This window comes from Poecile atricapillus, chromosome 3, assembly GCF_030490865.1.
Source record: "Poecile atricapillus isolate bPoeAtr1 chromosome 3, bPoeAtr1.hap1, whole genome shotgun sequence".
NCBI lineage: Eukaryota > Metazoa > Chordata > Aves > Passeriformes > Paridae > Poecile > Poecile atricapillus.
The window spans coordinates 5,180,578-5,231,803 of record NC_081251.1 but is presented as its reverse complement, the minus strand read 5'-3'; the positions used below and the strand labels follow the sequence as shown (position 1 = coordinate 5,231,803).

The 51,226-nt window shown below is 39.5% G+C and overlaps 3 protein-coding genes across 3 annotated transcripts; all 3 read right to left on the bottom strand.

Annotated features, from left to right (window-relative positions):
* Positions 1 to 843: 843 nt before the first annotated feature.
* LOC131577023 (cytochrome P450 2K1-like) lies at positions 844 to 9,374 on the bottom strand. Its single transcript, XM_058834320.1, has 9 exons — positions 8,993 to 9,374; positions 6,893 to 7,055; positions 5,610 to 5,759; positions 4,960 to 5,120; positions 4,087 to 4,260; positions 3,318 to 3,459; positions 2,446 to 2,630; positions 2,220 to 2,361; positions 844 to 1,078 (listed from the first exon to the last, which is right to left on the bottom strand). Exons 1-9 carry the CDS (start codon positions 9,245 to 9,247, stop codon positions 891 to 893), a joined length of 1,560 nt encoding a protein of 519 aa, XP_058690303.1. The 5' UTR covers positions 9,248 to 9,374; the 3' UTR covers positions 844 to 890.
* A 3,589-nt stretch (positions 9,375 to 12,963) lies between these two features.
* RHAG (Rh associated glycoprotein) lies at positions 12,964 to 26,302 on the bottom strand. Its single transcript, XM_058834712.1, has 10 exons — positions 26,096 to 26,302; positions 21,318 to 21,501; positions 19,468 to 19,618; positions 19,127 to 19,274; positions 18,225 to 18,391; positions 17,250 to 17,387; positions 16,902 to 17,023; positions 16,119 to 16,204; positions 15,182 to 15,255; positions 12,964 to 14,507 (listed from the first exon to the last, which is right to left on the bottom strand). Exons 1-10 carry the CDS (start codon positions 26,226 to 26,228, stop codon positions 14,430 to 14,432), a joined length of 1,281 nt encoding a protein of 426 aa, XP_058690695.1. The 5' UTR covers positions 26,229 to 26,302; the 3' UTR covers positions 12,964 to 14,429.
* An 11,582-nt stretch (positions 26,303 to 37,884) lies between these two features.
* Positions 37,885 to 43,735, bottom strand: LOC131577198 (cysteine-rich venom protein-like). The gene is made up of 7 exons (XM_058834714.1): positions 42,913 to 43,735; positions 41,973 to 42,104; positions 40,681 to 40,771; positions 40,133 to 40,278; positions 39,464 to 39,558; positions 38,579 to 38,667; positions 37,885 to 38,391 (listed from the first exon to the last, which is right to left on the bottom strand). Exons 1-7 carry the CDS (start codon positions 43,033 to 43,035, stop codon positions 38,264 to 38,266), a joined length of 804 nt encoding a protein of 267 aa, XP_058690697.1. The 5' UTR covers positions 43,036 to 43,735; the 3' UTR covers positions 37,885 to 38,263.
* Positions 43,736 to 51,226: the final 7,491 nt, after the last annotated feature.

Here is a 51,226-nt window from a genome sequence, read left to right as displayed (position 1 = left end):
CCAGGGAACATAAATCCAGACATTTAGGAGGTTGTCTTAGCTCGACTTGAGGGCGGATACTCTTGGTCAAATTTGCAGAATGATCAGATTGTTGGTTTTGCTAAGACTTGAGGCCTCTTCCAGAAGGTTCTCTCTTAATCTGTGTGCATGGAACTGTGACCAAGCTGTGTGATTTGACCTAGGAGCACCTGAAACTTCAATATCACAAACCTTGGCTTTAAGTAGGTAAGACATTTTCCCATGTGTGTATGCTTTTATTTACTGAGGTTATCCATTTAATGAATACTTGGTGAAAATCATAATGAGCTCTGCGTTCAGGTCAACTTGGCTTAAGGTTTTTCCACTAAGTACAGAACTGTGATTTCTTTGCATGGGGAAGTGAAAGGAGTAGGGAGAAGAGCCAAGGGAAGAAGCTGCACTGAGGCACTGGGACCATCAGGGTATTCAGCCCAGCTGACTGCCAAGGTCAAACAGCCCTTCTGTTCTGACAGCCTGAAGCTCTGAACATCCCACATTTATCTCTGTGTACATCCTAAGCACAGCTTTGTGGTTCTTGTGTCTTTTGGGAAAAACCTGGACTTGGTAGCATTTTTTGGGATATGTTTTCAACAAACACTCCATGAAAATGGCAGCAAGAATAAAAAAGCTGAAGGTCTGTATTATTTAGCCAAGATTAGATGATCTAAGAGATTAATCCATGAGCTATCAATTACTTCACACTTCTGGTCCATTTCTGCCCTCTCTCAATAACTAAAAAATAAAAGAACACCACTTTGGTTTAGAAGTACTAGAAACCTTAATTGAAATATGGATTGTTTTGGTCAAAGAATTAAGACAGATGTCATGGAAAAATGATTTAAACGTTTTAGAAACACAATGGCTTTAGAGCTCTAGGAACGTGGTACAGCACACATTTTGTAGGGTTTGGGGATGACATTAAATGAAATGGCAGGGCTGAGGTCCAGGTCTGAGTTGGAAACTCCAGGTGGAGGGTGGAAGTGGAACCTCTGCAGGAGACTGGTGAAGAAGAGGAAGAGCTCCATTTTGGCAAGAGTCTCCCCAGCACAGATCCTCCGCCCTGGAACAAAATGGAAAAGGACCACAAGAAAATCAGTGAGGGCTGCTTCAGTATTGGAAGAAAAAAAAGCCTGTTTTATCAGCTCTTGCTCTGAAAAAGTTCAGTGGGAATCCAGAACCTTTGAATGTTGTATCCTAGGTATGAATAAAGAACACAGTAGATTTTAAGTCTGTTGGGTACAAGTTCTCAGAGAGAGAGGAATTCTGATCTTAAGAGGTATCATACTAAAGCCAGCTGTTGATGGTTTTTATTTTCCTTTACCTAAATGCTCACATTTGGAGAGAAATGCATGGAAAAGTAGTCTGAATTCCTTAACTCCAGTTTTCAATAAAATCTGAATTTACTTCATTTTCACATTTTTCCTCTACTTGGCTCAATTTTTGGCTACCAAACCAACTGTTTTAGTCTACACTTTAGGTCTATTAGTTAACTCATAGGCAATTTTTTATACTAACATTTGTCAGCAAATTCCTTGAAGATGCTGTCCAGAGTGGGACTGAGAAGCAAGATGGAGGAGATATTCTATGGATATTCAAAAGTGCTGTAAATATAAGTTCTATCAAATCCAGTAGCTAGTAAACTGGTTTCTTCATAGCATGATGATTTAAGGCCAGAAATAATAAAAACCTGGACTACAAAAGTGCCATAAGTTCTCAAAACCCAAAATGATGTAGTGGATGGTGAGTATGACAAGAAGAAAATCTTATTGAAATATCATACAGAGTTGAAAATATACAAATAGAGTTGATTAAAAACTGGAGAGTGTTGTGGTTATGATAGATAAATTAGAGACTGGTGTATGAAAACATAAAGAGCAATTACAGAGCCTGCAAAGCAGGAGAAATGCCAGAGAAGGAGCAGAGTTGGAATCTCCCATGAATTTGGCAAATGGTGCAGATGTGTAAATTCAGGTGACTATCACACTCTTGGGAAGCCTCAAAAGGCAAGGCTTTTCTGTTCTTTGCTTTTACATGGAATGTGGGGGTTTCTATGGCAACTCCTTCTCGTTGTCATGCTAGATGAAATCTTGACCCGGGTGACACTTTTTGTGACTTTTTAAAAGGGATGTGGAAAAATGAAGCAGGAAATGCACAGAAACGTCTTTGCTGTGTGTTCTGTGTAAATGAAAAAGAGAAAGCACCTGCTGAAAAAGGCATGAAAGCGTCTCTCTTCACAAATTTCCCATTGGCGTCAAGGAAGTGCTCAGGGTAGAACATGTCTGGTTTCTCCCACTGTGACTGGTCTTTCAGGACTGAGGTCAGTAAAGGGATGATGTAGGTTCCCTGCATAATAGGACAGAGGAATGAATTCCCGAACCAATTCAGAAAGAAGAAATGCTAAAAGAGGCAATCCTGTAGGCATCTCACCTTGGGAATGAAATAGCCTTTGAGGGTGACATCTGCAGCAGTCTCATGAGGCAAATCCAGTGGCAGGATATTGGCAAACCTCTGAATTTCATGGATGACAGCATCTGTGTATGGCATCTGAGCTCGGTGCTCGATCCGTGGGGGGTTGGACCCTATCACTTGCTCTATCTCTTCTTGGACCTTTTCTGAAGAAAGAATCAGCTCTTAGATATAAGGACTCATTCACCCCTGAGAAACAGTGTGCTTTACTAATGTAAAGTATAATACATCTGGAGTAAAAACAATAAATTCTCAAAAAAATCCATTTTTCCTTTCAGAAATAATGGGAGGTGAGTGGGACTACAGTGTTTGATTCTTTATGAACAAGAAACCTAAAGACTTTTTTTCTGCCATCTCTTCTGTTTAAAGATCCATGTTCTGCCCAAGGGTTGTCTCAAAACCCCCACTTGTCTCTGAACAGCCCTGTACCAGCAGCTGGAATGGAGATTCAAGACAAAGGGCAATTCCATGAATCTTCTCAGGTGCCTAAAGCCTCAGTACAGTTCATTTAACATCTGCACAGGCATTTGGTTTATTGACAGTTTCTGAGGGAAACCTGGAACAAAACCATTGACTAACACAGGACAGTTCATTTCAAATTAATTAATGAGATTTCCCTAAGCAAAGGGCCTGGCCTGTATGAACTCTGTGTTCAGCTGCTGGATGACCAGTGTGACCCTCACTGGGACTGGACCACAGGGCACAGAGACAATAATTGGCTGGAAACTTCAGCTTTTTGTAACTTGGCCTGTTAACAGATAGGTTGATCCTCCAGGTTCCTGTTTGGTCCCTAATGCCCTGAGTGCAACAGTATCTATCATTAAACCACTTACTCTGGATTTCAGGGTACTTTAGCATCAGCAGAAAGCCCCAGTTTAGTGTGGTGGAAATTGTCTCAACACCAGCAGTAAACAAGTTGCTGACCAAGCTTAGCAAGTTGCCATTATGGAAATACCCATTGGTAGCGGATTTCTCCTGAAAAAAGTGGTTGAGATAAAAGGATGAAAACTCAAAGCTTTCCATGTGAAAATGAAATCTATGTAGATAAACATTTGCTAAGAAATAAATCCTACACTTCGAAAAAGTGTGAAAGACAAGGAAGAGCTTTGGGCTTGTGCCTGGAGGAGAGTGCTGACATATCTTTGTATTTACTGGGACCATCTGCAAAGGGAGCTGCCTTCCCCATGGGAAAAGAAACCCAGACATATCAGAGACCCCAAATAAGTCCCAGTAAAGCCCTAAAGCTGCCTAAAGGTAGTTATTCCATTCTGTAGTGCATTATGCTTTCAAAAGAGCCTGAAGAGATGGGACAACAGAGATAAAAAGATAAAGCAGGTAAAAAGACGCAACCTTGGTGAATATATTTTTGCAGTCTGAACAAAATAAATAAAGATAAATGTTCGCTAACTAAAAGAGGTTGTAACTTCAACAGCGCAAAGTATCTATCCAACTCTAATACTTTGTCTACCACTTTGTCATATGTATTTTCTCAAAGACATCTTCCTTAAAGAAATTCAGCTGTAATTGTAAGGACTGAAAGAAAATTGCAAATGTCTTCATAGAACCATAAAAGATGGAATCAGCAAGAAAATGATCAGTTACCTCCTGCTGTTTAACCAGGAAAGCATCAATAAAACTTCTTTGGTCATTTTTGTCCAGGTTTTTGAGGTGCTCTACAAAAGTAACTCGTACAAAAGCATGGAATTCATCTCTGTTTCGAAGGAGAGCCTTGTTAGCCCTTAGGAGGAATCCAAGGTATGGGAAGATATTGTATATCTACAAGAGTGGAAGTTGTTAGAGAGAGTTTATCAGCCAGAGCTTTGAAAACACTACAGGAAAAAGAATTAGAAACATTTGTCATTCTTTGCAGATACAAAGTCAAAAACTTAATTAATGTTTAATTAATTAATTAAATGATTAATTAATTAATGATTAATGTTTTTCTTTTTAGAACATGAGAAATGACTGGATGTAGTTGTGGTAGAAAATTCATCAAGGACCACTGAACAGATGTACACATTTTGCCCCGAATTACTATTTTTCAGGAGTAGTGTAGATTTCAGGCTCAAACAGCTTCAAGCTGCCACCAGGCACATGGAATGTTGGCCAGCAACTTTTTTTATTGCTTTATCCAGTTTTTCCATTAACATTACTTTTTTTTTCTTCTGCGAAACCTTGATAAACATAAATCAATCCAGGGTGTGGCAGCATTGCATGCAAGTATCCAAAGGTATTTTTCACTCACTAGGACTCTTCAAACCATATCTTAAATATGTTTATGAGAGACTGGGGGGCTTGATTGTTGACTTCATGATTCCCTCTGTCTCTCGAGGTTTTTTTGTCTGAGAAAGTGTTTTGTAAACCTATTATCTCTCAAAGTCTCTAATTTTCCTGTTTAAAAGAAGAAACTGATCACCAGTATTGCTATTTTCCCTTGGCATCCAGTGGAACAGCAACATAAACGTGAATCATTACCGTAACCAAAGGTTTCCCAGCAAGTCTCATGCTTTCATTGGTCAGATTTTGAAGTCTCACAAATCTGGAGTCTTTGTAGTCAAATCGTTTTCCAAGCAATATTGACACAATTATATTAGCAACTGCTGCATTAATTATTTTGCTGACATCAATGGGATTTCCTAGACAAGGAACAAGAGAATTGATTACATTGTAATACAGAGATGTAATTTGTAATGTATATATTCACTATTAAATATTGCTATTTATTTATTATGACTGATTACAATTATTGTTTATTATCCAAGAATCCATTGATTATTATCCAGTATCCATTGATTATTATCAGAATTCCATAGCAAGACACAAAAATGCCAGAGGAACCAAATTCATCAAATGGTCTGAACTTGAGAAAGCTCAAAAAGCTTTTGCATGCTTGGACAAAACCTTAGAGGTGGTGAGGCCCTGGCACAGGCTGCCCACAGAAGCTGTGGCTGCCCCATCCCTGGAAGTGTTCCAGGCCAGGCTGGACAGGGCTGGGAGCAACCTGGGATAGTGGAAGATGTCCCATGGCAGGAGGTGGAACTGGATGAGCTTTAAGGTCCCTTTGAACCCAAACAATTCTGTGATTCTGTGATACTATGGGTTCAAAGAATGAACCATCCACCCACCTTCCTGTGAGGCGATGGTGTCTGCCAGGTGCCCGTACTCCTCCACAATTCGATCCTCGATGGCCTTTTTGCCCATCCCAAAGTCTCGTAAGGCTGTGAGGGTAAATCTCCTCATCACCTTCCAGTTTTCACCATGAGCAAAAACAACCCCTGGGACCGAGAGAACATTTCAAGGTGGCAGAAGATTTTAAATAATTTTGTAGGCATAGAATGGAGCAGTTTAGTAGCAGTCACTTTTAAAACAAGTTAAATTGCATCCAGATCAGGAAAAATGCAACTGTGCCTTAAGTATTTTCAATCCTCAGCAATAGGTTTATTGCAAAAGCAAAGGATAAATATTTAAGGTTAATTTAATCAAATCTTAAGAAGTATATATATCCTCAAAGACACTTGTCACTGAAAGAAAGTAGACATTGGAAATTCAAATTCAAGCTGCTGGTCATCATAGTTTGGAAGTGGAATTGAACTGAGATCTCGGATGACTGCAGGAAAAAATAAGCAGGAAAAAATGTCTTAAAAAATTAGATAATGTCTTAAAACTTTCACCATAATTTTTTTTTTTCACTGAATTTGTTACATCATTTAACTGATAACCTCAACATTTTTTTTTAATCCAAATAAATAAAGTGAAAAGTAAACTTCTATGCAATAATATCATCAAAAGATTCAGCTGTTAAAATGTTCACAGAATTATTTCTGAATTTGTCCAAGGATCTTTGGAGATAAAAATATGAAATTCTTATGCTAAATTAGAATGATGTTTGCATGTGAAATTCTTATTTTGAAACCCAGCTCAGTAGACAGTATTATTCCCCTTTTAAAATAAATTCACTGTTCTCTATATGCTACATGCCATGTATTGTCATATTCTGAAATATTAAACATTAAAAACATTATTTTCCACTGAAATGATGAACAACAGTAGAATACTAATTTCAGAAAAGGTGTTTCTATGATAAGCCCAAAAACCCACAAGTCCAGAGCCATATCATGAGAGCTAGAAATGCTTCTCTGGCAAGGATGCCCTGTTCTAAATCCTGAAAGTGTGTCACCACCTACTATCTGTTGTTGTGGCTATTTTTAGAGTTGTGGTTGTTTTGTTGCCACTGTCAGGAGTTTCAAAGTTGAATAAATGTGTTGAAGTCAATGAAATTTCTCCCTACTTCCAATTCCTTTTTTGATCTCTGATCCAAAGTGTTGTCCCAGCTCTTGCTTTGTCTATAGAAAAGAAAAATAAATAAATGGGTAGGTCAAGTTGATAAAGAAGAATAAGACCAACTTACCATTTCCTTTGGTCAAATCTTCAAAGACTGGGATTTTGGGTCTCTCTGCAAATGCATCTGCCTGGTTTACGAGAGCTTCCTTCACTGTCTCATAGCCAGAAATCACTACAACTTTCCTGTGCCCCATCTGAACACTGAAGACTGGACCATATTTTTTGGACAGCTTTCAAGAGAAGAAAACAGTGATTTAAAACTTTTACAGCCTACAAAGAAATTCATCACCCTTTCCTGTCGTTCTATTAGGAACGGCGAGAATGAACGACACAGACTCTCTAAGGAGTTGATCAGGAGAATTATTCTCAGTTTATTACTTCAGGTCTTTTTTATAGAACAATATGTGGAAAGTACAGAAAAGAAACTCTTATTGGTTAGCAAACTACTACATCACCATCATTGGTCAGTGGGGCACACCACCCCCCGACCTTCTCTTGCCAGAAAACAAGGAACAGACAAACAGCACCTGCAAGGCTGTTTTCTGTCTCTGAGGATTGTTTTAAATCATCCTCCTTATGAATTCCTAGGCAGCTTTCTCAGGCAAGACTGAGAAAGCTGTGTGGCCTGCAGTTTCACATGCTCTCTGTTTCAGAGTTAGCATCCACACTTTCCAGTGCTGCTTATTTTCCAGTCCTGCCTCTGGGTTACTAACATGACAGATACTTCCCTGACTACAGGGAAAGACATTGATTTGAATGATGGGAATGTGCCAGACCTTGTGGTGGATGATGACTAAATGGCACAGTTGGGAGAAGAGTTCAGTTGTGTTAAACACAGCAGAAGTGTCAACAGCTGAAACCCCAAGTGAGCAAAGGATTGCACTGAGAGTTCTGTCTTCCCTCGGAAACCCTTGTAAATTCAATTTTTGACTCATATTTTCACACTTATCTGTATGCTGTATTGTTTCTTTTTGTGTACAGGCTACACCAAACCAACCTTCTCAAATGTTTGGTACCATTATTTTATAAAAAATAAATCAGTTTCTTTCTGGGACAGGATTTAGGATTAGATACATTCAAACTTTTTACACACGATTACATGCACCATGAATCTGTCTCAGAGACAATGTGAGTCCTTTTTAGCTGGTACAGGTAGATTTATTTTTATGTAACTCGGTGTTCCTGATTCTTCTGAAACTGGAGGGGGGGGTTTTGTGACTGCACTCATTTTCTAGTGGGTATGCAGAGACAAACAGAAGGCATCTATTTAGCATCAAGATGCAAGATGTTCAGCAAGTGGTAAGCAAGTACATTCAGCTGAAATAACATGAGCAGTGCCCCATCTTTGAGTTATGCTCAAGTCAGAGAACCAATATCCAGCATCAGCAGGGAATCACTGAATTACAGCAGACACACATTGGTTCTGTTGGCCTGAAAACAGATGGAACTTGATTTTGTCAACACGATTGGGCTGTGTCGGAGAGCTACAGTGACATTTGAGATATTGCATCTAAGCAGTCTTTTGATTTGAGGGTACAACATCCCTACAGGTTTGTTGGTGCAAATATCCCTATAAAAATCATCAAGCTGTGTAATTTTAATGTCTAAGCAAAAAATCCTCTAAGAAAGGAGCAGGTTCATAGAATTCTTCTGACTCAAAGTCAGCAAAGCCCTGCAATAGATAAGGTAAAGAATGCACTAGAAGAAAACTGAATGATTTATTACTTTGGCAATGGCTGGCCCTGAATATTAAGAGTATATAGTTATATCTTCAGCTTTTGGGGAAGGAGAGAAGAAAGGGAGATGAGAACATTGATAAATAGCTTAAGGCAAGATGCTGTAGTCACAGCTTCAGGTACAGGGTTACACCACATATCAAAATCATTCCTTATTCAGTTGCCTTTTTCTCAAAATTACCACAAAAATAAGATGGGCACTTTCTATTAATTTGAAAATTATTGAAGGCTGAAACCTGGAGGCATGGAGAAAATATTACAATAAAAAAGATATGCTGCATTCAACATTTTTCTGCTCAAATAACCATCTCCAGATCCCTTTCTAAAGGCTCATGCATGGATGCAATACACTGGGTGCCATAGGAGAAACTCTCTGACATCTTGGACTATGGGGCTTGGTTGGTAGGACCAATAGAAAAGAAAATGAGTACCTGTTGATAAGTCCTGTAGGGTCTCTTCAAGTCAAACAAAAGAAGGTTTCCAATTACAGGTAATGGTCTTGGACCTGGAGGAAAATTCTGTCTTTGGTTGCTCCAGAAACCTGCTGTTTTCAAAATGGAGAGAAAAGCCACAATCGACACTAAAACAATGGAAGTGCTGTTGTTCCAGAAACCTGCTGTTTTCAAAATGGATAGAAAAGCCAGGATGAACACAAAACCAATGGAAGTACTGCTGTTCCAGCCCATCTCTATTCAGCCAACTTTGCTTGAGAGGCTGTGTTAGTTCATACACCTCTTCCCCAGTGAAGGGTATGTTTTAATTGCAGTTGGTGTCTTGTTCTCTTCCTGTGTGCTTCCTAATGAATCCTCAGAGGGGTACAGGGCCAGATAAATGTTTGCTAAGCAGTGTGACTGGGTGAGAGTGTGGGTCACTGGGCAAGTGTGAAAGTCCAAGAACATGGGTAACTGCAGGTCATCAACCCGACATTTGCTATAACAGCCATAAATTCTGCATGCTGTCCAGGTTACTGATTAATCATGCTTTTGCCTTTAGCACAGATATCCTTGATACCCTTGAGAAATCAAAATTCTACTGCCCAGGGTATAGTGCACAGAGATTTATTTTTTTTAAAAAGTGTGATGTACGAATGCGAGACTCACAAGATGAGAGCAAATGAATCTGTTTGCTCCAAAGTTAAGACAGTACTTACACAGTGTCAGAATCTCTGTTCAGTTCTTCACACACAACCCAGTTGCAGGCCTCTAATAAATCCATCAGCCTGGCACTCTGTTATTTTTCTCAATGTTTGCAGGCTTCAAGGAAACAGGGTGCCTTTCCTATTTTCAGATTGTGTGTTATCTACTTTCTCCCATGCTTCCCAGGGCTTTTCAGGCCTGCTGTTTCCTCACAAAACTGTTTATGGGTGGCATAACTTTGATTCCATTGAATTCATTGGGAAATTTAAAGCCCAGAATCACAGAATTATTGAGGTTGGAGGGGATGCTGGGATTTGTCTGGTCCAATCCCCCTTTCAAACTGGGCAACCAAGAGCCACTTCTCCAGGCAGGTTTTGATTATCTCCAAGGACTTACAAACTTATATGCTCCTAAGCAGGGAGATTCCACATCAACCTGTGCCAGTGCTTAGTCACTTTCACAATATAAAAGTGTTTCCTAATGTTCAGAAGGAACCTCTTGTGTTTCAGTGTGTGCCCAGGGACCTTGGTCCTGGCACTGGGCACACAGTGAGAAGAGTTTGGCTCTGACTTATTTGATCCTTCCCCCAGGTGTTTTTACTGATAAGATCCCCCTGAGCCTTCTCTTCTCTAGGCTAAACTCCCACCTCTCTGTGATTGCTCATATAAGAGATGGCCCAATCACTCTGGCATCTTTGTGCTCCTTTGCTGGACTCTCTCCAGTCTGTCCATATCTCTTCGGTACTGGGGATCCCAGAACTGGATGCAGCACTGGGGAAAGATGTCCTTTTTTGGCTAAGGGGGCTGAGGTACAGCCTGACTCAGGGGTCTCAGAGTCCAAGAGAGTGAAGCCAAGGGGAAGACTGGACAGAAAAGTTGAGTCACAGCCCAAAGAACAGTGTTTGGAAGAGTTTTCTAGAAGAAATCTAGAACACTAAATTGCATGTGGCCAAAACTGATGGTTGTGTGAGGTGAAGTGCCTCAAGGCTGAGGCCCTTATCCTTCTCTCCCAAAAGTGTCACTGTCCCTGCGGAGACATGACCAGAGGCAGAGGAGGGAATGGAGGAATTCCCCAGGGAATGTGGCTGCAGTGACCTAGAGGAAAAGAGCCCTGGCATGTGGCTGGGAGATGGGGAGAGAGTCTTGAGCAAGTCTGGCTCACCCTGAGCCTGCTGCTGTCCCCAGGGGCTCTGTCTGAAGGAGAGACCAGGATGTCTCACCTACCTGGAAGGTGTCCTGGTAAAGTCCAGGGCCAGTGTCCAGCTGTGCTCCTTCTACTTCACCTTTCCCAAGTGGGTAAAAAGGCACTGAAAATGTGGAGTTTTCCACATATATCCGGAATTTAACTAAGTAACAAGGACCTGAGAGGAAGTTGAGAGGTGAACATTTTGCAGGGGGTTTGAAAAGAACAAAAAGAGCTCTCCTTTGGCAAGAGGAGACATATTTTGTTAATATATTTTGAGAAAAGGTTGATCCCAGTAAGAGAGAAAGAAGATATCCCCAAGAAATGTCAAACAAATACAGTTGGTCATCTGATCATTCAGTTAATGCATTTATTCAGCAACAGATTTGAGCACAAATATTAAAAGAAATTTTGTAAGCAAATGTTCAGCCAAAGGCTTTCAAATAAATTTTCTTTTCAGTAATGAAATACAAAGATACTGCCCTGACAGAGGTAGGAATAGAGAACTGTAAGACAGCCTTCAAAACTATGGTCACCCACTGGTATTCTGAAAAGGGGTGACAGTAAACTTGACCTTTAGTTAGTTTAAAGAAGATATCATGAACGTTTTTACTCATTAAAAAAAAAAAAAGAAATAACAAATAAAAAGACCAAACAAAAAACAAAAACCCCACACCCTCTTATTTAAGCTCTTTTAATTTAAAAACAAGTTAAAGTGAGAACAAAGGTAAGACAGAAAGAGCAGTTGTTGGAAGGGATAAAACATTGCCAGTCTTTTATGAGAAAGAAAAGAAATGTCGATGATTGTGAGCCTCAAATTTAAAATAGTTATACTTTAACTTTTGTTTACTTTTCAGTCCCATCCTTTAAGTTCATCCTCCACTCTGTGTCTTGTTTAACTCCTTACTTTCCTTTTCTGCCATTGTAAGGTTTCCTCAAAAGGGTTCTTAGTAAAGTATTTTAAGCTTCTGTCTTTTAAGTGTCCAGTCACATATCACATAGAAGTTTGAACTAATTATTAATGCAGCTCTGCTGATTCAAAGCTTTGATTAATTGGGAAATAACCAACCAAAGAAAATACCCTAAGCCAGAGAACCAAATGCCACTGGCATCTGCAATATGGAGATGAGCAATTAGGGCGCTTTGGAGAAACAAACTGTGTACTTCAAGGGCACAGTCACATGGAAAGAAAATAACATTTAAAGCTCTGATTAGACGAAGGGATTCATCTTCCTACTCAGTTTTTTGAGAGGACCTAAGGGACTGATTTCTCTGGGGGAGGAATATTCTGAAGAAGAAATTCAGGGACAATAACGAGTACTTAGAGGATGAAAGAATGGATTACTATAGAAAGATTATAAGGAGAACTAGAGAACAAAACAGTATAGTTCATTCTTTCCTTTTTGGATTTAAAAAAAAAAAAACCAACCAAAATGTTATTATTGAGGGCATCATTCACTAGGGAAAGTTTAGGTTAGATATTAGGAAAAAATTCTTCACTGGAAGAGTGGTTGAACATTGGAACAGGCTGCCCAGGGAAGCAGGGGATTCACCATCCCTGGAAGTGTTCAAGAAGTGAGTAGACATGGCATTGTCAATGTGGCTTACTGGCCATTATGAAAATCCATCCAAGGCTGGACTTGTGGATCTTGGAAGTATTTTCTGACCTTAAGGATTCTATAATTCAAAGATTTACTGCCAGTGGGTGGTGCTTCCTCGCTCAGGTACTCCTGTGTGGTCAGCACTCAAAACTAGTGAAATTACCTCATCCCCTTTAAGGTGGATGTAAGACCTTCTGAACTCCCAAGTAGGAATTTGAGGGGTGAAATTCATGTATTGAAGGTAAGATTTTTACAGGCTGTCCACAGACGGAATCTTTTTCTAGTACTTCAACACTTCATAAATTATGCACAAAATACTTTAAAAATCTTTACAAATGCGATATTTACATTGTTAAATACTTCCCCAGTTTTTACAAAAATGAATGTGTGACAGCTGAGGGAGGATAAAGGACATCTTACAGCCAACAAGGTAGAAGAGAATCAGTCATTGCACATCTGCAAAAGAGCTTATCTGAACTAAAGTGAGATACAACAAATGTATTTTTATTCATTGATAGAAATCTGACATATATAGCAGTATACAGCAGGTATAACATATGGGACAGCCCTGCCTAAAGACTTCAAGGAAAAATACATCAGCAGAAATGAAAATATATGTGCTATTTTATATGATAGGAGTTTTCCCCTGAAGTCTGATAAGTAAGACTTGAGATAAGATCCTAAAAAAAAAATAAAAAAGATTGAAAGTTCACCCACTTTGGCCTTTTATTCAGAGACATCAGCAGTAGCTTTCTGTGAATGATGGATTGAGGCACTGTGTTCCTGCTGTTTTATTTCCACTTCCCATCCATTGTCTCTCAGTGGATTATCCCATGCATGAAGGCACCTCATGGAGTTCCTCCAGCTACCTCAATTTTTTGTCTCTGAACTGAGCAGCCACTGTCATCACTTCTCCAATTAAGTTAATTTTTCTTAATTTAGCTTCAGTTTTCTTCATTTTGCTTTCACTTTCAGGAGAAAAAGTGGCGTCAGAGTCAGTGATTCCCCCACGGAAGTTCTCTGCCAAGCCTTCTGTAGGTTGAGCGCAGTTTCTTTCCAATCAGTTCCAAAGAATTCATATTTTTCTGGGGCTGGCATAAGTTCAGGTTGTATTTCTTGACATTAACACTGCTACAAACCACTTATTACTGTTGAATAAATAGAGTAAGACCTATTATGCAATCACTTGGTTTTCATAGCTCCTACTGAGCTCCTTTATTATGTCCTTGAAACTAACTAAATCTATGACAATAAATAAATCTATGACAATAATGAATTTTTTTACAATTTCACTTTCTTTTCCCTTTCAATAAACATATTAACAATGACTCTTGATATTCATATTGCCTTATCAATCACTGTATTTTGTGCTTTGTCATAAGAATTATTTCAACATTTTGCTTCCTGTCATAATCAAACTTCAAAATACAGCACATTTTCTCCTCCATTGGTTGTCCAAAGAGGACAACACACTTCCTTAAAAAGTTAAGCTGCGATCCTCTGGTGAAAAGTTTGTTTGAATCCATATAAAAAAAATATCAATTAATTTCTTCTTGATTACCCCTATGCAGTTGAAGGATGTAACTCAGAAATCTCACAATTAAATATATCCTGTAATAATCTTGAAACCCAAAGTTTATTACAACAGCTATATTGCTGTCAGTGACAAAAAAAGATAAAATATAGATAATTTTAAAGAGCAGTTTGTGGTGCCTTTTTCTGATGAACAGATATATTAGAAGGACCTAATTTATACACCTGAGCTTGGCATAAAGACTAAGTAATCTAAAATCAAGCTTGCTTTCTTCTAAAAAAATATAGCTATCTTCAGCCTTTTCTCAAAAACCTGGTGTGGTTGGGACAATACTTGGATGTTGTTTCATTGTTTCTTATCATTAGAAACAAAAAAAGAGCATCATCAGGACAAACATTGCAGATTAGTTATTTTTCTACATGGCAGCTTCAAATCTGCTGTGCTCATCACGGTGGCTGGAGTGAATTTCGGGTACAGTCTCCTCCTCTGGAACCTGCCATGAAGAACAAAGAAGAGCTCATTTAAGGATATATAGATTTGCTTTTGCCATAAAAGAAGACTAAAATGTACAGAGAATGTATATATTATATGTCTTTTTATTAACATTGACATAGCCGGACATGAACCCTCAATTCTGGATACTGAGGGACGAACTCAGGGTTTTCTTCATAGAAGGAGTTTAATTCGTAAAAAAATAAATTAAAAAAAAACCTATTAAAATTTTCTTTAACTTCACATTTTATTTGCAAGAAATGTATATTGCATATTATTTCTTGCCTTGCTTTTTGGGCTTGTCCTGTCATAAAGGATAAAGTTCAGATTGCTTAAATTAAGAATACGTCATCAATCTCTGATAAGGAAGAGGGTACCTAACACAGTGAGTTTGTAAGAGAGAGATAAAGGCCCTCACTGTCATATCAATTTGTCTCTATTTCTGCTTTTTGTTCAAGGTCTGTCTAATGAAAAAGGCATGATTACCTAAGAAGTCCAAAAATTATTGTGAAGGTGCCCTTGATAAATTCACAGCCTGAAGTAGAGCAGCATTTTTTAATTTTGAAGAGGCAGCCTTTTTGACTCACGTGTGCAAACCACAAAGCCCAGGAGAGCAGGGCTGTGGTGTCTGTGCCTCCTCCAACATAATGAAAATTATAGCAGGTTGTGTCTTACCTCCCAATAAGCAGAGTCATCAAAGCAGTTCTGGTCAGATACTTGTCCCAGGAAGGGCAGCTTTAGAATAGCACCTGCAGAAAAACCAGCACTAAAGGTTTAAAAAATGAAGAAAATGACCAAATAAATGTCCCTCAGATGTGCCCTAGGCAGCCAGCTAAGTTTTCTGACTGATTTCCTCATCTATAGAAATGCCCAACCATCCTGGGACATCAGGTTAATGATTCTGAGATGTGATGTAGATTTCTTTATACAAATATAAATAAGAGTTGTTTTTTTTTTTAATTGACCATATTTCAGACCAAAGTTTTCTATTTCAGCCTGATTTTTTTTTTTGGTTTTTTTTTTTTGTTTAGAAGTATTCACAAACACATGGCAGTGTGTGACACCTCATTGAATATGTCTTGATCTCAAACTAGTTTCTGTTCAGAATTTGAAGTGTCAGAATGTAGAGAAGAATTCCTTCCAGAACAACACCTTATTATTCCTGTAGAAATAAAACTCAGTATCTTTGGAGCACATATTTAGTAAGATACATAGAATCAAAGAATCATAGAAATGTTTAGGTTGGAAAAACTTCCAACATCATCATGTGCAATCCTAGACTAAACACCATCTTGTCAATCAGACCAGATCCCCGGTGTCACATCCAGTCTCTCCTTGGACACCTCCAGCAACGGGGACTCCACCATCTCCCAGGGAAGCTCCTTCCAATGCCTGACCACCCTTTCAGTGAAAAAATTCTTCCTGAGAAACCTGAACTTCATTTGAAGACAAAAACAATGGAAAACTGCTTTTCCGTATTCGAGTTTCTGGCATCGGGACCCATTATTTCGATTTTGTATTATTTATGCAAAACTGTTGATACATTTAAGTTCTCCATGGAGGAGCCTCTAAATTCACATGCGTTGTTAGTCACTACAAGCATCACACTGACCTGTGAGTGCTCCTCCCACCATTGCAATTGCCAGTGTACTTCCCAGGGCAGCAGTCTGGATGGAAGGAGTAGGCAGGGGGCCCTCACTGAAAAAGATAGAAAACAAAACCATTGCCTATCAAAAAATAGTTACACTTTGAGACTGATAAACAGTCTTACAACATTGTGCTTGCTGCATGCTGGACAAGGTGACTCATAGGAATATATCCTAGGATCTTTGTGGTTGGCAAAGATCTTCAAGAGCATCGAGTCTAACAAATCCTGCCATTGTTGGGCAAGAAGGAACTCATGACTTTAATTTAGCTTTGTTTTAGGCTACAGATGAAAACATGCTCTTTGAGAGGCTACTAATGTCCTGTAAGCCATTAGAGAATACTCTCTTTTGTCAAAAAGACCAGCATTTCATCTTTTTGGAGTCTTATGAGAGAGTGAAAAAACCTCGTTTTTCTTTTTTTTTTCTTTTTAAATCTTACAAATACCAGCAGTGTAATTGTAGAGTCATAATAAAAATTGTTCTGTTTGAATGGTTCAGGGTGCTGTTTATTTATGATGTTTTAATTAATTTCTTTTTATTTGAGCTTTTAATCTGTAACAAGCTTGGCATTTTAACAGTTTGTTAAAGGCAGGAGATCAAGAAGACCCAAATTAAATGAGAATTACAATGCCTGACATCAATGATGCATTTCTGAAAAAAATTTATAATTAGATCCAAAAAAGGTAGCAAATTAGAATAGACCTCCAAAAATAAAAAAATCTTCTTTCTCTCTTCTCCCTTTAACTCACCTCGTTTTCCTTTTTATTGCCGTTACGATGATGCCAGCAACACCCCCCAGAATTCCAGGTAAACCATGTAAGTTATGAACTCCACAAGTGTCTTGAATTTTCAGCTTGGATGCCATCACAGGCTGAAATGAGTGGAAATAGGAAGTTTATAGTGAGTTTATAGCTTTCCATGATCTCTAGATGGATATGCAAAAGAAAAAGCCAAAGTACAAGAATCAAATAATTATTAAAAGTCACCATTACCTGGAATTTACTGTATCTATCCTCCCTTTGTAGCAAACCAAGGGAGCTCCAGGAAAGCCAAAGAGAAATGAAAAATGGGAGCAGAGCTGGATCCCCAATACTTACAGTCAGGAACTGGAATCCAAGGACAGAGACAATTCCAGCAATGACCCCGATGACCATGGCAGAAAAAGGGTGGATTTCCAGGTCAGCACAGGTACCCACTGCTACTCCTCCTGCCAGGGTGGCATTTTGAATGAGAACCTGCAGAGGGGACACAGAGCGAGGCAGGGGTGGCACATGAGGAGCAGAGGCTTGTTTTAGGGATGAGTGTCTCTGAAGGCTCTCCTGCACATGCTGGGCTCAGACAAATAACTGCAGCTGCTGGAAAGGAGTGGGTGAAAACAGAGCTGGATTTTAGGGCAAGGGGAGAGAAGCTGGTTTGGTTTTGTCTGTTGTGCAGTTGCATTGAGATTTCCAGGGAATGGGTCATTTCCTTGATAGCCCTATTTTGCTGTTGTAATAAGGTAACTCAAGTAGGAACATTTTTGGAATAAGATCCAAAAGTCCACCTGGACACTGGACTAATGTCTCAAAGGTCCAGCAGGATCTGTGGACAAGAGAGAATCATCACAGAGCCATTAAGGCTGGAAGATTAATAAATCCAACCATCAAAGCAGTACAACCACCATTTCCCCAGTCTACTACACTGCTTTCCAACCCTTTCTGTGAAGAAATTTCTCCTAATATCCAGTCTAAACCTGCCCTGATGCAACATGAGGCTGTTTTCTCTCATGCTGTCACTTGGTATTTGAAGAAGAGACTAAGCCCCACCTGGTTTCACCTTTCTTTTTCAGGGAGTTGGAGAAAGTGAGAAAATAAGTGAGCCTCATTTTCTCCAGACTGAGTCTCCCCCATCTCCCTCAGCTGCTTCTCATCACACTTCATAGGTTTTACAAGTACAATAGCTCTAATTCTGGCTGTAGTATGGGGAAAGGCTCCAGATTGCCTGGACAGATAGATGGACACTGGGAATCTGCCTACTCATCCTTATTAGAGAGGGTTGACTCGATTTGACAAGGATTGTGACGTGATTCTTACCATACTGAGTTTGCCTCTTTTATCCACCAAGCTGGAGAGGGCGAATGTTACGATGGTGCAGGCTGCCAAGGAGTAGTAAGTGTTGATAATGGCTGTTGCCTGGGCTTTTGGGCTGGTTGCAATGGCAGAGTTAAAACTGGGCCAAAAAAGCCAAAGGAACAGGGTACCTGGATGAATAGAAGTCAAAACAAAGAAAAGCTATTTAGTCACAAGGGCCAATACAACAGAGTGAGCTATAAGAAATGAGGACAATGATTAATGAGAAGCATGGAATAGCCAAAATTCTGGAAGAAACAATAGAATATGCAGAAATTTTTTACACTGGCAGCTGGGATTTTGATGCATGGCCTCTTGTCAAATCTTCCTGGAAGGCTTTAATGGCCCCTTGCCCTGTTCCACTCACTGTCAGAGCTCACCACTGTTGTGAAACCCCAGCCAGAACAGGAGGCATAGGCAACACAATTCACATGCAAATCCTTTATCATCTATCAATACAACTGAAAGTTTTAGCTGGTGAATTGGTCTATGAACAGTTCTCATGGACAGACAGATATATTGTTTCTGACATTCATTAGCATATGATAGGCACAACTCAATCCTTTTAATTATGGACATTAGTTTTGGAAATACTGCTGAAAAGCACAAGACTTAACAGAAAGGAGGTCACCACTAATGTACTGTGAAAACACATATCTAATTTCATCTTGCCATCCTTGGAAGCAAGGAAAAACTCTAAAAGTATGTGTGCCACTGAAAATATGGTGCATGGATGAGACTAAAAGGAATTTGCCTCCAGAAGTGTACTTAGGAAAATGAATGTAGCATAATAATAGGTAATCAGGAAAAAATAGAGATGGAAGAGGGATGAACAGCTGGTCAGCTCTCAATATTTCTTCACTTACCAATCATGGCAAACAGGTCTGAGTGATAGGTGGATTCATCATTTTCATGTTTGTTTGTCAGACCAGGACGGTACAAGACGAAAGCTGCAGCCAAACCAAAATAAGCTCCAAAAGCATGGATAGTCATCGAAGCTCCAACATCTGTGGCCTGTAATAGGGACGCAAAATAATGCCACAGATTTTATACAGCATAAAGACAAGGGTCTGATGAACAAGAAGTCTGGAGGACTGAATGGTTTAATTCTGTGGTAGAACCAGAGCCTAGCATAAGCAAACTGGAAGTATCACCAAATGAAAGCATTTGTTATAAAGAGAAAACAATGACAGCTAAATAGTTGTACCTTGAATACTCCGGTAACTAGGTGTTCATTGCATGCAAAGATGGTGATCTCCAGAAGAGTCAGGATCAGCATCTGGATGGGACTTGTTTTCCCCAGGAGCGCTCCAAACGAAATCAAAGCAGTTGCTGTACTGAAGTCTGCATTTATCATGCTGAAGAAAAAAAAAAAAACAACAAAAAACCCCAAAACACATAAAAAAATTAGTTTAAAAGCTCTAATATCAAACATGCCATTAAAATGATATCATAAAAATTATAGAGCTTTAAGTCTTCAGATACAAAATTATCAAGCTCATCTTCATGGATAAAAATTAAATCAAACCTTTCCAGGTGGATCTTGTAAGGATCTTACCAGCTAGTGAAGAGGGTTTCCTCCTGCTTATACCATATATGTCCTTAGCTGGTTGAAATGATGATGAAAAGGCAGATGACAAGTATATTGGGATATGCTGGGATGTCATGGAATCACAAAATAATTTAGATTGGGAAAGGTCTCTGAGACCACTGAGTCCAACTTTTCACCCAGCACTGCCAAGTCCACCACTAAACCATGTCCTTCAGTACCACATCTGCAGGTTTTTTGAAACATTTCCAGGGATGGTCACTCTGCAGCTTCCCTGGGCAGCCTGTTCCAATGCCTGAACACCCTTTCTGTGGAGAGATTTTTCCTGATATCCAACTAAATCTCATTTGGTGTGACTGCCTCTTGTCCCTTCAAGCCATTTCTTCTTGTCCTGTTCTTCTGTCCCTGTTCCCTGGGAGCAGAACCTGACCTCACCCGGCTGTCCCCTCCTGTCAGGGAGTTGTGCAGAGCCAGAAGGTCCCTCCTGAGCCTCCTTTTCTCCAGGCTGAGCTCCCTCAGCTCCCTCAGCTGCTCCTCATCAGAGCTGTGCTCCAGACCCTTCCCCAGCTCCTTTGTCCTTCTCTGGTCGTACTCCAGCCCCTCAATTTCCAGTCCCAACAACCAGCTAGGTTTCAAAGATGACAGTGAGGTCTTTGGTCAGGTGGTTTATGTAACCCTGGGAGCCTTCCACACCTGTCTGTCTCTTTGCATCATCTTTGCATGAACTGTCAGGCAGGACCAGTGTTAATATGTTTTGGGGATTGGACAAGGTAAATAAAACCAGAAATTGATCTAAAACTTAGAGTAGAGAGGCACTAACCCATGGGCCCCTCTAAAAATGCCTGCCTGTAAGCATTAAGGAGCTACTTGCATCATTCCTGCTTTCCCCTAAGTAATGTTTGGATGCTGTTCATTTCAAAATTGTTTACAAATTGTCTCAGAAAACAGAACTGCAGGTGTGGAAAACACTCTGAGACCTTGGAACTGCAGGGCAGGTGAATAGGAGGGGCATTAAATGTGCTTTGAGATGTTGCCCATGAGGTCTCCTATTCTGTGATCGGTGTTCAGACCCTGCTGGAGTATGATGCTCATGAAAATCCTTCCTTGAGTAGTAAGAGAAAACCTCATGTGCATAGACATGCTGCTCCAGCCTTTCTTCTGTGACCCCTTGTGTCATGGAAAGACAGATTCTTCCATACCTGCTGGATCCAGGATGCGTGCTGTGCTACTGCTGGAAATCTTCCAGCTTCCACAGCTTCAGAGATTCAGAGCAACCTCTCAACAGGACCCACACCTCCCACACATAATGTAGCACCTCAAATTTCTTCACAATCTTTGGTTACCTTGGCCCAGTGCACCAGGAGTGGCCCCCTCAGAGGTGAAGGGAAGAAGGATGTGGAGAGGTGGACAGTAAAGCTTAATAAATTTAGGACCCCTTAGATATGGTTTATGGCTTCTCCTGATACCTTTAGAGATAGAAATACCAATTTTTGTAAATTCACATATACCTTTTGATGTTAATAGGAATTTTCCCTTCTTTCATGTGCCAAAATCCTTGCATAAGAATTCCCCACTGGAGACCGAAGGCAGCAATGAGCATGTTGAAACCAACACTGCTGAATCCATATTTCTTCAGAAAGGTCATCAGGAAACCAAATCCAACAAATATCATCACATGGACATCTTGAAAGTCTGAAAGGGAAACATGTCTATGTAGAGACTGTGAAGAGTGACTGTGAAGGGTGACAAGCCAGGGACAAAGGCAGCTTGAGTAGAGTTCCAAACTCCAGTCATGCATGTGATCCATTCTTCCCACTTCATGACCAGACTGCCTGCTGAAAACTGAACATCTGAAAATGCCACACCTGATTATTGACTATATTGATGCCTATGTCATTATGGAAAGCCACTGGATCTCTATAGTTGCAAATTTACTTGTGTCTGGCACTGTCCTCTCTTTCTCTCTCTGGAGAGATCAGAGAGAGAAAGAGTTCTGTTCTCTCTGGAACATCATCACAGCTTCATGTCCTTACAGAACATTTATGTTCCCTTTCCAATAAAGGTGGTCAGAGCCAGTGTGTTCTGACTAACTCCAAAATTGTATATGGGATTTGTTTGGGTGAGTGCGAGGTGTCCCAGTGCAAAGGAATGCTTGGGATCCCTAAAAATTACTGTCCAAGACATTGATCTTTTTGCATGAATAAAAAAAAAAATTCATTTTAAGGCAAACTTTAAATTTAACAATTGATATAGTTAATCTACAATACAATTAGTCTTCATTCAAATATTTGGTTGGTTTTGAAATATGAATTTTCTTAAAATATGTATGGTTAGCTATTTTTTCTACTTTTTAAAGTTATTACTTAAATTTTCTTTTTTTGTGCTTTTGATACAGAGTCATCACCACAACAGGGATACTTTTTATTTTAAAATGTTTTTTTTTTTTTTACTTTTAAGCTTTATGTGATTTAATTAACTCTAAACCAGACAGGTTTGAGTCCTGTAATTACAACTTTTTGTCTGATTTTACTGTTAATAAGAACCTCCAGTACAGAGAGATCGTTTTTAAAACTTTTTTTTCTTTGCTCTTGCATGCCAGTAAGCTTGAAAAACTTGAGCTTGTTAGTATAACATTTGTCTTGAAGTTGCAATTCCCGTTACCTGAACCATCCCTCAGTTTTGCATTACCAGGCTTAGCCAAAAGAGGGCCCAGAAGTATAAGAAGTTACTGGGGATTCCTAATAAACTCTTATATTTGCAGTGTCATATTCCTGCCCTAGCACACAGTAATACAGTAATGCAGAAATCTGCAGCAAGAGCCTTTACTTTGCATTTGAAAAACAGCATCGTTGGCTGGCTTGGGATTAGAGGATAAACTTTAATGTCCCTTCCAACCCCGACTATTCTATGATTCTATAGAAATGCAGGCGGCTCACAAACATCTCCAGCCCTTTTTCTTGTCTCTCAGGCTGGACATTTTAAAGCTGTCTGGACTTATTCACACAAATGGTTTAAAGTCCTGGTTAAAACTTGGTTAATTCGTGGGTGTTGAGGACAAATTCCTTTTAGTTTAGCATGTACCTTGAACTTTAACTATCTCTCATGCATGATTTTAAAGAAGAGTAGGTCTGGAGTGATTAAATGATGAAGAAAACAGCATGATTTGAACGGAACTGTTTTAGTAACTAGTTGTGTTTGATAAAGTGTAGCACTTCTGTGAGAGAGGAAAGTAAAGATTGGGACAAACACTCCAGCAGATCCTGGACAAAGCCACTTCACAGATTTCTGCAAGGCTGGCCAAGACCAGCATATTAACTCCACTGCAAGGTGGTCAGTCTCAACACAAAGATGTTTGTGAATACTCTAAAGCTGATCTTGCTCAGCCTAAAGTTGTAAACCATAGAACCCTGAACAAGAGGGATGCATAAGTTTCCCTAGGCCATGAGTCATGGATACTCACAGGACAATGAAGGATGCCAAAAAATACAGGATTACGAAAGAAATCCTCCTGTAGTGCTCTAAGAGCCATCACACCCCCTTGTTCTCCCATTCCAGTGGCACAACACACCTGAAGTTGTCCATCCAATTTGCCATGTCTACTTGTATCCACCAGAGACAGATATAATGCAAAGCTACGCTTTGGGAATGATCTCAGCTGAGCCCTCCTTACCTGAGTGCAAAGCTATGCTGATCCTCCACTATTATTTTCATTTTTCTTCTGTCCAAAACCACTGAAACAGCTTTCATTCATGGTGCTAAGGTGTCTAAGGCATTCAAAATCAAGCCTTGTACTGCAGTCCTGAGAGTATAAATTACCTCCTGGATGAAAAAACTAAATCTCAGCTACAGATGGGTTAACATCCTGAGGCATAGCATGGGAAGCAGTTTGAAGCCATCATTTTGGGGACTCAAGGGAAGTTCTGGCTCAAGATTTTTCCTAATACACCTATACAACCATAGTATTAAATTTCTGCCAAGTCCACAGGCAAACTGCACTTTTGTTTGCACTTTGTACCGGTGTAAATTTGAGAGTAAGGGGTCCTAAAAGTGAAAATACAGGTATTGCAAACATCTGCTTTTATTCCCATTCTTTATTGGGAATGACCTCTGTGAGGTCAGCATCTGAAAATTGAACATGACATTGGTGGTGTTTGCTTGGTTTATGTTTCTACTGGTAATCTGAACAGCCTGGCCAAAATAAATACATGTTCTTCTCTCCTAAAACACTGCTCCCACCTTAAAAATAGTCCTTTATCCAAGCTATGCCTAAAGCCATGCCTGGCAGAAGGTCAAGGGCCCAGTTTGCATGAGCTGAAGCCATTTCAGAGGGCTGCTCACAGGTCAATAGTGAGGACAGCCAAGGGACAAGTGTGCAGGAATAACACAGTCATACACTGCCTGTGTAGAGAGGCATGGGAGACTGCAGGAAATTCCTCCCATACTTTTTAGACTCTGATATTAATAAAGAAATAAGCATAGGTGATCTCTGACTGGGTAGGTTACATTTAAAGACCTATATTGTAGTGTTAGTACAATTACCTGTGCTGTCAAATTATTCATGTGAGTTTTGGCATAACTTTTGCCTAGGCCAACAATCACCTCCTGGGTGACAGTGGATCAAGAGTAATTCCCAATACACTGTCTAGATACTGCTACCTAATTTAGGAACTTGGATGCTTCAATGCATTTGGGATAGTTTAATATGACACCAGCTAAGAGAGCTGCATTTGTTCAGCTTGGAGAAGAGAAGGCTCTGGAGACACCTTAAAACACTTTCTAGTACTTAAAGGGGGCTTATTAAAAAGTGGGAGAGTGACTTCTTAAGTTGGAAGATAGTGACAGGACAAAAAGCAACAGTTTAAATTAAAAGAGGAGAGATTTACATTGGGTATTATGAAGAAATTGTTCCCTGTAAGGGTGGTGAGGCCCTGGCACAGGGTGCCCAGAGAAGCTGTGGTTGCCCCATCGCTGAGACTGTTCAAGGCCAGGCTGGACAGGGCTTGGAGCAACCTGGGACAGTGGGAGGTTTCCCTGTCCATGGCAGTGGGGTGGGGTGAGATGATCTTTAAGGTCCCTTCCAACCCAAACTTTCCTTTGGCTCTATGAACATCACTGACATGGCCAAACTGTGTGACAGAGAGTGGGCTCTGGCACAGCACAGGTTACCATATCTCAGGGATTCTGCCACATCTCAGTGGAGCTAACCTAAATGGGAGTAATCAGCCCCTGATGTCCATCAGCTGACTTTCATCTGAAGCTGAATAATGCCTTCACTCGCTGTTCTCTGACCCAGACAATGCTCTCTGTGAGAATACACAACACAAAGCTACTCCAGCCTGAGATCACATGTAACATCCACTGAGGGACAGAATGAGAGAAAAGAGGGATGCATTCAAAATGACACAGGCGCTACCTGCAGGCAGGGAATTCTGTACTCTATGATCCTTATCAAGCACATTGAAATCAGGGATTCATCGAGGCCTCAGAGCCAGAAAACAGAACAACAAACCTTCAATTCTGCCAGGAAAACACAGTTGGTAGCTCTGCAAACTTTGTTTTCTATTTATTCACAATAGTCTTATCTTTGCATAAGATAAGGAGGGGGTGAGAGTAGTAACTACTTCTGAGGCCAAGAGCTTTTTCTGGTCTTCACCAAGTATTTGCAGAGAAACAAATCAACATTTTCATGAAACATTTTCAGGCTAAACCATTGCTGCCTGATGGAGCCACTACTTTGGAAGATAGCAGGGGTTTATCTACCTTGTCACCAAAACTATGGCCCTTTTTGGAGTCCAGCTTTCATAAACATTTTATAACAATAATGCATATGCAGCTCAATTTCCATGTTCTCATAATACACCTTTTCCAAACCTGGATGGTAGTAATGAAATGTTCTAATCATTTAAATTATTTAATACAGTAATCAGGATAGAAGGTCTGGCAAGAAACACCCCCATCTCTCTCTGGAAAATGCTGGATCTTTCAGAGTAATACACAGTTCTCCAAGTCTTAACCCGATGTACAAACACTACAACTATTTCCCAGGCTCTTCTCTCCCAGAACAGTAAACTTCTTAGCAGCGAGGTACTTGCAGAATTTTATATGTGCTCAATTTGGATTTGTCTTTGAAGCCTGCTGCTTTCACACCTCAGAAAAATGTGTTTGCCCCAAAACACAACTTTCTTTTCCAGCTTAATCAGTAGGTCTCATAGGTTATTCAGAAATCTTGCTTATGATCAGTTTAAAGAAATTTCAGCTTGTATAAATCTTAGGCAGAAATACTTACGTGGGTATAACTCCGTAACAGGCTTTTTATCATATTCCACAAATATCCCATACAAAACAATGACAATCACTTCCAGAAGAAGCGCCAGGATGGAGAACTTGAACTTCATGTTGGTGTCAAAGTCTGGAGGCATTGCTGGAGAGCAGCTGGCTGTGAGAGCTTGATAGTGGGTGTTTGCCCTCACAGGAGCCGACTAATTCCGTGGATCTGGGTGATATAGCAAAAAAAAAGAAACAGAGACGTGAACACACCGTCACACCCACTATGGGAGGGAAAAAGTACAGGTCAATATAGTGATTTCCATTTCCCAGGGTACTTCTGTGTGTGAAATGCTGCCTTGCATGTGGGTTTGTGTTTTTTTCTTCCAGTTTGTAATACAAACCAGCTCCTTCAGCCACAGTTGTACTTCTCACTGACTATATGTCTTTTAGAAAGGAAGTAGTCTTCAAGAAAATCTCACAGAGCCTGACTTACTGCATGAAGAAAGGAACAGTGACTCTCAATTGTGTTTCCTGTAGTCAATAATATTTACAAGTTGTTGCTCTGCTTCCAAAAATTAAATAATTTTGCATTACAAATAAAACATGGAAAATCACCTCTCTTCCTATAAGCTGTGATAAGCAAAGAGAATCTCTTTCAACAACTTAAAGTTTTTGTTTCTTTTTTTAATTTCACAGTGGAGTACTCTTTCTCAGAGCACAAATTCTCATTGTAAACTTTTTTATTTAAAAAAGAAATTATTTCCTTTTTTATTTAAAAAGGAAATTATTGTAGTTCTTTATATGTAAAAATGATATTCACAGTTGCTAAAAAGAAAAGCTGTAATTACTAAAGAGAGGAATTTGAAGAGAATATCTCCATTTTTCATTTTGAATGATTGTTTTTTTTTTAATATTCCTCTTAGCTCAGACAATGGAAATACGTCAGTGATGAAATCTGTTATATGTTTTAAAAAGCTTGGTTTGCAAACCTTCTCACAAATGGAGGAGTAACTTAAATTTCACTTAGTTTACTGTTCAATGATCTCTTGCTCTTGAAAGTCACATTGCTTGTCAAAATTTGTCTTGAATCCTCAAAGTTTTGTTGATAAAGTATTGCATCAATGTGAACAAATTCATCTTTGTTAATCCAGTTGTCAGGAAACAGGGCAAAATTTACACCAGGAGCTTTTATTTAATGAAAAATTGTATCTATTGAAAAGAAGGATGATATTGTAGTAAGTGACTAATTGGTGATGAAGAAGTAGTGCCAGGGTATGGCAATAAAATGCTGTGTCAGTCCTTGGGTACAAAAACCATCTTAATACAGAGATGCTGGGAGATGATGCTAAATTGGGCTGCTGTCCTGGTGAGATACTGCTGGAAAACTGCTCACATGCTGTGACATTTAAAAAAATCATTATTCATTCTGGTGTACAGGGCAGTGCCATGACTTATTTTCTGTTCCTAAGCCCAGTTACCAATTCTTTAATATAAAGGTAGAATTAAACCATTATTCAAACTAAGTTTGAAATTATCACAGCTTTTTCTCCCTAAAAATGAGTCTGTGTACTTGGAAGGGAAACCAGAGTATTTAGCAAGAAAATGCTTGTCTCTCACATAATCAAGCCTGCAAATGGCAAAGCTAAAATAAGCACATATGTGTTTTTTTTTTCCTTCATAGCATCTGTATTTCATTTGAGCAGCTGAAAGAGAGGAAACAGAGCTTTGATAAAAAGCTATCACTCATCCTTACTGCACCACAGGATAGGACACGCAGCCAGGTTTGATTGTGAGGACCTGTGAGCTCCTTCATTTGCTCAGGAGGTGATTAAAAAAGGACAAACTCATAAACAAAGTTCATTGTTTGTTTTTTTTTTTACTCATAGCTCAGCCATGAATGTCTTGTGTATTCATTGCATAAAGTTTTTCCTAGTGAAGGTCTCACATGACATATGTGCAATCCTTATGTTATCATCTTTCAGGGGTGCAGAAAAGTTTCCTTGCTGAAATCTTACCAGGATAAAGCCTTTTAATAGTGTTTAGAATTTAAAATGGGTCAAATCCATTCAATCAGGACTTTTTGTGAGGTTCTTGTCTTATGTCTTAAATCTCATACAGGTACATGCACACAGAGACACACAATCTGTATTGGAAAAGTATTCATCCATGTCTTTTTTCTTTTCCCTTGGCCAAGAAGAATAACTTAGCTCTTTTCCAATGAGGTGAACTAGTGCCCAGCAGCCACAGAAAGGTTCCTAGACATGTACAGGTTATTTACACACAAATAGGGATACTGAAGAAATTATTTTCCTATATTTATGCACTCTAATATTTGTTCTTCTAAATAAATGGAACATTTCTCTCTCACCACTAACAAGGTTGAATCTGTCACAAATTATCTTCAGATATTGCCATATTTAAGCTAAAAGGACTGACAACACAAACTGCCAGGAAGAAGGTGCTTTATCCAAGGGGTGGAGCTGGACTGTTTTGCTCTCTGGACCTTTTGGTAAAACCCAGTTTGTCCTGACTTACTGCCTTGGTTTTTTCTTGCCCCTTGAGATGGGCTTTGGTGTGTGTCATATTTGGGAATGGGCATTGCTTCAGGAAATGACAGGAGCTTTGGATATTCTCAAACCTCTCCAAGGGAAGAATTGAGAATATTGAGCCATACCCTGGGTATATAAATACCCTGTCACAACATCTGTGGAGAGTAAGGGACGTCTGTCCTGTTAAATCATGAAAACATGATTTCAGCCCAACATCACAGTGGAAACTTTGAACATAGGACACTCTACATTTTGGTCTGATGTATTTCCCAGCAGAAGCAACTGCCATGTCAATGTTTGTCTGTCATTCCCATTTTTTTCCTGATTGCTTTGTTTCTGACACAGGCTTTCCAGGTGATGGGGAACAGCCACCTCCAACATCTTCTTTCAAATACCTTTATGTGTCCATCCAGCTGCTGCATAGGGCAATCAAAATGAACACATCTTGTACTGTTCCTCTTTAGGAAATTTTTGTGTCTCCTTATTTGCTTTATCCTAATCCTGGTGGCTGTTAAAGCAAAGGAAGGAGTGAGGGTGTTCTTTGACAAATATTGTTGCACACCTGGATCTACTAAGTAACATTACATATTTGTCATTTAAATAGCTGTTGGATTTTTTTTTATCCAGCTTTCCATCTAAATAGGACGTTGGTGGACAAATCACAAACTTGATGTAAATAAATGTGAACAGCTATGGCAGAGTTTCAAGCTTCTGGAAGGATAAAAATAAGAAATAAATGGTTTGTTTGGGCAGTATCTTACCTAAAGAATGAGAAAGAAATTGAATTTAATAATCTTCTTACAGAATTTCCTCAAGCATCATTAGGAGTGGCATTCAAGTGACCAGACACTCTCTGGTCAGTCTGCATTTCTGTACCTGATCTAACCTGCAATGTTTTCCTTTTAAATCACCGACTCATGGAATCATTAAGGTTGGAAAAGACCTCTAAGATCATGAAGTCCAGCCTTAACCCAGCACTGCCAGGTTTGCCACTAGACCAGCACCACCAGCTACACTCCCTCAGCACCATATCTACATGCCTTTTTTATTTATTTTCTAGAAGAAATAGAAGCTTCCAAGAGCAATTGTTTTCATGTTAATGAAAGTTACCTAAATACCTGGCTAAATAGGCCAGGTGAATGGAAGTGCCCTATTTGGTCATATTTGTTGGCTGACACAAGTTCAAATCAGGTTCAGGATGTCTCCTAGAAGAGGCTGATGTTATTTAAGACTCTGAGCTCAGTTCACTGAAGTCTGAGCTACAAGGATTCCTCAGTCAATGTGGATTTACAGAGCATGTCTTGGATGCACACTAATCTTCAGTTTTCTTCTTGGTGTGTGTCTTGCAGACACAGCTATGGAGAGCAGGGAGGTGGAATAAGGTGCATCTTGCCTCCACACTGGGACAGAAATATTTCTTTGACCTCCTGAACTTGGAGCTAAGTTTTTTTGAGAACATTGACATTTACCCCATTTCTGCGGTGTTGCAGTAGAAATATTTTTTTCATTAAACATTAACTTCAATTCTTCAAGTCAGCAGACCCTATCTCTCCTCAAGTTGAAAGCTCAACCAAGAAAATGCAGTTTTTTGATGCAGTCCTAAAATAGCCTCCTTCACCTTAAAGAGGGAAGTAACATTCTGTGGATTTTCTGACTTTAGATAGCAGCAATAAGATCACAGCACAGGTCAGGCTGGAAGGAACCACAGTGGCTCATCTGGTCCCTCCTCCCTGCTCCAGCAGGGTCATCCCAGAGCACAGGACACAATATCTGGAATATCTCCAGTGAGGAGACTCCACACCCTCTCTGGTCTCTGTTCAGTGCTTGGTCACTGCACAGGGAAGAAGTTTTGTTCAGGTGGAACTTCCTGTGCATCAGTTTCTGCCCATTCCTTCTTTGTCTTGATGGGATCCCAATCACCCCCACCAGCTTCTTAGCTGATTTCTTGTGCATGAGGGTTGATAATGCAGTGTTTCTTCCTAAATAAATATGTTTTATTTTTCCATTTGAAATCTTGCAGACTTTGTTCTCTAAGACCTTGTGTGATTACTAGACAGTATTTTTTTCCAGTACACAAAGAACATCAATAAAAGGTAACACAAGAAGGAATTAGCCTTTTTCTTTCCTCTGAATAGAATAGGCTAAATAATTACATCCAGTTAGGCTATGTTCAGCTAAAGCATGACTTGTTGAAGAGGAGCATGTTTCACTAAAAACTTCACTCTTTCATGTCTGCTTTTACTGCATAAGTGTTACAAAAGCAGGGGTTAAATGCTGAAACAGAAACTTTTGGTGGAGGTGTATCCCAGAGTTGCAGGAAAGCTGTTTTCTAGAGATAACACGGTTCTGCTCCCTTCTACAAGGGCCAGTGGGCCTGTCTGAACTGCTCTTGTGATAAAAAGGAACCTCAGCTAAGATGGATGCTTTGCATAACATCTAGAAGCTCTGCCTATTATTTTGAGAAAGCAATAAGAAATACTAGCAATTAGATGTCTATGTTTTAGTCTCAGATGGTGTGAGTGATGAATCATATATTTTTATTGACTTTTCTTATGTTAATGTCAAGTGTTTCTCTTGCTCCCCATCAGTCCCCTGTGCTTGTAACAGGGCACTTGGTGTGGCTGTTCCTGCCTATGTGAAATCCCCTACAGAGTCTTTTTCAAAAGGCAAGCAGGCCTTAAGTTTCTGAAAAAGCACAAGGAGATGACTTCAGACATGGCAGTGAATCATCTCAGTTGTCTTTCCTTACAGAGGACTGGCTGCTTCTAGGTTTCAAAATCCACTCTGCAGCTGTGAGTACACCTGGATTTGTGTTCACTCTATGTGTCATGCCAGAAGAGCACTAGGAAAAGACACTTATAAAGGAAGTTGAAGAAAATTGCATTGAGTCTTGGATATTAGTAAGAAATTCTTCCCTGTGAGGGAGGTGAGGCCCTGGCACAGGTTACCCAGAGAAGCTGTGGCTGCCCCATCCCTGGAAGTGTCCAAGGCCAGGTTGGATAGGTCTTGGAGCAACCTGGGATAGTGGAAGGTGCCCCTGCCCATGGCAGAGAGGTTGGAAATGGATGTTATTTTTGTTCCCTCACAGTCCACACCATTCTTTGATTCCGTGATTCCATAAGTCTTTTGCTCTTCACTGACTTTTCATGATGCATTCCTTTCTTAAATCAGCAGACACAAGCATAGGTCAGTCTGAGCAATCTCAGAAAACCTCCTGCTAAGTGTGACCCTTCCATCATTTATACAACCACCAGCCTCTGGAGGCTGAGCTGTGATGTTCTCAGTGGTACAGCAGCATCAGGATGTGGTTTAGTGGTAGCATGAAATAGTTGGTCTGATCCACATAAGGATTTTTCAAGCCACAGAGAGACAGTAACTATAAAATTTCTATGAGTCAGTGGGTGCTTGTAAACTCTGAGCCACACAAGTTAAACCCCAACACAAACTGTGTGTGTTTCATCCGAGTGTCCACACTGACCCACAAGTTCTAATCCTTCTGACCTTGGCAGAGGTTGCAAATGTGGGCAGAACAATTAGCACATAACGAATTCCTATAAGAAACTCCCATATGTTTTGTTTTTCCTGTCTACAGCAGACTGAATGTTAGGCAAGTACGGAATTCTTTGTTGGCAGCTTGAAAGCTGACCTGATGGACAACATGATTTGTGACCTTCATAATTAATTTACATGCCTGTTTTTTAATTGTCAGGAAGTAGGTTCTTAATCACTGAATATCCCCAAGTAGTCCTTTGCTATTGAACTGACAAGATGAATTTATTATTTCCTCACAATGGGCCAAGGACAAATTCAATGAACAGCTACAACTCAACTTACTATCTGAAATACAACACCCCTTCCGGGACAAGCCAATGCAGGAGGCACTACAATGAACTGGGAGCAAATAAAAATGAGTATGGGAGGAAAAATTACCTCAGTGGAAAAATCCAATCTCTGAAATGCTCTTACTAGGCTGTGAAAGTACAAGGTTTTGTGCTATAGCTCATTAGATGCCACATTCTCCTTAGATACCTCTCATTTACCTCTAAAACATGTGTAGAGTGTTAGGTAACTCACCTAAATGTGGATAAAAATCTTTCTACTGGTTTGTTCAGCTGGTCTGTCTAGATCTCCAGTGACTCTTAGTGCAAGGCCACTGGAATAAACTAAGATTCAAAGGTTGAAGCTTGGTTTATGACATGCTATGGTTAATATTATGTCAAAATGGTCTGGATTGGTTTTCTGTTTCCAATGCACCCATCCTTATGCTTATTGATTACAGAAAGGATGGTCCAAGGCTCATCCAGGAGGCAGGACAAAAACCAAGACCAGAGAGAAACTGGGCCAAAATGGTGCTCCTGGACCATGTGCAGGTGGTGGGAGAGGCTTCAAGGAGGTTAAATCCTCCACAATGCTGATTATTAAATACTAGGCTCTGATGATTGTTGATATTTCTGGCTGTTCTACCTGCCCAGCAAATTTCCACATCTTTGGGTGGCTTCTCCCTTATCACAAGGTTTATCTTCCTGCCTTCACACTCTTCGACTTGGTTTTGTTTCACCTTTACCCTCCAGGTTCTTTACACATTTCTATTCCATTGCCATTTTTCTCCTTTTCCATTTATAAACTGATTTCCTCATGCACACTGAGCCACTGCTATCTGTGGAAGAAGCATGATCACTGCTTCCAGCATTTAATTTATTGTGACTGACATTTATTCCCTGTGCAATCACCCAACATTTGTCTCTTCAGAAGCATGGAATTTTTAGGTCATTGAGGAATTTTCCTGCTATTGTAGGTAGGTTACCATATAATACCTTCAATAAATAGTTTGCATTCTGTTTGTAAAGTTTTTATGTCTTCATTCGGTTGGAAAGGTGCTGCTGACCTTTCAAGTTTTAATGTTTAGAAATGGACTTTTTTCAGTTAATTTATTAATGAAGTCTATCTATCTATCTATCTATCTATCTGTCTGTCTGTCTTGGTTTTGTGCTGAAAATAAAGCATGAAATGCAAGATGTTGAGAAATATCTCCTGCCATAAGAAATAGTAGCACCTGCACAGGAGCCACTCCTAGAAAAAAAAAAATCAATTTAAGAGTCTCTTTTATGAGAAATTTTCTGTTACGTTGTTGGGTGAACATGGGAAATCACCCCCATCATCTGACCAGAGTTGCACAGCCACATTTACATAAGAGGTGAATCTATTCTTGCTTTGAATTTACAGAAATTCTGTAATTTCTGTGCTTCAGAAGCAGCAGTGCTCAGAAACTGTCCCTGACTCCTCAGTGTGCCAGTCCTGTGCAAAAATCACAAGGGCTACAAGGGCTACAAGTTTCATTTTTGCCAAAATAAGCCTCTTTTGACCCTTCAGCAATCACTTTGTGGGAAACTTACCATATATGCATGTTGTATATCAGAAGATAATTAAAAAAGAATGCTGTATATTGCTAAATAAAAATAACATGTTTAATATATGATAACACTTCCTTTGTTATCTTTAATGTAGTTTTCTGCAATTTGTTTACAATGAGAAAAGACTTTTTAAAGAAGATAGATAAATGGTTTTGAATGCCCTAAAAACCCTGGTGGATTAAAATCAGTGAATAAAACAAAAAATCTTCTGGTTCATTCAACAAAATAAATAAAAAAACATAATTTGATTTTAGTGTGGCATCCAGGGCTTTCCTCTTTTACTTTCAGCGCTTCATGGAGCAATGGAGAAAAGAAAGCAGAAGAGTGTTAATGATGCAAAACACCAAGTGAGAAATATAATTTGATTTCAAATGGTCATTTCTGTGGGGAAAAAAAAACTAGGAATCAGATGATAATGATCTTAAAGAGTGATTTCTGGTTACATGTGTTGAGCTTGGGCTCTTCATCGGTGCCCATATGAATATTTAACATGGCCCTTTTCCATGCCAGTTTGCTACCTCAACTTCTAAAAATTGCCTTTCTTCCAGCATTGTCATTGATGGTGGTGTCAGAGTATCTGTCAGTCGTGGGGAGCAGCCTGAGCTGGCCTCTCACAGACCCCAGAGCCCAATGACCAGCCCAGGAACCTCAGACGTCACCGGTGGGTCGGGAGGGAGTGTCACCTCCTCTCTTCTATCTCCCAGTGCCCCCTGTCCCCTCTGACTTGTGGTTAAACTGAGATATAATTATGCTGGAGGTGTGGCTATCAAATGTGATATTATAATTTACAGGACCTAGCGCTTTGTGGGCTCTTTCTCAGTGTTCACTAATTAATCTTCCTTGCCCCGACTGTGTGGGTTTATCTCTGCCTTGCAGTCGGCGAGGCTGAAGCTCGCAGGTCAAATGTCTTGCTTGGGGGTTAAAAGTCTTGCTCACAGCCTAGAGTGGAGACAGGAGCTGTCAAGAAAGTTCTTAATCAGAGAGTCCATCTCCTGTTTTTCACAGTTTGGCCATGGCCTTTACATTTAGAGGAATCCCATTTTTGGCAGCTTGGCCTAGAGAGGTGGGAGCAGCCCAGGGGTGGGGAACATCCTCTCCTGTCCCTGCTCTGATGGACCTTTTCTGCTTGGGTTTGCTCAAACATCTTGCCAGGATTTTATTTTATGGGAATAAATTGGATATTCTGACAATACAAATTTTCTAATGTCATGTGAAGGTTTCCAGCCCTTGCTTTATATTTAGTATGAGGTCTTGAGGGAGTAGCTTCAGGTTGTTCCGGGGAAGATTTAGGTTGGATATTAGGGAAGATAATATTCTTCATGGAAGGGGCTGTCAAACATTGGAATGGGCTGTCCTGGGAAGTGGTGAAATCACCATTTCAGAAGGTGTTTAAAAGGCATGTGGAAGTGGCAATTGAGGTCATGGTTTAATGGTGAAGGTCTTTTCTGACCTTAATGATTCTGTAATTTCATGTTAACCTGTTGGTGAGATTTGTCAAGAACAAGAGTGAGGCAAGTTTTGTGGAAGATTTGTTCTAACATAGCAGCAGATGGAGAAAAACAGGAGATTCAGGCCCATGGCACTCAGCAAGACACTGGGATACTGAAAGTGATGACCCTCCCTTAGGTTTAGCCAAATTTGCTAATGAAACTGCTGCAGTTGGTGCATTTCAAATATCAAAAATATTCTTCCTTCAGAAACTGTCAGACTGTTAATTCATAACCTTTGTTCAAAACTGTGTTTTAGGCCCTTGTCATGTGAGCTAACAGCTCTTACACCCCTCTCCACAGATAAGGCTTAGGCTTGTTCTGTAGTAGTTGCTCTTATCATCTCTCAGCATATGTGCTTCTTTTGAACCAGAATAGAAATTGTAAGAAATTCCTGGTGTTATTTGCTTCTTGCCTGGACTGACACCTAAAAGGTAGCACAATTCAGCACAAACCAAAAAGTACATCCTAGTATCAAAAATGAAACCACTGTCAAGACATCAGTATGAAAAACAACTTTGTGAAAATACAGGCAAGTAAAGGAAAGAAATGTCATTTGACGTGCTGGATCTCAGCAAATGTCATATTGCTTTTACCCCATCTGTATGTGATAAACCCATACTCAGCAGCATTTCAGCTTTCACTGGGACATGAACAACAAAGTGGAGCATCCCAAGCACTCCTTGATGTCAGCCCTGAGAAACAGGAACACCTGGGCAGCATTTCATCTCACCTCCTATTTGTTCTACCCCACATCAGTAGAGAAGCAGAATCTTTTGAAATCTCCAACAAAAGCACAGAGGTTGTGCCTGGATACCCTGCAGTCACCCAGCAGGTGCCTGGTGCTCCAGGGTGGCCCCTCAGGTTGTAGGAGATCACTTCCAGCTCCTGCTGATGCTGTGCTCAAATACCATAGCTGGATATCCAGAGCATCAAACTTGGCTCTCTGGGGAGGGAGATTTATCAGAAATCTCTGATAATAAACTAATTCCCAGTTAAATATTCATTGGCCCAGATAAAGGGGGTGAAAAGAGAAAGAACTTGGGAAATAACTCAGAAAGTACATGAGAGTTTTGTCAAAACTATGTATCCTCCCAATAAGAGACTTGGGGTTTAACAGGTTAGTGTTTTTTTGAGGAAAACACAGGGTTTTTTTGGAAATTTTCTCCAGCTTTGGTTTGAATTACACTGTCTACAAATCATGGAATCAAAGTTTGGGCTGGAATGGAGCTAAAAGATCATCTTGTTCCACCCCCTGCCATGGGCAGGGACATCTTCCACTATCCCAGGCTGCTCCAAGCCCCATCCAACCTGGACTTGGACACTTCCAGGGATGGGGCAGCCACAGCTTCTCTGGGCAGCCTGTGCCAGGGCCTCACCACCCTCAAAGCAAAGAATTTCTTCCTGATACCCAATCTAACCCTGTCCTCTCTCTGTTTGAAGCCATTTGCCCTTGTCCTATTGCTCCATGCCATTGTGAAAAGTCTCTCTCCAGCTTCTTTAGAGCCTTGCACAGTGGCCATGAAGGTGAAACTGAGCTTCAGGAAGGTAGAAAATCAAGGCTACCAGAATTAGTAATTTGTGTCCTGGAAACCACACATTTCTCTAATTCAACACTGTCAATTGTTTTAATATGACGATAATTTGACCAGCAGAAACAGGATGAAACAGTAGAGGGGAGGAAACCACTGCCAAATAGTTTCTATATATTGTAATTATTTATTGAGCCAATATTAGCTAAGAAACTTTGTGGAAGCAAGTGTTAAAATCAGGCCAGACTAGACTCAGGACTTTAATAAAAAAAGATATCCTTTATACAGGTAGAAAATTGAAGCAGCAATGCAGGTTCATGTCTGGGTATGGCTCACCCTCTTGTGTCTTTACCTAGAATTGCAGTCTCATGGAAAAAAATATTTTTACTGGCCTGAAATAGGAAGTGAAGGTGATGAGTTCTGCCCTGCTCAAGGCTGGTTTATGTGATTCCAGGGCTATGGAAAACCAGGACCCTTTCAGGAGCAGCTGGAGGTCTGTTGGGACACCCGTGTGGCGCAAAGTTAGTGGGAAAGAGCCACAAGAACAAAGTTATCATTTCTTGCCTGCAGGCAGATGTAGAGGAATTTTTGTGAATAGGTCAGAGGAAAAGTCACAGATACAACATGTGCCTCTTATTTTGCCTGTACAAAAATTTTCTCCTTTTTTGCTTTGTACCTCTTTTCCTTTCTCATCCACACTCACATGAAGCATAAAAGAGCTTCAATATATCCATAAGGAATTTTCCAAATTAAAAAACCACACCCCTGGATTTATAAATAACTTTAATTAAAAGCTCTGTTTGTGAACTGGTGGCAAATCATGTGTTTATTTAGCAGGAAGGCATTGACAATCAACAAAAAAGTTAACAGGAGAAAATATAGTGTTACTTAACAAATTGTGCAAAATAACCTAAAGTGTTTTAAAAGTGGGTTTCCCATTAAAAAGAAACAAACCAGTGGCAGATCCACTGCAAGACACAAAATAACACATTAGTAGCTTAAACATGATTTCTACAAAACCTAAAATAACATCAGAGGTTATTTTGAGCTACTAGTCTAATTTAAGTACAAAGTAATGGCCATATTTCATATAAAATTGTTACCTATAGGTCAAAGTGGGCAGATGCATTGAGAGTGGATTCACTTTAGAGTGGGTTCTGCTCCTTCCTGATGGTCTCACAGCAGCTGGAATCACACCCAGCAGGACTTTAGACGATTTGAGTGGTGCATTTGCAGCTTGCAGGACACTTCTTCTTCACCAGGGAGTGACTACAGCCAAACAACATTTTCAGATTTTTGCAGTTTCCAAGTAGATCTTGATACTTGCAAGGGTTGGCTAAAAAAAAAAAAGAGAGAAGCAAACACATGAAATATTATTTGGAAACTGAGGTCTGGTTTGATACTTCTGTGTTTTCCAGAAATTCCAGTTGTTCATGTCTACATAAACTTTGTACATTTGCTCTGCTGTTAAAATGGCTTGAATATTATAGAATTTTTTTTTTAAGGAGGATGGGGTGACTTACTGCAAAGTCCTCTGTCACAGTGGCCAGGACAGTCAGCACATTTTGGTCCACTTCTGTAAGGCATAGCTATTTGCATCGGGTTATTTCCTCTGAAATTTGGAGGAATTATGAGACAAAACAAGATCAACATGAAGCTCTGAGCCATTAACAGGGGTTTATTATTTATTGCAGTGAAAAGCATCCAGAAGTTCTTGGATAAAAGTATTTTCATAGGCAGTCATGTTATAGTTTCAGATATTTATAGAATACAAAAAGAAAAAAAGAAAGAAAAAAATTAAATAAGAGGATCAGTAAAGTTTAGAGAAACAAAATTAATTGATTGATTGTATATGTATAGCGTTATCTGGCAAAGAAATGTATGTGCTTCCTAGCTCTGCTTCTCTAATAGATTTCTAATCAATGATTGAGGTAATCATACAATCACAGAATCACAGGCTGGTTTGGGTTGGAAGGGACTGTAGAAATCACTTAGTTCCAACACTCTGCCATGGGCAGGGGCACTTCCCACTAGACCAGGTTCCTCCAAACCTCACCAAAACCCATCTGAAATGCAGTTCTTTACCTCTGTGAATAATCATTTGTGGTCAGCTTCCACTTTACATCTGATTTTCTCCTTTGTGGTCAAAATTACTGCATGATTTATGCCTGATGTTTATCTCTGACAGAGACAAACCCTTGTCCATCTGCTAAAATTTCCCTAATACCTCCTTCAATGCGAAATAAAACAAATATTGATATTCAGGATGCTGTTAAACCCACAATTCACATTGGTATTTTCAAAAGTATAAATGGTTAAAGTAGATTGCAATTATTTTATCCTATAGCCAAAGATGTTTTGGAAACATATCCATAATCATCACGACTGAGTAAGAAGGGAATACGTACGCAGGGCAGTACTGGCAAACGTAAAAGTACTTGTACAAGCCTGTGGGACAGTAAGAAACTCCACATCCCACCTTGTAACTGTTGTACCAGATTAGCTGTAGATTAAAAAACAAGCACATTATTTCAGAGTGAATTCTTGTGAAAAAAAAAATAAAAAAAACCCTCACAAAGTAATACAACCAGAAAATAATTTTTTTTCCCTTTCATTTTTTTTCTAGGCAGCTTTTACATTTAAGGTTTAGATGTCATAGAGAATACATAGAAAAATGAGTTTCCTCCAGTTTCCAAATGTTTTTGAACATAATTTCTGGCAGGACACTAAAGTTGTAATTCAAATATTTTCATCATAGGTATTTTGCTTTGATACTTCTTAATCACTATTAATCACTATTTCAATCCCTGTATAGAAAATATTTATTTCTAAATTAAAAGTTTTTCTACAGACTAATATTTCCTTTTTGGACAGCTCTTCCAAAAAAGGTTCCATTGCCTCCTAATTAGATGGAAAAGAATTTTAGCTTATCATTCATCTTTGGATCAGAGTATGAATTATAGATTATAGTTTGATGATGCTGATAATTTTTTCCTGATTATAAATAACTCCCAGCTGGCTTAAGTGTACTCCTGTGATTCTGGTGTATCCCTGCAGTTTGTTTCAAGTCTCCATACCTGAGTGTAGCTCTCAACATTGATATTTTTCGAGGTTGCTCCATAGCCATACTTGAAATTGGAGGACTGACTGTACCACACTTGAATTGCATCAGCCCATGTTCTTGGGTGGGATGACAGCAGCACATTCTCACCACAGGTGACACCTGGAGTAGAAGTAAATCTATTTTACCAGGAGAGAAGCCAAATATAGGGTGGGAGGTGGGACAGAGGGGCTGCACCTATATTCTAAAACAGATGCCTATGATGCCACTTTGCCCTGTGATTTTAAGGACTTCCAAAAAGTTGTCTTTCAGAGTGTTCATCTGACAAAAATGATGGCTTTGTATTTAATAATCACAGAACCACAGAATGGTTTGGGTTGGAAGGGAGCTAAAGATCATCTTGTTCCAACCTCCCTGCCATGTACAGGGCCACCTTCCATCTAATAATCCTAAAAAGCTATTCTACAACAGATTAAAAATCATGCTTATTTCTTTTTCACATCCACAGGGGTCATCTGCAAACTGTCATTAACCCATCAGCTCAGGCTCCATCCTTGCCAGTACCATTAATAACTCTCTTGTCTCTTGGACTGATTTTCATGCCACACTGACTTGCCCATTTCTGAGCATTTTTGGCAGCTTTATCACTCCACACCTGAAAGACACAAAGGAAGAAGTATCCAGGTCACAGACAGGTTAGTGCAGCCCATGAGAAGAAAAAAAAACAAGCAAAGCAATGGCTTGGGTGTTGAGCACTGAATGCTCCCATGGCCTGCAACAGAACGAGGAGGACTTGTGCTGATTAACTCTCCTGGGGCACAGGAACAACATTTCTTCAACCCTTAAAGATTTCAGAGCAGGTTATTCTGCACAATTCTACCACACAGTCCTGATCTCCAGATGGTGCTATTAAAAGGGTTTTTATACTACTGCTTTCTATCAGCTTTGTGTCTGAATGAACACTGCAGGGCACATTGGACTAAATGATATAAAACTGATTTTCAGCCCAGGTGCAGCTGAGTTGTGGTGATTTACATCAGCTGGGCTTTGAAGCTGGAGAATATTTGCAGTCTCTGTGCAGGTTTAACTGCAAGGCACTGACCAGCTAATCTGCTCGTGGGACAGGGATGACAAGGACTGTCAGGGAGGAAAGGGATGGGAGAAGTTTTGCAGATCTGAGTCTCTTTTGCCCTCCTTACAGTGTGAGATTCTGAAGCTGCTGCTTGTGCTCCTGCTCCCCCTTTGCTGTGCAAGCTCTTCCCTTCATCCAGGGCTTGTTTCTCTTTTTAGGTTCAGAGAATTGGAATGGACCTTGAAGGGTCATTTAGTCCAACCCCTGTGCAATGAGCAGGGACATATTTAACTGGACCAGGTTTCTCAGAGCCCCATTCAACCTGGCCTTGACTCATCCAGGGACTGGGCAGCCACAGCTTCTCTGGACAACCTCTGCCATGGCCTCAACACCCTCATCATAAAAATCTTATTATATCTAATCTAAAGGAATCATCTCTTGACTACTGAAAACCATTACCCCTTGTGGTATTGCAAGAGGCCCTGATAAAGTGTTTTTACTCATTCTTGTAGACCCTCTCTAGGCCCTGGAAGAGGATCTGAGGTCTCTTGGATCCTTCTCCAGGCTGAACACCCCCAGCTCTCCCAGCCTGGCTCCAGAGCAGAGGTGCTCCAGCCCTTGGAACATCATTCTGGCTCACGCTGAGTTTCTCATCCACCAATACCTCCAAGTCCTTCTCATCAGGCTGCTCTTAATCCCTTCATCCCACAGCTTCCTTTGATATTTGATTTGTCCCATCACTTCCTCTAAGGGAAAAGCAGGCCAGCTGTAATTCATAGCTCACCATCTTCAGCATGTTCCTGGCTGTGGGAATTACAGATCTCCGTATTTCATTGTGCATCTCAAGGATTTGTTTTTCATTTTGAGACTTAGAATGAGGAAAGGAGAAAACATTCACTTTTTTATATGGAAAGCCCTGGAAAAAAATAACAGTGAAGGTCCCAGTTAACAGAAGTATGATAAAGAAGATAAATTATGAGCTTCTTGTCACTTTTGTTTGGTCAACTGAACCTACCCCAATAATTGGTCTTATAAATCTTGTCTAAGACATTTGTGGTGGTAGAAATAATATCTCAACAGTTGTTTTAGGCTACAGCTGTACACAGGTAAAGGAACAACTTACAACATGGTTCACCTCAGATTTATTGAAGAAAATGATAGTTTTCTTTCCTAAAGTGCTTGTTTCTATTCACTCATTAATAATATCTTGATTAATAGCTCTCATGAAAGTATGTTCATAGCAGATATCTTACAAATCTAATCCTCTCTAGGTAATTTATGAATCATATTTCTGAATCTTAAATTATTTATTTATGAAAAATGTATTTTAAAAATTAGGCCCATGAAGGGAAGAATATTTTGATAGGCAGAAGCACAGAATTATTTGGGTTGGAAGATCAAAGAGCCAGTAGTTCTGAAGCCCCTGTCTTATACAGGGACACCTTCCACTAGACCAGGTTGCTCAGCCAATACACAAATACTACTATGACTACTACTACTACTACTACTTAATGAATAATAATAATAATAATAATAATAATAATAATAATAATAATAATCTGTACAGAATGAGAATTAATCTTCAATGTGTTACATTAACATATTAACAGTACTTGCACCCCGTAATTCTAAATCTCTAGAGATCACAAGATCAGACAATATCAGGTCAGATCTGTATACAAAGGAGTCAGATATGGGTGTTTTGCACAGATGAATGTTCCTACCTGTCCATCAGATTGGTGTAGCAAAGCAGCCAGGAAAATAATTGCAGTCAGTGCATCCATTTCTACATGAGAAAAAAACCCCAAAACAACCCCCCCCCCCAAATTCATTAGTCTCTGTTGCATAAGTTTTATGGCATAATGTGAGCAAAATACAAAACTGTTGCAAAGTAAAGCCTGCACAAAGAAGTTTATTTTAGTTTAACCTGAATATGGATATGCTGAAACTGTGCATAGACACCACTGCCTCCTACAGAGAGAAGACCCCACCTTGCATGGAAGCAGGGACTCTAAGCAGCATAAAACTGTATGTTTGGAATAGATGAATCAGCCCCCTTTTGACTTCTTTATTTAAAATATCTTGAATTTGCAACATTTCCTTCATGTTTTCCTCCATGTATATAAAAAAAGCCCATAAATGTGTTCAGTAGTGTCACATCAGAGTCCTTCTCAAGCATCATCCATAGTGAGATTTGGTATTTTGGAGTGGAGCACTAAACACATGGGCTGTTGTCTTCATTTCTTTTGCACGCACTTCCCTGTTTCCTCATTAAATCAGCATCATAATCACTCAAGCAAATGGTGGTGATCACCCTCAGGTTTCATCTAGACATAAAGAAAATCTTCAAATATGATGTTATTAACAAATAATGTTGGCTACTGCTACTCTGACTCCTGAGGCACCTCATGCAGGTGTACTTAGATGCTCTGAAACCCACTCATATGCACAGGATGCTTTTTCTGCACATCAAAAGAAGCAGAAGTTATATATCTTTTTATGGATGAGGATGTATGGGGGGAAAGGTCTTTTTGGTTGTTAAAAAGATGTGGCAAAATCCCAGGGAAGAGTAGCTTTGAGCTCAGCAGGCTGCCCTAAAACCAGAGAGGCAGAAGGGAAATGGAGATAACAAAACCCAACAAATATAAAATTTGTTAGAGCTGGCCTCTAAGAAAAATCCATTGTGTGAGCAGGACAGGTCAATAGAAATCTAGGAAATTCTGCTTCGCAGGAAAACTATCATTGTAAAACAAAACAAAACAAAACAAAAAGTTTGTCCCCCCTTTAGTTTAGAATCACTAGCCCTTGCCATGTCATGTCATTCAAATATTCATTCTTTATCTTGTTTTCTTGTGATTTCATAAGGAAATCATTTGCATGAAGTAGAGGCAGGGATCTCACTGATATTAATGAAGAATAAATTCTTAATCTGCAGGGATATTTTTAGACATGGAAGAGTTGTCTTGCCCATACACACAGAAAAAAAAAATCTTTTTGGGACTTTCCAGATTAAGTGCTGCAACAGGAAATGTAAAGTATTCCTAGATCCAGGGTTAAAGCTGATGAAATACTACTGCACATCTTCAGCTGCCAGATTCTACCATCAAATCTGTCTCTTGGACTAAATGTGTTGAGCTTTACTTTCAAAGTCAAACCATGATGGTTCCCAGATACAATCATCCTTTGCTGTCAATAGTGCTCAATCCACTAAATCACTTTTGTGCTTTCTGAAAAACAAATGCCAGCAATGCATTTTTAGGCAGCTCTACTTGAAAACCTGAAGTTTCATGAAAATCTGATTGAGTGTAAAAAACAATAAAATAAACATCGATAGCTTCAAAGCTGTAAACAAATTTATATTTGAAAAATGTGGTTATTATGTTTAATCCTGATGTTTCATTCCTCAGCAGAACCTTTCTCCTGCCATCTGATACAGCATTCAGGACAGAGCAGGTTTGAAATTTGACAAAGTGGGAATATTTGTCTTTTCAGTTATTTTTGATATGTTTTTCCTCTACCTTCTCTGAGTTTACCTCTTTATATTTCATTAAAATAACAAATTCACCCTCCATTAAGAAAAGATAATCAGCTTATTACATACCATAATATATATTAGACATTTCAGCAGCATATATACATGAAAGTTTGCACATATAGTTAACATCTAGAGATGACAAAATTTGGAGTTCAGCTGTACTGGTGTATGTCAATACTCAAGTGAAATAAATTCAATACCAAAACTATTCAAAAGACATTAGAAAAGCATTTCCCATGACTGATAACCCCATGAAAATGGATTATTTTATGTTCACACTTGAAGAAAGAAGCAAGTAGGTCCAAGTGTTACATTTTGATCTAAAGAAATATGGGAAGTAGACTCCACTGAAGCAATTTTTAATTCTTACTTATGGAAGGTATATCAGAGAAGATACATTTTATTTTACATTCTTTCTCTGAGATATTATAAGCAGAAATTTTCTTTCAATTATCATTTATTGGTATAACTTAGCTATTCACTGCCCTTTGTAGTACAATGAACAAGAGACTGTAAGGATAAAATCTCTGAGGCTGAAGTTCAGTTCTGTATACATTACCTTCATCCACCAGAATCCTCCTGTACCTGGGGAAGTGGCAGGAGAGTGAAAGACTCTCCCCAGTCCAGGGTTGCATATATATACACATTTCCCCTTTTTTTTTCCTTGTCAATATTTATTGCTGATAAATGACATCAGCTTTGGGGCTGCCCATTGTGCAAGAACCTTTCTTACAGAACAGGTGACTGAAAATGAACCAATCCAGCTGCATTGTTCTGTATTTTGTTTTTTGTTCTTGTCTCCAGGGTAAGGAAAAAGAGAAGACAGAAGACCTGTCCTTTTCCAGAACTTCAACTTCTAGTCTGATCAGCAAGCTACACTGCTAATGTGTTCACAAAATAAAAGCTTGGGTTCCAAGCTGGTTGTTTTACAGTTCTCTTTCCTGTTTCTGGAAAAAGAGTGGGATAAATATTTTGAGGCAGAGACATGAGTGAGCAACTTCTTGGCTGTACAAAGAACAACCTGTACTGTGGGCAACACAGCAATGTTTTCTTCCAAGTGGTTTCTGAAATTCCATTTGCTGAATAAAACTTATATTCCATTAGCTCACTGAGGCTGTGACACTGAGCATCACTTTTTACCAGCACATGTAGTGATAGGACAAAGGGGACTTTAAACTGAAAGGGCATGGGTTTAGAATAGATATTAGGAAGAAATTCTTGACTATGAGTGTAGTGAGACACAGAAAGAGGTTGCCCAGAGAAGCTGTGGCTGCCCCATCCCTGGAAATGTCCAAGACAAAGTTGGATGGAGCTCTGAGTAATGTGCTCTAGTGGAAGGTGTCCCTGCCCATGGCAGAGTGTGGGGCAGGATGACCTTTAATATCTCTTCCAACCCAAACCATGCTGTGATTCTGTGATTCTGTGATTCTGTGATTCTGTGATTCTGTGTTTATTTACACATAACTCACCCCAGATGTTGCTGAAGATGAAGTTATTGCAGAATGGCTGCTGATGTTTCACATCTCCCATCAGCAGTCTGGAGAGATGTGTGGCATGTGCCTTGCTCTAGTGAAGCATAAAATGGTTGGGGTTGAAAAGACCTTAAAGATCTCCAAGTTCCAACACCTGCCATGAGCAGGGACACCTTCCACTAGGTTGCAGGTTGTTCCAAGCCCCATCCAACCTGGCATCACTGCTCATCCTTCCTTCTTGCTGAATCTTTTTGTTTCCACTCTCTTATATGGTAAAATATCACAAAAGCAACTTTGAAAGGTCCTCATTGCTCAAACACAGCCTTTCTTGCTTCCTTCCATGCAGTCTGTTGGCTATCAGAAGGTGTAAAGCACCTGCACATCTCCTTATTCCTTTCTTGGTTCCCTTCCTCATCCTTGCCTTTGCTGTGACGTGTTGCACACTGAGCACCCTTTTCACCACACTGGGTGGAGGTTGCTGCCCCTGCTGCAAGTCAATATTGCCTCACTGTTTCCAGAATTCTGCAGAATTCCTGCAGCTCTCTGCTGCTGCCAGAATTCTGATATTGCATTATAATCCTTGTGCTGGGAAACACAGCTGCCTTTGTTCTTTCTTTGTATAGCGGGCAGCACTCACGGGAAGTTGCCTCTGATAAGGTTTCCCATATCCTTCCATGTTCTGAGATAAGGGAAAAGGTACTTTTTTATCTGAAGTGCTTGTGACAATTTTGATGAGACCAGGGTTATCACCATCAGAAAGCCCCATGAGACACCTACCATAGTTCTTGAGCCTGCATTTCTATTGACTGTGAGGGGAGGCAGCCCAGCAGCTCCAGATTCCCAATGTCCTGGGAGATACTTCCATTCCTTTACCCCATCCACCATACTCAACACTTTTCATTAATTCTCTACAGTCACGTGAGCTTTATTTGTACTGTTAAAATGAAATTATGCTGCTACAAGTATTTCTTTAAAGTTTGCCCCACCTGTTTGAATAGTGAAAACCATTTGTTCCCTAAAGGATGATTGCCAGATATGCTACAATTCATGGTCTGTAGGTGAAATAATTAGGGAGACATAAGAGATTAATAAAACTGACATCCGGAACCATGGTACAAAGAACAATTTAGCACAGCAATTCCCACTTCCCCATGTGGATTACCTGACAGGGTGGGGTAATTTAATTAAAAAACAAATTAATAATTGATTCCATTCTGCAAATGTATGTATATTTTAAAAGATAAATCTATGGAAAGTTCTTAAAAAAAGATCAGCTTGAGTGATTTGACTGTGGAAGTTCTCCTCCAGGCCTTGTGTAAACCTGAATTGCAGGAATCTGATTTATCTCCAGCAATGAAGACAAAAATCCAGTTTCTTCAATTTTTTATTTCCACTGAAGTCAATGACAGTTAAAGTAGCACTTTAGATTAAAATCCATGCAGTTCTGTGTGGTTCAGAACATTGCACAGATCTTTTCCTTGGCTGTCAGGACACCTTGCAGACCTAACTTTGTTTGGCAAAAAGAAACATTATTGATTTCTTCCACACAACCCAAGTCACCTTCCACTCCAGATTATTATTGTTATTATTATTGTTATTATTATTATTGTTGTTGTTGTTGTTATTAGTATTGAGAGAAGTAACAAAGTCAATCAATCAAAAAGTTGCTGTCAGAGTTATTGTACCTAAGCACAGTATAATGGAATAATGAAAAAATAAATTGTTATCCAGAAACTTTTAGAGGTCTAGTCCTTCTCTTGTGCTCCTAAAAGTGATCTATAATAAAAATAAGCTGTTCCTTAGAGATGTTTTTCTATATGTTTCTGGAAAGTTTTCAACAAGGAGATTTCATGGTTTCCTTGCGTGATAAATGTCATTCTTTTGTAGTACTGCTATTCCAGAAAGCTTTTAAAATCTATCATAATAAAAATTCTAAAATTTCAGGAGAGGTTTGGGGTTTTGTGTATGTGCTTTTAAAATCTATCATAATAAAAATTCTAAAATTGCAGGAGGGATTTGGGATTTTTGCGTATGTGGTGAAAGTTTTAATTTTTCACATTTTCATGAAGCCCAAAATGGATTAGCAAATGATTCAATCAATATAATCATACACTTCTCATATCAAAGTTCACTATGTGCTTGTGTTCATGCTCTTTTCAATCTTTGCTGAAATGTGGCAAACCTGAGCACTGTGAAAATGCATAATTGTCCTTTTTTAAGCATATAAGGACTGTTAATTAGGCTTCAATTTAGATCTCATTAGTCATTAGAAACATTTTCTAAATCTCTGGTGTGGAACATCAGGAATCTGACTCCAGAAAAGAAATCTGGGGTAAAACTCTCTCCATCTCCTTGGACAACCCAATAGTGAAAGCACCTGCATTTCAGCTTGACTTTTTCTTGCAAATAGATAAAACACACCTGTGAAGTCACTTTTGGGAAGCAACATATCTAATACATTTAAATGTTAGATTAGAAGAAGAGAAAATATCAGATACAGGTCAGTGAGAGAGATGAGCTTCATCCCTTCAATCATATTTCTCCCATAAACCCAATAAATAAATGCCTGTTGTAAAGTGAATTACAACAGTGTGGAGGGCTACACAGAAAGTGAACAGAGAAGAATTCTGTGTGGAAGCCATTAGAACAACACTATTTTTTTCAGATATGTCTTCCTCTGTGAGAGTCAGGTGTAACCAAACAAAAGCCCAGCTGATCCTCTAGAACAAATCCCTTATTTAACTAAATCTGGCCAACAGGAAACAGAGCAAACAAACCATAATGACTTTTCGTAGAATTCAAACTGACTTTTGATACAGGTGATTTATTAATTTTCATTGTTTTTTAAAAGAAGTTAGAATACACCCCTTTCTCTCTAACTAATAGTGAAAGACACAAAGCAATGCAGACTCAAACTATCACAGGTATCTCCAATGTAAGATCATCTGGAGGCATTTGTTTATTACTCATGTATAAAACAGGTTTTATGTTAAATTTACATGGTTAATAACTTCAGACATACTTGTCTGAGAAATAAAGGCTACATGAATTGAATTTTTTTATGAACACCCCTTTGATGCAGGTATTTGCTAGGAAAAGATTTTCTGTAATTTAGCAGTAGTGACAATGTGGGGCCTTTTACTGTGAAATATTTCCAAAAGTGTGTGTGTGAAATTCATTAAAATGGTTATATTCCTTAAATATGACCATTTTAGTCTTTTCATGCATTTGACATAAAAATAAACCAGAGTTGTTGTAGAGGGTGCAGAAAGAAGGTTGATCTTATCATAATGGTGTCCAGTTAGTAAAAAATACCTTGAACCTCTTGCAACAAAAAGTAGTGATGTGTTAGGAAGCATATTTTGGAACATATTTGGAAATCTGATTTGCAAGTCAGTGAGTCTCACATAGAACTTTCTATTGGACTGGTGGCAGTAAGAAAATGAGAAATATTTGGAGCTGTGAAAAGAAGCATTTATAGAAACTCCACTGAAAATCACAGAAGCTTGAAGAGTCATTTGGAAATGATATTGCTGATTAAATGCATTTTGACTCATAATACTTCCTGAACCAACTGCATTTGGCCACAGCCAGGCTTTTTTGTGGAGCAACTTCTCACCTTTTTTTGTAGTGGCATAGATTTGACAACAGTCTGAAGCTAGAAATTACTTGATAGAAGATGAATAGACACTACATAACCAGAGGGAATTTAAAATACCCATTCAAAGCAGATCTTGACTGAGGGGGCCCTCCAGACACCTCACTGAAGCTGAGCCTTTCACAGCCTGACATCCTGGAGCCATAGAGCTGCTGGAAGGGGAGAGAGGTAAGAGGGGGCATTTATTTGCTGGGAAGGGCTCTGAGAAGAAATTCTGCAAAGGCAGACATAGATTCCTGTTTTCTGCATCCTGCAGTATTTTTCCCTTTAGAGACATGTGATGTGCTAGAGAATGTACACAGAGTCCAGAAAGATGTACCTAGAACACATTGTTCTGTAATGACTGGCAGAAAAATTATTGCTAAGGAAAAAAATATTTCCTGATTGAAACTGATACACAAGTTTTACAGCTTTCTGCTCTTGGAAAGTATCCAGTTGTTCACATGAGTATCAATGATATCTCAGTATGGATGCTTGTGTTAGTGCTTTTCTGTGGTCAGGTCAGGGAAAAGCAAATACAATGCAGCTCTTCATAAATCAGTGATTAAACTCTTTTGAGATAAATTATAAAATGCAGTTGAATTATACAACTCTCTAACTAAAAGAGGGTACCTGAACTGCAGGTTTCTACTACATTTTCTACTTACATCTAAGTAAGTTATCCCACCAGGAGGAGGGAGATCTAGGTTAGTGAAGATCTGCAGCTCAATGTAGCAGACCCTGAGGAAGCACTTGGCACCATCTCATATAAAACAAGGCACCTTTGCAGTGCTAAGGATGCTGCAAGTGCACATGGAAGACTTGTGACTTTCCAGATGTTATCTGGAGCCCTGGCAGGATACCCTGGGGAATGTCAGGAAGTTGCAGACTCACAACTGAACTGAATCTTTTGAGGAATATGAAAGGCTGAGAGAACTGGGACTGTTCACTCTGGAGCAGACTCCAGGGAGACCTTAGACCTTTCAGTGCCTAAAGGGGAGCCAAGAAAGCTGGAGAGGGACTTTTGGAAATGGCATGGAGTGACAGGACAAGGGTTGATGACTTCAAACAGAATGAAGGCAGGGTTAGACTTGATGTTAGGAAGAAATTCTTTACTCAGAGGGTGGTGAGGCCCTGGTACAAGTTGCCCTGAGAAGTTGCCCCATCCCTGGAAGTGTTCAAGGCCAGGTTGGACAGCACTTGGAGCAATCTGGGATAGTGGAAGGTGTCCCTGCCCATGGCAGGAGCACAAATGAGATAATCTTTCAGGTCCTTTCCAACTCAAACCATTCTGTGATTCAGCAGTTGTGTGAATATTAATTGACTGCTGTGCAGGCATTTATGGACAACCATGAAGCTATTAATTATAACTCTGAAATGTAAGCTGAGATCTA

Coding starts and splice junctions, on each gene's coding strand:
- LOC131577198 (XM_058834714.1), bottom strand. CDS start 43,035: ATGCAACAGAGACTAATGAATTTGGGGGGGGGGGTTGTTTTGGGGTTT. Junction 42,105..42,912: donor TACACCAATCTGATGGACAG/GTAGGAACATTC, acceptor ATTTTTTTCCAG/GGCTTTCCATATAAAAAAGT. Junction 38,668..39,463: donor GTTTGCCAGTACTGCCCTGC/GTACGTATTCCC, acceptor TCCAAATTTCAG/AGGAAATAACCCGATGCAAA.
- LOC131577023 (XM_058834320.1), bottom strand. CDS start 9,247: ATGGGCTGGAACAGCAGTACTTCCATTGGTTTTGTGTTCATCCTGGCT. Junction 5,760..6,892: donor AGATTTGACCAAAGGAAATG/GTAAGTTGGTCT, acceptor TCTCGGTCCCAG/GGGTTGTTTTTGCTCATGGT. Junction 3,460..4,086: donor TCCTGGTTAAACAGCAGGAG/GTAACTGATCAT, acceptor CACTTTTTTCAG/GAGAAATCCGCTACCAATGG.
- RHAG (XM_058834712.1), bottom strand. CDS start 26,228: ATGCCTCCAGACTTTGACACCAACATGAAGTTCAAGTTCTCCATCCTG. Junction 21,502..26,095: donor TGTTACGGAGTTATACCCAC/GTAAGTATTTCT, acceptor TTTCCCTTTCAG/ACTTTCAAGATGTCCATGTG. Junction 15,256..16,118: donor GGTGGGAGGAGCACTCACAG/GTCAGTGTGATG, acceptor GTTTTTCTGCAG/GTGCTATTCTAAAGCTGCCC.